Source organism: Aptenodytes patagonicus, chromosome 5, assembly GCF_965638725.1.
Source record: "Aptenodytes patagonicus chromosome 5, bAptPat1.pri.cur, whole genome shotgun sequence".
In the NCBI taxonomy this organism is placed as follows: domain Eukaryota; kingdom Metazoa; phylum Chordata; class Aves; order Sphenisciformes; family Spheniscidae; genus Aptenodytes; species Aptenodytes patagonicus.
The window spans coordinates 22,349,222-22,421,082 of record NC_134953.1 but is presented as its reverse complement, the minus strand read 5'-3'; the positions used below and the strand labels follow the sequence as shown (position 1 = coordinate 22,421,082).

Here is a 71,861-nt window from a genome sequence, read left to right as displayed (position 1 = left end):
GGCTGCAGGGGTGATGACATGGGTGTGTGCTAACCAAGTGCCAGTGGATCATATATTTCTCTTTCTTGCAGGACTTAGCATTCAGCAGTCTTAAGAGCTTCTCCAAATAATAGTTAATTATCTTTCCCAACATCCTACCAGGTTGGTAAGTATTTTGCCATTTTACAGATAACAATAATTCTAAACACATTAATACTTTCTGGCTGTATGGTATCATATGGGATTCATAAAGGATTGTATAAAGAGCATTATTCCTCCATTTGTGCCAAAGCAGGTGTATAGAGTTTATGGACTAAGGGGCATACGATGTGTTACTCAGCCAGCCAGCAATGGGCACCTCTAGAGGAGAAGCTACCAGGTGACATCCCACCATCAGCCTGAACTTAACATCACTCATAGTAGATGGTAACATGTCTGTGTCCCATGCAGAAATCTCACTCCTGGCTTCAGTAAATTAACAAGATCATATTCACATATATATACCTTGGGGATAACTTCTTGATGCATGTAAACAGATATATTTTGCTTCCAAATCAATTTCAGGTATAATGCTGCTTTAAAGCATGTTCTGGTAGTCTAACTTTGAAAAGCTAAAGGCACGAGTAGGTTAGTGACATTTTCATCTAATAGAAATGATTAGAACTCTATTTTATGACCACATGGGCAATGGGGGAAATATAGTCTTACTAGGCACTCCGTGATTAAAATGATTGACTAAAGTAGAAATTTAGAAGTCCTGTTATGAAATATATTTATCTTGACAGCCATAGCTGAAGAGCATTTGATGTGCTCCAAAAGAAGCTGCTGTAAGTCAAACACCAGTTCATTTCAACCATTGGTTCATGTCCAATAAAACCTCCAGGATGGGGCTTCTTGACTATTTTAGCATAAATGCTTGAGAAACACTTGGTTACTTTGGGAATAGGGTTAGGTGTTGATTTATATAGAAATGGTCAATAAACACCTTCTACTGATCAAGAGCTTGTGAAGCTTGTGTAATGATCTGTTCTGTTTCAAACTTCTGACCTGGGATAACCCATGTAATCTGTCCACCCTATTTGAGTGTTGTAAGAATAGCCGTATGTTCCTATATATTCTGGCACCGTGGTAATGGGAGCTGTGTAAATGCCTTAGCAAGACAGATAAAATAGCAGGGGACGGAGATCATCCCTGGCACATCTCCTGGGTACCTCCCCTCTAAATATGAATCATGCTTCGTCCACGCAGATTTTATTCATGTCTTTGTTCATGACCACACATTTGGAAGCATTGGATGGATGTGGTAAGACACTGGTTATTTTGTCATTAGTTTTTTGCATAAAAGGAAAAGAAAATACAGTTAGAGGTGCCCATACAGTGCTCAGGATACTTGCAGGCAGAGGGAAGGGTGGGAAATAAATGGTTCTCTGGTGTCTTACAATGGGCAAAGTGAACTGAATTATTTGGGGCAGAGCAGCTTAATTTCTTTCAGAATCACTGCCTGCTTTACAGTTATCTTTTTGTTTTCCTTTCTTGTTATTTTTTAATCAAGGAAGAGAAACCCACGATTAAAAATAAGTCTGTGGAATGATGTTTTGTACTTATATGTTAGTTAAAGCAATACAATTAGGATGTTGTAGATGACAGACAATTCTGGAATAACTAGTACAAAGAAACATTAAAAAAATTAAGAGATGAAGGTAAAAGTAATTCAGAAGATAGTAAATAAACACTTCATCACATTTCCCAGATTCTTCTGTACTCATAGTTCCTCAGTTTGTATCCAGAGGTTTTAACCATGCATATAGAGATAAAATGGCAGTTTGCCAAAAGTAGGCAAGGAGAGAAAGTAGTCTGTATGACAGTATACTGGTTTCCAAACTGTAGGTGGAAGAAACCACTTAGGAAACCTATTTCATTAAGAAAAAAATTATGTTCCTGACAAACATAATTATAGTGTTTTCAAGCATGGCTGAATTGGATGTAACTTGTAGCAAAACATTGAGGAAAACCCCTTGTTCAAGAAAAACATGCTTTGGTGATTAATCCCATTGACACCACTGTGCTCTTAAGGGCTTTGACAAATGGAATTTAGTTTTAATTAGGGAATGAATACACATATATTCTGGTAAATTGAATTGCCGGCATACAAGCAAAACTGATTTATCTTTTTTTTTTTTTTTAAAGTGGGAATTTAAATGAGGGAAAAGGCGTGTTATGAGTATTTAAGTTATTTTCCTTTTTTCACCCCCAGAAAACAAAGCTAAGCCTTAACCTGGATAATCATGTAAAGAATGTTCGTTTCAAAGCCGAGATTTGACCTCATTTTCCATGAAGTTTGTTTTCCTCCTGGGGCTCTCCCTCCCCCATGTTTATGTTCTCATGCAATAACAGGAAACAATGCTATTCCTCACAAGCAGTAGGATATGACTCTTTGAGCACAGCTCCACATACGTGTCTTAATGGCCCTGCCACTTTGCGCAGCTCCTGCCCCTCCCTCGGTCACTCTTCCCACCTTTCCGCTGCCTCTATGGTTGGACCAGCATGGTGGTTTTGATGATAACTTATTTTTCAGGTGGATCGTTTCCCCCATCCAGCTCACTCCACACCTCCCAGCTGAGGGATATATTTTGTCATTAGCAAGTTTTAACCAAAAAACCCCAAAGGAATGGTGTATTTTCTTTCTGTTGAGAGAGGAGGGAAAAACAATGGAAAAGGTGAATCAGGAGGGATCAGGTTTTCCAGTGATTCTTAAACCTGGTCTTTGGGCTTTGTCGGGTAGGCTTTTCAGTGACTGAATGAATGTATTTAAGTATTTCCAAGTGATTGTGATGGAAGAGATGGAAGCCTAAAAACAGGAGACTGAACAGGGGAAATAAAATGCCTCCTTAGACTAGTGGGTTAGAAGTAAAGTTGGATGGGTGGATTCTTATCAGGCTGTGAAAAAAGTTAGAAACCAAACTTTCCCTTCTTTCAGCATTCCTGTCCCCCGAACACAGCCCAATTATGTGTGCCCTAGTCATCCAGTACTGCTATTTTACTGCTGTTTGAACATATTTGATTCAAACACATTACCTCTTAAACCATTGTGAACACCTCAGTCAAGGAAGCAGGCAATGCCACAAATTAAAAAAAAAAGCCCTGTAAGTGTCCTCTTCCAGGCCCGATGGTGTTTAAAATACTTGAGTGTTTTCTAAAGATGTAGTGTAGTTAAACTGTGATAAACTACGCATCTTTCAAAAAGTATTTCTGACCACACAGTTATGTCTTGCCATGCATGTGAGTCTTTTATAATGGCTGGGGAAAAAAATTCTGTTTTGTTATACCAGTAGAAATTTGGAGTCATCCCAATTTCTATTGATGTAAAAGTAACCAGAATCTGTTCCATAAAATAGTTTGTACAGCACTTCAACTTCTGCAATATAAAGTATCTAAAAGGGGTCTTGGAATGCTCCTTTTGTACAAAATGAAATTTATTTATCAAGAAATTACATCAACTTTAAAAAAATACTCTGAAGATAGTACAAAGATAATTGGATATCATTTCTTGAAGTTACAATATATGTATCTACAGACATGGCTGCTTGAATTTAGACATACCCTGTGCCCTAAGTTAACACCTGAGATAAAAGTATTGCCTGAATTAACAGTTATAATTAAGGGAGACTAATAAACTTTGCGCACAGAGAAATGGAGTATGTTCTTCACCCATACTAAATTTGAGAAAGCTGCAAGGCCCTGGCATCATGAAGACATATTCAGACATCAAACTCGAAGCATGTGAACAGTGAGTGAAAAACGGGATGACAGGAGGAGAGAGGCCCAAGTCAGCACAGTGCACAAAAGTATCTGTTTGCTAATGACCTGTTTGTTTTAGACCAAAAGTTTATTATTGCAGTCAGTAAAGATATGAGTTGAATTGCACACACATTTTGTGGCAGTGTTGGTCAAAGTATTAACGGGTTTTGAAGGATAAAAAGTTTGCAATAAAAAACCACTTTGTGGCAGACTCTGTATTAAGGCTTGCAAAAGTACTATCTGCCTACCAGCAACTGAAATGCAGAGCATCCCCTGAAATGCATTTAACATGACAAAAAGTTTTCTGCAGGTAGAATTTGCTTTCTGGCGCTGCTTTGATGATTACTCAAGATCCTGTCTGTGCCATGGATTTTCATCTGTCGGCAGTGTTTGCATTAAGTTGTGTAACTGCTTCTTAATGCCTGTTACGTAAGGATGCATAGATTGCAGCTCCATGAGGTATCCTGCACAAATCACAACTGATAATGTAAGCATGGTTTCGGAGGTTACTCTCGGTTGAATTAATTTTACATTAATTAAAATCCTCCCTACATAAGTCAAATACTTGATTAATACAGAAGTGTATGGTATAGTTTCAAATAGGGCTCAGAAAATATGTAGCTGTGGTTGTCTTGTAATACAGTATGTAAGTTATGTGATGCTCATACCATATACCAGTGTGATGCAGCTTTTCTGTTCTGGGTGGGAGTTTCACCACTGACTTTCGCGATGCCATGATTTTACCCCGAGGGTCTCAGGCTATATCAGCTAAAACACAATAACATAGAGAAGACATCAGAAGATGTTGTCATTTTGTCAACAGTCACAAGTTACATCTACTGTTAGCCCTTTTTCTTGTATTGAATCTAATTTTAATTAGGCTAAGTCAGGATCTGCACTGGGGAAAGAGTCTAAAGATGTCTTGGACGTTGCACTAAATACAGAGTTTAGCCTGGAATGGAAGAACTTGAAGAGATTTGAGATGGGGAGGGGAATCTTAGTTTAGCAAAAATGAAACAAGTATTTAAATCTACATCAGAAGGATTATAGACAGAGGTGCAATTTGAAATGTTGTTAACTATAATAACATTTACCTCCTTTCCTTCTCTAAAACTAATTTAACACCTTTCTAAATGATTAATTTGAATTCCCATAGCAAACTCCACAAGTTAGATTTAAGGCATTTCTTCACTGGAGTGCTCCATCAGCATATATTTTCTGCTGTGGTCCTCTGAAAATGCACACCTTGCTTTGTATGGAGCCTTTTTCAATTCCAAATATCAACTGACCACATGAATGTGAGATGTGGCACATCTATGGTCAGAAACCATCTTACATAGATTTACCAGAGGAATACATAGAACAGAGAAGCAGAGAGAGTGGATCATGCTACTGACCACAAAGTTGCAAAATGGCATTCGGACTCTTTGATCGTGCATTGTTCTGCTTCCAAATTTTGCAAGTACAGAGATATGGATGACTTTTTCTCCAGATCTGCCTGACCCAGGTTTTATGAGATTTAAGAAGGCCTAGATTAGAAAATAAATCATGTTTCAAAACATTGGCTCTCACTTTGAGGGCTGATCAGGAGCAGATAACTTATCTATGCTAGTGCTTGAAATATTAGTTAAAATACAGTAACTAAGACATTTTTAGCAAAAAGTGTTCCTAGTGTAAACAAACTATGAAATTTTGCTCCATCTTTCATCATACTAGGATTACTGATGGTACCTCCTGGCCCGTACGTACTAATGATCTACCAGAGGAGCTGAAACTGAGTGAGGAATGGCCAAAAACGTCAGGATGATCCCATGATGTAGGCTGGACTTGAGGCTGATATTTGCCCCATAATCCTCTTGGAAGGCTGTTCCAGAAATTACTTCTTAACTGCATAGGCGCCTTCTCCAGTTTCCAATCTGGCCAGTGCTTCCCAAGTGTTTTTTTTTTTTTTATTCATTAACTTAATTAGCACATTCTAAACTTGTGTCATATAAGAAATACTAAATACTAAATATCCACAAAAACATATCTGAGAAATGTCACAGGTGAAAATGCACAGAAAGTTCTTTTATGAAAAAAGCTGGTGGGGAAACACCACTCAGCTTGAGTGGTGGAGCTCAGTTTGATCTTGGAGACACCACAGTACCACAGATGACAGAAAATGAGAAGAAAACTTTTTTGCAAGGAAGACCCTGAGGCAGATGCATGCCCAGTATATTCTGACCGCTAAAGCAGATTTCTGAATGCACATTCAAAGTACACTGGCCTGCTCATTACTTTTTATATTTCATAAAATAAGACCAGTGTAGTCAATCCATAACATTGAAAATTAAAAAGGTCAATCACAAAATGCAGAAGTGGTACCTATAGTTTACTATTTTTTTTCCAGCTCCTCAGAAGAAGTAAGACACTGTTGCTTCAAGAGGCTCCTCATCTTGCCTTTCAACCTGAATTCTATCACCCATTATGCCAATTTTATTTCACCTGAACTACTGTGACAGTTTTAGTAAATTATGCTCATAGGTGCTCAAATTGGCACAATTTTTTATGCTGGATGAAATGTTTTTTTTGTAACTTTGTATCTCTAAAAGACAGGTGGTTTAAAGGCAAAAGCTGATACAACCTTCTCTTGTACCTCAGGTTAAGTTGATTAGGTCCTAATGAAAGGCATCAATCATTTCTCTTCCCCAAAAGACCTGGCTCAAAACACTTCTGTCCTACAGCCTAGGGTACTTTGCCGCAGGGAATGTGTAGTCTAATTGCTCACCGCAGGTAAACGTAAAACAAACAAGAACCCTCCAGAAACCACTTTTGCTTTACCCCTGCTACAGGAGAATGAAAGGGGAAAGTGCAGTAAGAATAAACAAGGCGTATATGATCCTGCATTATCCTAAATCTGAAAGAGCTGTGGAGTGACTTAGTCCTAAGCCCACAAACAGCTTTATGAAACCAGCCTGTCATGCTGTGCCCCATCTAATTTTCCTGAAGCAATGTGTGTTGGTCGTGTGCAAAATACCAAGCTAGTAATATGCACTGTTCCTTTATAAAGGGGAAAGGTCAGAGCTGCAAAAACATTATCTTTTAGGAAGACATTATATCCTTTTCAAGACCTCTGCCATTCCAGGTGAATATCCTGGAATAATTAAGCAATTTAATAGTTTAGGGTATACACATAAAAATATTTCTGCTCTCACAAAGGTATAAGGCGCTTGGGAAAGTATTAGGTTATGCTTCAAACAGTTAAAAAAAAACTAAGTAGGATTTTATGTTGTGAGTTGAGTATCTGTTATTTAGTAACTGAAAGGTACGCTTTTGCCGGGTCAATTGGTATCGTTTTGCTCAAATGATCACTGATAGTTTGTGAAATCGAGCACTGCAATACAATTGTTGGCTGGCTCTTAGGACTTAAACAAGGATATTTTTCTGCCGTTCCCAGATCCAGGAGACACATAAGTGGGAGTGGGAAAAAATGCTTTTGTTTGGGAAACACTGTGGGAAAATTGCTCAACATGGTTTGAATGTCAGAATCGGAATGTAAGAACTGGTATAGCCAGATTAGTGCAAAGAGAAAGCCAAAGGCAAAAAGTTGCTTTTGTCAGGGTTCTCAGTTAATTTTGTAGTGCTGAAACAAAATTTATAGTTTACTTTTTGTTGATTTTGTCCATGGATAAAATTTCAGTTACATAAAGTTAATTATATATATCTATGATAAACTAAAGCCTGGAGACCTTGTATTTTTTAGTGAGACTAACTTGCAAAAAAAAAAAAAAAAAATACATCTAGACATCTATGGGAAGTTTTAGTTCCTGTTTGCTTTTTGCAAAACCTAAATCAGCAAATCCGTTTTGTTTGCCTGGGTAAATTGGGGCGGGGTATGTTGCCCTTTGGAGATGGCTCTCTGTTCATCTGCAGAAGAGATAATCAAATAGGAGACTGGAAAATATTGAGGTTGTAAAGCCTTCATTGGAATATATGGCAGTCTGCATCAGGATCACTGCATCAGGTGTTTGCAAAAGATGTCCCCAGAATTTTGAGAAAATTTCCCAACGAACAGGTCTTATGTCTTCCATGTCAAAGGCATTAAGACTCTTCCAGTGGCAACTCCTTGATTAAGGTCCCAAATACCCATAATAGAGGGGAGGGGTGGGACATCATGTGATTCAACACCTGGGTCGTATCATCTGTTACGACGACTCTTGTGCACTGGTGGGTGAAAGAGCTGTCTGTGATCCCAACTTCCAATACCTACGGTGCTTTAAGTTATAAGATATGGCAAGTCCTTCTAAAGCCAACAACTGCACAGTAGAGCAAACCTGAGCAGTGAAAACCGCCTCCTTTTCAGATACTGATGAAAGACTTGCCTAGCATCTCATAATAATTAGGGGTTGTGTTATTCTAGAACAATTTGCAATCCCTCAAGGATGAGTCACAGCAAATTTGCTAAGATCATGATTTTGTGATTTTTTTTGTGATATGCCGTTTTTTCGGAATGGTCCGTACTGCCCTCAGCTCTCAGATTTCTTTATTTCTATTCCTTGGTTGTTTCTTTGGAGGGACAGAAGGCAGCTCTGCATTCCTGGAGAGGGAACCAGATGAGAAGAAACTCGCCTTCTGTCTGTCTTCTGCGGGGGAGTTCGCAACAAGTAGAAGTCCATTGGGCCTGACGTAAAATAAAGCCATTAGTGAAAGTTGAAATATCTGCAAACACAAAACCGGATTTATCCTTTATGTAACCAGAGTCCCCCACACATACTGATTTTTAATGATTTACAGATGGATAATATTTTTGAGGTATCCAACAGTATTTAGGGCCTATATACAGTAAATTAGTTGTTTCATCTGTCTTATTTTTCAGATAAAATCAACTCTTAAATAAAATGTCAGCTTTGCAAATACCCTCAACAAACAAAAGCAGAGAACTGAAATAACCACCCTTGCAAAATGTACCCCTTATTCACAGCAGGCATGGGGAAGCTTGCATTGTTATGGCAGGTAATTGCTTAAGGTCTGAGCATGGGAGAATCTTGTTCCAAATTCTGTCAGTCAGTGTTCCTAAATTAAAAATGCTGGCAAATTCCTTTGGACGGTTAAGGTTTCCTGATCCGTACGTAATACAAGTATGTGCATACTTGCTTGATAGATAAATGGTGCTAAGTTTGCAAGCGTAAAAGTTAGTTATACTGGTTTTAACCCAGTAGTGCTTTCTGTTAGAACAAAAGCCTTTTTTGTACTAATGTGAGTAACAAGTTCAAGGGAAAAGCTAGGAGTAGCTTGGGCTGAAATGCCCTTATCTTTTCAAAATTACAGTAATAAATACGATATTTGAATGAGAAGAAATTACAGAACCATAATGTGCTATATTACATAGGACAGAGTCACTGTACTCTTAATGAATTTTGCATTTTTTCTTGAGATAAGGGAGATGAAATACAAGAGCAGAAATCATTTGTCTTGAAAGGAGATATAAAGTATACCCAAACCATCTCTACGTACAATCTTATCAGTCGGTTTCATGGCCACTTGCCACTCTCAGATGCTCTTAATACATTGTATACCAAAGGCAATACTGCTGACATGGAGTTCTGCAACTGCCAAATTGCATATTCATTATTGTTCATAGTCATGTGAGGTCGAGTTCGGTCACTGCAAACAAAGAACCTTTGTCTGGATCTTTACTCCCTCCTCACGCAGTTTTTGGTTTCCTAACTTTTGTAGCACTCCCCGGGTTGAAAGTTTCTTTTTAAAGTGGATGCTGTGTACTCTTTTGAAAACGTCTCCATTACTAAAAGTGACATCATGGGAATCGCTGGAAGCGAGCTGGGAGCACAGACCCAGGGTAGAGGCGATGTAAAAAGAAGTTCCCCTCGTCCTTTCTCCTTCCTCCGCCCCACAGCATTGTCTAGCAAACAGGTACTTTGTTGCACTCAGTTGGAAGCATCATGAGGAATTTAAACATAGGAAGGACTAACCGTTATTTTAGAAAAACCCGAGTCCTGCCAGCTCTTTCTCTTTTGCAGGCTACTATGCGCGATGTGGTCAGCAGCTTATTCACACAAAGCCAGGGTTCTGCTGTTTTGCCATCATATGCAAATTACCTCCCTGGACTCATTGGCACGGCAAACACCTCGGTTTAAGAAGTTTAAAAAGATGGATTGCAAAACTTAGGCATGCTCCCGCTCCTACTGAGATCAGTGGCGAGCCTCCCATTGACTTCAATGGAAGCAGGATAGAGTCTCTCTTTTCTGGAAGCGAGACCCAGCGGTATTTGAGCTTTTTGGAGCACATGCAGCTCTGAAAGTCTGCTCCTTTAGGGCATTCCAAAATTTTTCCCATTTGCTTGATTCCATGGCAACACAACATCACCACCAAGCTCTCAATACTGAAATGAGATTTTACTACTAAGCCTGAGGATTTATACAAGTGTATCCTGTAAAAAGATCTTGCTGAGCTGCAATTGCTGTTGGACTAATTCTGCATCCTTTTCAGACGAGTGACAAAATTACCTCTGGATTTATTATACAATAAGCCAAGAATTTTCTAAGGTGATAAAAACAAGAAAACTGCTTTACAATCATACCAGAAACAATTCTGTTTTTTTTTTTTGATTAAACAGAATCACTATGTTTGAGTAAAACACTGTATCTATTTACTATTCTTTTCAAAACAGTCTAGAGAATAACCTAAGCAGTTTTCTCACAAATGATATTAAAATCAGACTCTAGAGACTGTATAAAATGATGATAAAGCCACTGAGGCTTTTTTTCTGATTTCTGTATTACTTCTATCACAGAAATAACTATTTTGCAACCTGAAAAATATACCAGTGTAAAAGCGTGCAAGGAAAATCATGCCAAAAGATCCGTATTAGATTCTGAACGTACTACAGTTCATCTTTTATAGAGGGAAGCAAAGCAGACAAGCTTGCTTTACACTCAGTGCCTGAGAGTTTGCTCTGAGTTACATTATAGCATGCTGAAACTCAGTGCACTGTTTGATCCCCTATTTTTATGTGTGGAAGGGGAAAAAAAATCAAAGTGATTCCATACCTAGAGAAGGTAAAGTTGTGTGTAAGCAATATCAATGGTCCTTTAGAATGTAAAGTACCTACTAAGAAGTTCCCAAGTAACAATACCAATGCAGTGGAGCAATGAAATTATTAGACAACACTAATAAGATTTTTAACTGCCTTACATTTCATGCATTTTCTTAGACTCTAGGTGTAACCACTCATTGCCATCTCTGTTATATTCAGTTTTCATGTAATCCAGTTGTTGAATCATCTCCTCCAATGTGATTTCTGAGATAAATCTGCCACTTCAGTCACAGCTCTGGCTTCCCCCATTGCACGCAGTCTTGCATAGACAGACCTATCCTGGAAGCAATGATCAGGATGTGGGCGGCAGCATTATATTGGGACTTTGACTACTTCTGTGATCTGCTCTTTATGCAAAGAGAGTTTTAAAAATACATGATGTAATACTGGATTTCACTTTTCTGAGTGGAGTTCGGAGTTTGCCCTTCTGATGCATCTGATGCACCTAGGACAAACTCCACGCAATCTTGAGTGTGGGATGTGGCCCTGCTGACCGGCTGGGCCACAGGATCAGAGACAGACATCTCCTCCTCTGGCCTCCGCAACTCTGCCAAGTCAATGAGATGCTCATTACGCAAGCAAAGCTGAGATGAGGATGTAATAACTGAGATCACACAAATCTGACAGTAGCACTGTGACTCCCCGTTGGTGAAACCCCTGTGTGTATTCCTTCCATATAGATGGCCTCCTGGGCTAGGCTCTGATTAACGAAGCAGTTACAAATCCACTTGGCTGCAGCAGACCCAGATGAAAGCAAAATCTGCCCCCTTCCCGGCTGACCTTCAGCGAATCAATTCAAGAAAAAGTTGATATCAAGTCAAAAGCTTTGTTATAAAGCTGGACAGTTACGGGCTTGTCTTTCAGAAGTGGCCAGAGATTCTGGCTATGTCGCTTTTCAAGACCAAAACTTGAAAGTGGGTGTTTGGCACTCTTCCAACCAACTCTCCTTCACCAGAACTGACACAGACAACCACTAATCAAATTTGAAATTCTTGGCCCAGATTATGAGAAAACTGGGAGAAAACTTTAGTATGTGAATGTGCTGTAAGAAATACAATTAGAGATTGTCTTTTCTCTATACAAAATGTTATGCCCTAGAAAAAGGTGCTTTGCTATACACAAATGCTGCACTGTATATTATGCAGAAATTCAACTTTTTATGAGTTGTACACTTCACTAGATCACATCTTATTGTATTTTTTTGTTTTGAAAAGTAGATGTGTTCTATTCCAAAGTCCACCTTGCAACAAAAGAGAGTATCTTTTCTTGCGAAAGGGGGAGAATTCAGATTCAAAATCTCTTCTGACCCATAAACTGCAGAATGCTCTTCGTAAAGTATCGGCTCTAACACCCCAATGATATTCCCTCAGCTGTGGGAAGTAGGGCAACTCACATATGCAAGTAGCAGTTTGGGTTTTTGCCTATCACATCTAAGGCATTTTCTTCTATGTGTGAAAAGCATTTGTAATTCTTACTTAACAATTCTCATTTGTAATAAATTCAAAATGACATCTAGAAGCGAGACCTCTAGAAGGAGAATACCTCCTTGGGTTCCTTAAATTTGTAAGCAGAATATTTGCATTAGCATAATATGATGTATTTTGTCACTTTATTCCTGTATTGCACTGTTCTGAATAACCGTGAAGACTCAGACATTCAAAGAAGAAATGTAGGTGCTAGCCTTTCCATAGGTCTGTAACTCAACTTAGAAAAGCTATCTTTAAATAGCCCAAGACTGCCAAAGCCAAAAAATACTCTCAGTCCATGTTTGTTTATATGCAGCAATCTCAACCAACATTTACTTTTGCACTCAGTAAAAGGCAAACTGGCACTGCTGCAAGGCCAGGTAGGCCGATCGATACCTGTCCCGAATTTTCTGCAATTGTTCTCATTTCAACAGCAACTCAGTTGCAGCTCAGAGTCGCTGTAAACCCGCATAAACACGATTTTACATAACTTTTCCAGTGTTTTTCTTTTTAGCAGCTCTGATTTGAGAGCAAAATAACCGTTAGTCACTTCTATCGCCAGAAGGAGAGGGCGGGGGAGGCGGTTTGGTGGTGAAAACAGCTGTTTAACGATGCCCCTGCATCTGCGGTGGCTGCAGGCGGTGACACCCGGCACCGAGGCGGAGAGGCCGCGCTGGGCTGCCGTTCAGCGCTGGGGCGGCCGGAGCTGCTCGGGGCAGCGCTGGTGCCGGCGTGGGGACGGGCACCGCAGCGGGTGCGCGGGGGTGTAAAGGCGTCGCCGAGGAGCGGGAGGGCAGCGGCGGGGTCCCGGGCCCGCAGCCGGCGGGACTCGGCGAGGGGCAGGCGGCCGCGGGGCTGGGCGGGAGCCGGCGGGCCCGCACCATGGCGACGGGCGCTCAGGAAGTCGCGTCAGGCCCGGCGCCGCCGCGCGGCCCGGCGGACGGACGGGCAGGGGGGCAGCGGCCGCTGCGGAGCCCGCGGTGCGGGTAGGGGCCGGCGCGGGAGCCGGGGCCGGGGCCGGGGCCGGGGCCGGGGCCGGGACCGGCGCCGGCGGTGCTGCCCCTGGCGGCGGGGCAGGGCAGGGCGAGGCGAGGGGCTGCCGCGTGGCGGGAGGGGGCGGGCCGCCGCCAGCAGCCGGCGGCGGAGCCGGGGCGCGTGGGCTGCGCGGCGCCGCAGGAGGAGCGGCCGGCCCGGGTGCGGAGAGCGCGCGTCACGGTGCCCTCTGACGGGGGAGCGGGGGGAAGCGGCGGCGCTGCCGGTCCCCGCGGCTGCCGCGGAGCCGGGCGGGGGGCGGGTGGGCGCGGGGAGCCTCGGCCGTCCCCGCGGGGGCTCCGGGACCGGGCGCGCCGGGCCCTGCCGGGGGCCGCTGTCGGCGGCTGCCCCTCGCGGCGGCCGGGGGCGCGCGGGGACGGCCCCTCGGCAGCGTGGCCGGCATTGCCCGGGGACGCTCCGCAGCCGGTACCCGCGCTCAGCCGTCGTGTTCTTATTTATAGCAGATCTTGTGAGCGTGCGGGGTACTCGAGCCCTGTTCCGAGCCCGTGAGGATGGCGTGCTTCGGCAGGGCAGCAGCGTAAGCGCCGCAGCGGAGAGCGGGCGCTCGGGAGGGCAGATCTTGTTAGAGGTACGTATAAAGTTGCTGTTGCTCAAACAGGCTTTTAATTACGCATTTTTAAAGTTCGCCTTTCATGTATGCCGGTGCAGCCAAGGTCACCTTGAGCACAATTGAAGGACGCATTTCGCTTTCGCTGTTTAGAAGTTTGTGAGCCTCTCTTTGGTATTTATTGGGTGGTTTAGATATTAATTTGCCTGGGCACTAATTAAAAAAAAAAAAAGGCAAATTGAGTGTAAGAGCCAGCAAAGAAAAAAGGATAACTTACGTACTGAGGCTGTGTAAAGCTAAGTATGTGCGTGGATATGCTAGCTCAAACTCCGGTTTGTATGGGGAACTCTGTACATTAAGTATTATGGGAGAGGTTTGTGTCTGCTTGGAGAGGACGGTAAGAAGGACAAAATGTTGGGACTAAAGTTTTAGGCCTTGCTCTTGCAAATGTTGGCATACAGGGTGGGCACAGTCTCATTTCTGACGGCTTGTAGCTTGGCTGTAATCTAAGTTTCTTTGCAGTGACAGACGGAAGAGGCCGTATTGCCACTTTACAGTTTCTCTAGAGGAAAATGCCGGGATTCCTATTCTGATGCCTCTCCATAACAGAGCAGGTTAATTTGTAGTCTTTTGCAGGTATGCAATACAACGCTGAGTTGTTTTGCTATGTTTGACCTACCTTCTTTTTTCTTTGGCTGCGGAAGAATTATTTACTGTGCTTATTATATGAACTATATAACTTCCTTTTTAAAATAACAGTGCAAGTTCTTCTTTACTGCTGCTTCTTCTTCTTTACTGCTTTTTAATCCCACAAATCCGTAGTGTCACTTATGTCAGCAGCACGTTCAGATTTAGGGGTGTGCTTTTGTGGAGAGCATTCCTTCCTCCGAGGAGTTCGCAAGCTGGTTTGATTACAGCTAGATCAGACGCATAAAATATACTGTGAGATAGGATTGGGAGAGAACGTTAATGAAATTTTTTGTAAATAATAGGTGTCCTTGAGAAGCAAATGTTGAAAGAGTGAGGTCATGGAGTGCAAGAGAATAGTAAACTTTTGAAAGTGGCTGAAATGTGTATCCTTGTGGCTGAATGGTGAAGAACAGTGGAAAAGCATAAAGGGATTATACTGACCTGTAATGGGAAGAAGAGCAGGGAGAGGAAAATACGTAGGTAGCTGATTAGTTGCTGTGTTTATGGAAATCTAATGTCCTGGGGTTTTTTATCATATTAAAATCATGCTGATTTCTGACTGCAATGAAACTTCTTCAGAACCTAACTTTTACTGAAGGGTGCAAAAATAGCAGTTTGCTAATTTATTGCTGGATACCCATCACTGAAGTTAAGTGCGCGCGCACGTGTGTGTGTATGTTTGTATGTTATTATTTTGCAGCTTCTGATCTTCAGTTCAACTCCTGTGTCATGGATGAAACTGCTTTGTCCCTTGGAACAATAGATGTTTCCTATTTGTCCACCTCAGCAGAGTGCAGTATCAGTAGATGTAAGCATTCCAGTGAAGAATGGGTAAGTAAAAATTGTGAATGTTACTAGCCATATTTACCTTATTTTTTTCTTCAAGTCGAAGGTGGACTTTTTTTTATTATTATGAAGAATGACGATAAGGCGTCACCTCTCTCGTGCATGATAAAGTTTGATTTTAATTTAACTTGAAATGTAAGGAGGAACCAACAGTTCAGTGCCGTGCCAAAGACTAGAAGAGAAAAACCCTATCAAACTATTGCTAGTCTTACAGTCTTCTGGTGTGATGTTACTAATCATTTTATATAGCAGTAAATGTGCAGAATCCCATTCTGGAGTAGACTGAGGTCAAAGAAAGTCAAATAGAAAGCTCATTGCTGTTCTGAAGGATATAGTTTGAAATGCACAAGTGAAAAGGATTGCGAAGCTAAAGATGCATGCTCATGTAGCCATTGTAGCTGGAGCTTTTCATGCAGTACAGGAGGCAGAGAAAATTTGGTGGATATAAATAAGGAGCCTATTAAAAGTCTGTGTCCTCTGTTGAGTGAGTCTTGGGATTTGGAGGAGACAAAGGGGGCAGTGAGCAGGGAGGGCTAGGTGGAGCAGGAAGAGCCGCATGGGGACTGGGCTGGTACTGGTTGGTTTAGAAGTATAGGTCAGGAAGAATTAGACATGGCTCTGAAGAGGAGGAGTTTGAACTTGATACAGAAAAAGAGTTGGAGACATGGTCAGAGTTGAGGGAAAGGACAAATGTCCTGGCAGCTGGCTTTTCTGTATAGCTAGATGTAAGTTACGTTGGACAGCAAGCTGCAGTAACCAGGAGATCTGTGAGAGAGTGGGATAAAGGCAGGCGAGACAAAAGAGATAGGAAGGAGGTTTTGCAGGAAAGTGGTGGTGGGTTCAGTCAGGGCTTGGAGGCAAGCAGAAGGAAGATGGTATTGTTACAAAGTTGGTTAGTTTTGGAGTTAGCATTATGGAAGGCGATAGAGAAGGGATTGGGCCAGGCTTAGCATCTTGATGCTTGTTTATTTCAGAGGGAAGACTTAGTCTTGGAATAATTCCCAATTCATACCACTTGCCAAATGTGATAGACGCACATTTTAGTTTTTAGGCATCTTCAGTGTTGCTTTTGACTTTCTAGTTGTTTCTCACTGGGCCGGCTTTCTAGCTGAGTATGTGATGATCTGTATTTGTGTTTTCCAGCCCTTATGGTGGTTTAAGGTATTGGTTCCACCCTGCTTCTCTTCCACTTAAATGTGCTATTTTAAACAACGTTTTGGTTTTGTTTTGTTTTTTTTTCTGTAACTTCCCTTTTATTAAAAACTTAGAATATATGGTTCTGAAAATGGCAATCCGGTACTCATTCTCAGGCAAGCAATAATTCAGTAGATTTTAAAGGGAACAATCAATGTCTTTGTAAAAATTGTAGTTAAGTATATTTTCATTATGTCCTAACACAGAGAATGAGTTCTGTGAATGCAGATACTTTGGATTTTCTGGTTCTGTAACCTTCAGAAAGACAGCATAACATTGGAGAAGGCACAGCAGTTGCTTTTTTATATCACTTTGCATGAAACTGCTGAAAAAGAGCCTACAGAGTCAGTGGAGTTAGTATTTTGCATACATTTAGTCTTCTTGCAGTTTTATAGGGTGATGTCCAGTTAAAGCTTAAAACACATTGCTCATATTATAAACACCCTTACATTACTGAGAGTGTAATTTACTGTTAATTTCTTCCACTTTTCTCGGCTGTCAGTTTCCTTGCTGTTTCTTATTAGAGTTTTTATTTATTTTAAAATTTTGTATGTCAGCAAATGCTGCAGTGCTTAAGATACATAAGTACAACACTCTGATTTTGCTTTTATTTTTTAAAATCACATCATCTGGAGGTAATATAATTTATTTTAGAAAAATCTTGGAAAAATTTGCGCTAGTTTTACATAATTTGGGGGGGGGTAATTTTTATTTTTGTGTCTGGCAACTCCTCTTACTCAAAGTTTTCACATAACCAGTAAAACATACATTTCTGGGTACTTACACAGTGGTCTTTTGTTCTGCAGGGAGAGTGTAACTCTAGGCCCACTCTCTTCCGATCTGCCACTTTAAAATGGAAAGAGACTCTGTTGAGCAGAAAAAGGCCGTTTGTGGGACGATGTTGCTATGTATGCACTCCCCAGAGCCGGGTAAGAAGATTATGGACTGGATTATGTTTGACGATAACGCATAGTTGCAGAGTAATGAAGTTTCAGTAGTTTTCTTACTTTCAGAATTAAGGTCACAATGTTCTTACTTCATAAAGGAATATAGTTTTTCACCTTTGTTTGTGGTTATATTTTCTTTGTCATGGAATTAATGGATGACACAGACCTGTTGTGATGCTTTGTCTCCCGCTTTTCAGTGCAGACCTGTTCCTTGCACAAAACTCTTCAGCTCTTCAGAATTAGCACTAGGAAATAGTTTTTTCCATACAATCTGCTCTGCTAGATTAATAATGGGAATTTGGTGCTTATGAAAGTGTTAAGGCTTAGTTTTAGGATGCTTAATTCTCTATCCACAGAATAAGTACAGTTTTGAAAATAAGCAATATGCTTCCCTTCAGACTTGAAGAGGTGAATCCTGTGCTTGAGAAGACAGGTTGGTTTTCTACACCTGGCTGATTCCTGGCTTCTCAGCCCAGCCTGGAAACAAGGAGTGCCAGTTAGGATAGTGGGGATATTTGTCTGCTGGGAACAGTGTCAAGATGGTGGCTCTAGAGGGGTTGCGCAAGCTGATTTAAAATGTGAGTCTATTGAACTGCATTGGGCAGGCTTTCCGTAAGCTGAAGATGCAAAATGCTGATAAACCGCAAATACAGTTTGCGACCAGTTCATCGTGTAATTTGACTATGTGTACACCACGGGCTTTAAATTGCACTCAGTTACACCTGCACTGAGCTCCATGATTGGCTGGACTAGGGTGAACATTTGCTTGTTTCTTTGATCAAGGAAAAGTTGTTATTTCACTCTGTTACTAAGCCGGAATAGAAGATGTAGCTATGACATACAAATGTGGGATAGAAATCCAAATGTGCTGTGAAGGCTACATATGATATGGGCAACAAGACAAACAATTAGATAAGCTGAGACTGCTTCTAACAGACAACTTAAGTGTTTCAGCTTGTAAAAAGGTGTGTAGGAATCCATAACTTAGGCCCTTATACATTTAGTAATTAGGCTGTTAGTAATTAGGCTGTTCCTCTCAAGTTGGGAATTACGCTTTAGGAAGAAAAATCTTGTTCTGTATTTTGTCCATTTATTAAGGAACTAATTACCTGTCCTTAGATCCCACTTAGGAAAGGGGCATGACCTGATTAAGCCCTTTATTGCCTTCTGCCACAAGGAGAAAATACCATCCTTGCAGCAGATGGTAACAAACCAGAACCTCTCATTAGACTCTGGATATTTCACTTTTTTTGAGCTGCCTGTTTTGTTAATTCTCTTAAGGAGAAGGGATGGATGAGTGAGAGAGAATTTCTTAAGTGTGTTGGCCAAGCTAACACCTTGCCGGTGCAGGGAGTGGAAAGTCTTGCTTCTCACTCTTCTGTTTCTTCCTGCTCTCCTGGGGGCTGATCAAGTTCACTAACGAAGCAGAAAACTACCTGCTTTATTTATTCATTTAGTCTGGCTGTCTTAGTTTTCTACCTTGCCTGAATGAAGTTGGCTCGTTAAGGGGTGTGATGAATGCTAGTGGTAGTGTAAATTAGGAGGTGGGGGATAGTGTTTAGTGGGAAAGGGTAGAATGTGGTGGTGGGAGCTGGGCTTCTCTCTCATGGTGGCAGGGAGATGCTGTATCAGCTCGCTTGGTGTCACAGAACCACATCTTGACATAGGATCGGGGAAGAGTTAAATAAGGAAAAGCTAATGTGTGACATTGCAGCTGGAGGATGAATTTCACAGAGTGAGGTTATAATCTAACAGTTAGAGCACTGGAGTGGACTTTGGCATTCGGTGGTACTTAACTTTGTTGGTGATTTTTTTGGGAGACCAAGAAGAAGTCATTTCACTTCTCTTTGCCAGAACATTTCATCTAGCTTTAAGATCCACAAAAAAATTACCAGTGAATAGTCAAAGTAATTAGTATTACCTTGAAGTTTCCTCTTAAGAGCCTAGAGCAATAATTTGTTGATTGTATGTACTACGCAGTTATGCTTTAACATGGGGCAAAAGACTGTGTGCTCCCACTGTAGCATGTAATTTCTACCTGATTTGTAAATAACATAGGACACTCGTGTATTTTAATCTGTGGCAAATGGTGTGTCCTAAACAAAATACAAACAAATGAGACCCTTATCTGACTCCCATTGCAAAATTGGTAGTGAGGCTGTTCTGCAGCTATGCGGTTGCTGGTAACCATCTTTCTCCTTCACTGTCCTGTTTTTGCCTTCCTTGACATGCACAGTCCCAGTGGTTTTAGCTGTAATTTGCTGTTGGTGTGGTACCAGTTTTATAATTAAATATTATTTGGGCAGAAAGAAACTAGCTTCTCGGTCAAGGTACTTACTTGGAATATGGAAGATGAAAGTTTTGGTCTTCCTGTCAGGGAGTATTTGTTTATCCAAAGTGGAACTGCTCTCAAACTCATCCCAGAACAGTTAATAGCCTGGCATGTAGAGTCTGTACCAGGGATGCAGAAGGCTGGATTGAGTTTGTTGTTCAGGGAGAGCGGGGATGTGGAGATTCGCCACCTAACCATGGATGGATTTCCTGACCCTTGGGCTGCCGTTACGCGATGCCTGATCTGCTGGCAGACTGGATGTCACAGACTGAAAGTCAAAAGACTCATGATTATACTAATGCTGAATGTGGCTTAATAAAGTTCTGTCTCAAAGATGAGTTCTGTATTATGACAAGTCCTAGTTTATATTACATCAGGATATGATAAAATACTCTGGCTTGAAGAATGCAACCAATACAACCATTTCTGTATGCAGTAAAGCCTAGAGAATACTTTGAAAGTATTGGAGCTGGGAATAGTGACTTTCTGAATTTCATTTTCGTTTCAGAACAGTTTGTGTGTACTTTATAAGCAAGTTCAGCACTCCTCTGCTTTGGCTTTTGTTTATAACAGAGGTGAAAAACATTGCATTATTGTAAATGTTGTGATGACTGTAAAGACACAACTATTCTTAAGTTACAATAGTCCACCAATCTTTTTTTTTCTTGGTTTTGCAGGATAATTTCTTCAATGCTAGTATTCCTTCTTTGGGTCTACGTAACGTCATATATATCAATGAAACACATACGAGGTAATGTAGCAAGTCTTTCTTTTGCTTTTAAAATTCAGTGCGTTCTGATCTTATGGCAGGGAAATCTCTAGGATAATCTGGCCTGAATGAATATATATTGCTGTCCTAAAATGCAGGAATTGATGCTGACTTCAGGAAAGTAATGTACTTGTTAAATCCGGTTGTGTGTATCTGGGAGCTGGGCAAAGTCCTTTGGGGTTATAGGCAAGGAGTGTAAGGGTCAAACCTGTTTAACAAAAAACAGAGCATGTTTAAATCCTTTCTCCTTTAGTGCAAATGGCAGCATCCGTAGCATAAAGCTGAGAGGAGCCGTTTTATTCCCATGCTTAAGAATGACTTCAGGCTGCATTTTAATTTACTGAGCAGATCTGGCTCACAATTTAGGCGTTGACTATTATCACTAATGACAATTAAATCTGAACATGTCTTGCTGGACTGTCTCTCCTCTGCCTCAGTGGCGGAGTGCAGCTCCTGAAGGATGGTGTATATGACCTAAAAATGGTGATTTATCTTTGCACTATTGGAAATATATCTTGTGTTCTGGGATGAAGACACTGGAAGGACACAAATATCTTTTATTCTGTTCTTCGGAAAGTTAATAATGCTTGCTAAGGTTTTTACAGTAATCATTAGCATAAGCAGATCCTGCAGTGTTTGTCGTAGAGTCAGAGCAAATAAAGAGAGGCCAGCAGCCTGAAAGAAATGAGCCAAAGTGTCTGAGTAGAAGAAAGGCAGCATTGTGCTGTGCTTGAGAGGGAGGAAGCTAATGTTAGAGGCTCTTCTTTTTTCAATTTGAATTAATTATGGTTTTTTGAGAGTTGAGCTTGTAGTTTAAAATACAGAAAAATAACAGAAATAGTGTTTAATTTTAACTTTTTTTAAATTAGTTTCAAAAGTCTAATGCTTGAATGGTTTTGAATGGTCAGAGTTATTTAAATTAGAAATATACGGGCAACAAAATATGGGTTAATGAATTATTCTGAAATAAAATGCCTTTAGCTCAGAACGTCATTATAGTCTGAAAATTGACAATTTTAATGACGTTCTGAGGTCCCGTGGGGTTACATAGTCACAGTTTCTTGGCCTTCGAAAGCAAGAGGGGTTCTCTTTAACTGCTAGCATACTGTACCTGTATTGAGGCATTACCACAGCCTTTTTCTGAGGTGTGAATATGTCAGTTTTATAATATAACTTGACTGGGTCTATTCTGTGTGGTTTTTGTCTTCTATCATTGCTACACGATTAGAAAACAGATTTTTCTAATTATACTACGTCATATCTAAGCTGTAAAATGAATGTAGAAGCCTTTATACCTTGACAGATCCCTGCAATAGCTGTATGCTGTTGTGATGATATGTTCGTAGTTATCGAAACTGTTGTCAGAAAGAAGCATATCCTTAACTTTGCTTTATAGAAAAATCAATAAGGCTCTCAAACTCCGATGGGAAGGGGAAAATGGAAAAGCAATTAAAACAGTCACCAGTCTACTTCCCTGACAGCATGAATAGCAAAATTCTTTGTCCTTTGAGATGGTTTGAATATTTGTATAACCATTGCGTGTCAGACTGTGCCGATGGCTTGTGCGTGTGCGCTCATCTTAATTATAGTGTGAGTGGCCTGTGCACTCAGGTGGTTTGGCCTTTTACAGTGTAAAAGCTCCTTCTCATCTTCCCTAGCTGGTTTTAACACATGTATGAATTTACTGAAACGTGGTAGGGAGGTTTAACAGCCAAGATCAGTAACGCAGGTGACAACAAGGAGTGAGACCTTGGCAGCACTCCAGCGTGGAAACCAACATGAGTATTGCCACCCACGGTTCGGTTTGGGAGACTTGCTGGAGCGTCAGCAATGCATTGCACCAGCAGTCCTCAGGACAGGGTTTTTGCATAATACTGAGTGCTCCGGTCTTAGGAATGGTCAGAGTTTAATTTCTTCTTCCAACTGTTAGTTCTGCCCCATCACATCAGCTGTGCTGTTCGGGTGTCCCTGCTCTGTTTGGTTTGTGGAGTGACCCGCATGAGCGGTGGCCTGTCCAGTCCTGGCCTGGTGAGTGAGGTAGGGAACTGTGAGGAAAGAAAATAGTAGTGAATATTCACTGCTGGGGACTGGATTTTATGCCTTCCCGTGTCACATGCATCTTCTGTGATGTTAGGAAAACTGTTCAAAATAACGTGCTTATATGGTCCAGAGAGTAGAGGACAGGGTTAATTTAAAAGGCAGAGACTGGCCACATAAGCTAAGTTGCCTTACTTAAATGCTTGAGAGATTTACTGATTATTTGGTGGTTCTGTTTCTGTTAAAACTTTGCAAGGAGAAGGTACCTAGCAGGCATGTAGGACTGGGTGTTTAAAAACACTGGAAAGGAAAAAAAGATTGCCAAAAAAGTGTTTTTAGTGTCGGTGGCTAATGCAGACATATTTTCAAAAGTGCCTGTGAGAGTTTACCCTGTGCATACAATGTGAGCAGCTTTCCCAGGAGGGCCCAGTGTTTCTTGAAGAAGTTGACAAACCTCTTAGCTGGGCATTTACATTCCTCGGTGGAAAGGGGAAATGGGCACTACAACTTCTTTTGTCCTCGCTGAGCTGGGGGGTTGGTTCCAGCGGACAGACAAAATGTACATACTGGTTTGTAGCTACTTTCCTGAGATACTACGGATGTTTTAAGACCAGTGTCACCCTGAATTGAAGTAATGCAGACCTCAGTTGGCTCAGATATTTTGTGCTACGCATCAGTTATTTCGTCTGTAACATTAACATATTGATGATTTACTAGAAGATACAGAAGCTTTTAGACAGCCCTTCGTAAAACTTTGCTTGCTTTTGCTTCTTCATTGTATTTTTAGGTATTTTTAAAATTCATTTTTTTGGCAGTGAAATATTTTGAGGGTCACCCTCAAATACCCTTCATATATTTGTAGGTACAGAGGGTGGCTTGCAAGACGCCTTTGTTATGTCCTTTTTGTGCAAGAGAGGGATGTTCATAAGGGTATGTTTGCCAAGAATCTGACAGAAAACGTGCTGAATAACAGCAGGTAAGATAATGCAAAATAAACTATTTTTTGTATGACTGATACATTATAATATGATTTAAGAGTCTGGAAATGGCAGGTTTTGAAAATCAGACTGTTTAAAATATTAGAAGATACAGTATCTTCAACACAGCCCTTCAGGACTGTGCTTGCAATTTCTGTTTGAATAACAAAAGAGGGGAGATTAAGAATTATATATCTCCAAATGAATGATGCATAGTGGGTGGACAGCAGATAGTACACAGAAAAATAAATTGCTACATGGGAACTCTTCAAACGTTTATCTAATTCATGTAAATCATTACCACTGAAGTCATACTGCAGTCATCAGAAATTGTCAGTGTTTCAGAGATAGTAGGAAAAGCAGCATTTCAGAGTACCCTGAGTGTACACCAAGAACGTGAGGCAAAACTGGAAAAAGGCTATAGAATGAAATACCCACCCTTTATTTTGTGGAGCTTGTTTTCTGTTTCGTACACTGCATTTTAAATGGCACGTTGAGCCCCTGATTAGCTATTAAGGTATCAGTTTTCCCTGGACACAAAGAAATTCAGCCGCATGCCCGCTCCTTGACTCTACTTCTGTCAGAGGCCACACACTGCCTGTATTAACATTCCTGAGTCTCCTGAATTTTTAATGTTCGAGTCCCATCTGAAGATGATAGCATTGCTTTTGAAAAGTAAAGCGGACCGTGTTGTGCCACAGTTATGGTGTATTAAACCACTTAATCTGTCTTAGATATGTTTTAAATGGGGAAAATAGCCCTTATAAAATTTAGTTACACTTTGGAAAACTGCGAATTCAAGAGGGAAGATACTGTAGAAGTGCAAAATAGCAACTGCATAGATCTGTCTAATGAGGTAAGTGAAATTGCTATGGCAGGAAAAAGAAAATATTAACAAAGAGGAGATTTCAGCTGTTCTTTCTGCATTTTTAACCTTATTAACCATTTCTGAAAATTGGCGATCACTTCGTATCAGTACCTGTGAACTGCGTACATACTGTTTTATATGGTCAACTTTGAGTGCATTCATCCATCATCCACCTATTTAATCAGAGCTTAGAAAACTATTGAATTAAATTTAATGCATTTGGAGTACACAGTACTTCAGTGTGCATGTTCTTTTATGCCTGCAAGGTACTCCTGTAGTAATACATGGCTCATTCCCAGCAGTTGTTGTCTGTGTCTTGAACTCTTGTTGCGGGACTGTCTCATAGGTTTTACTTTTTAATGCTAGAGTCCAGAAGGCCATTGTAGATGAAGCTTCTGAACCAAGTGCTCCGGGTAGTTTTGCTCAGACGGATCCTAAAGCTATCAACAAAGTGAAGAAAAAAGCTAGGAAAATTCTCCAGGAAATGGTAGCAAATGTGTCACCTGCTTTAATCAGGTAAGAAAAATGGCTCATCAGTATTGTCAATGGGTAGAAGGACGGCCAAGCTCTCTCTGTATTATACCAGCAGAGCTTGTAACACATTATTCATAAATAATGAATAATCATTCTAAAAATAATTAATTATTCATAAAAATCCCTTTTCTCATGTTAACTAATGAAATGGTAGTTATTCTTCATTTTCAGATGCAGCAGAAACCCTCTGCCTTTTCAAGGAATAAATCTTATGATAAGATTAAATAGACTTTTTTTTTTTTCCCCTCCTGAAACTAGGCTTGGTGCTAATGCTTAAACCAATATTAGTATCCTTTGTTGTTTCAGGCTGATACGAGCGAGAGCAGTTAGCTGCGGCATCTTAGACTGTGAAAGATCTTTTTTCCAGTAGCCCACTGAATATCATAAACTGTAGTTATAAATATCTCAGAGAGTGTCTTATCTTACATAAAATCTTCTACTGTGGTGTCTACCTTTACTACTAAGGATGACTTTGTCTCTGTAATGTTCCTAGTCCCCTTCACCGACTTTTGTGGTGCAAACCTTATAATTTTGTAACTATTAAATTCTTCCACAAGACCAGATACATGCTGTCACCTAACATGTCACCTAACTAGCTTAGTTATTGTAATTGATCATAGGACCTCTATTAACTTGCCCCATATGTAAAGTGGTCTCTGCCCTTCAAACAGCCTTCGCTGAGGTTGACAATAACAAGTTTTGTGTCATAACTGCAGGAGGCTGAAATGTGGTTACTAACCATGGCTTAGCTGATGGGCAAAAACTTGTTAAGCAATTGGATTTTATAGTCATTTTGTTTGAATATAAAGTAATCAGATTTTATGGCTTTGCCTTTAGTCATATAGAAGCGATATAAAATGGAGGCAGCAACGAATAAATCTTTTTGAGTTGTGTTTATTCTTCCTTCAGGTTGACTGGCTGGGTGCTACTGAAGTTGTTTAACAGCTTTTTCTGGAATATTCAGATCCACAGAGGTCAAATAGAAATGGTCAAAGCAGCAACAGAGGTAAGGGAGGGTGGGAAAGAATCTAGTAAGGCAGATTTCTGATGTAGTTTCTATTAATGTTTACAGCACTTTCTCTTTTTAGGAGAGTTCTGATAAGTCTGTATGATATCAGATTGTAGATAGACGTGTCTCATATCTGTGAAATAGTGTTTTTAATTAAATATAATGCTCTTTGAGTTGCATAATGTAAAATACTATGTGAACTCTGGTTTTACCTTTGTTTCAGGATCAAATTTTAACTATCGGGCTGAATGATTATCTCAGATAACCTGCATCCAGCAGCATTTCTTTTTTTTGTGCTGAGGCAGCCAGTAATAAATTAGTAGGTCTATTTAGGATTTTTCACTCTTACCTTAACTTGGAATAAAAATCCTTAAGAAATAAACTTTTTCTATTTCTTATTAGCAATCTGTTCCCAGTCCTTCGATATTTATTGAAATTGATCAAAATAACTCCTAAATTCTACTGTTTTCTTTACACTCAAAAGAATTGATTCTTTTTGCAGGGTTTACCTTAGCAAGATGGATTAGATAAATAAAACAAAAAAATGGTTCTTAATATTTTCTGTTATCTTTTGATTACAGTGTTTGGGAACCCCGCTACTCATAGATCCTTGCCGATACCTAATAGAAAGAAATAGCAGTACTTGGGTGACACTGATGATTTGGCCATATCCCTTTAATTGTTTGATTGTTGTCTCAATACTGTGAGTCTGAAGAAACTGGGAATATTAATCATTGTTTCTTGTAATACATACAACTAAAAACTACAGTCTATGAAAATTAAGAAGTACAGTTGACTAAAATGTTCTGGTTTTCACGCAGCTGTGACAATGAGAGGTAAACAAACTGAATGATGGTAACCGGAAAATACCATCGGTTCTTATAATATGATGCTAGCAGTCTCAATGATGGATTTTAGAAAAGGAGTAATATTCCACAGTTCTTACCGTCTTCTCTCTTTTTTTCCTTCCCTCTCCACCATAGATGAATTTGCCTCTTATCTTCTTGCCTGTTCACAAATCCCACATTGACTACCTGCTCCTTACATTCATTCTTTTCTGCCATAATATCAAAGCACCCTACATTGCTGCAGGGAACAACCTCAACATCCCCATCTTCAGGTAATAACCTCTTCTTATTTGAAAAAGACTGTGGTGGTGGGATCTTCAGGTGACCTATTGTGCAATATATCTTGTGTCCAAGTGTAAGATAATCTGAGTATTATTGGGCCATCATGTAGAACTTCTTTGGTTCCTATTACATGCTCAGAGAGAGAGCATAACAAAATCCTTCTGAGAAATTCTGTCGTAACGTAGGTAGAATAAGGAAGGATATTCTCTTCTTCTAGGAGTCTCAAAGTGGGTAGGTGACTAAGGAAAGATAAGTATGTGAAAAAGTTGTGAATGTTCAACTCTTCTTCATGAAGGTTAATGAGCTGGCTAATAGGCAGCGACAGTACTGAGTGAGTAATACTTTCTGGGAAAGTACTCCAGTTCGGTCTCTGTTTAAATTATATTTCTGGTAGCTGAAGAACATAAGAAGGTCTTTTAGGTAGTATTTTGCCAGTGAGACAGAATTTGGGGATAACCGATTTCTGAAAAGCTGCTGGATATTGCAGAAAATGACGAGGAAAGAAGGGGGATACCTTGACTTAGAGGGTGTTTTGCACCGGTAGGTGCTGGTCTGTGATGATCCCAGTAAGAAAGGCATTCAGACTCTATAAAGTATCAATTAAAATGCTGTTTATTAGGGCAAGCAGTATAAAGAAGTATAAAGAAAGAGAGACTAGCATAGTTAATCTAACATCCCTTTAGTTGCTGGGAACCCCAAGTTGCGCAGCATCCAGCGGGCCTCCGATGCATGCGCAGCATGCCATGTGGACCCTGCCCACAGAAAGGGTTACCCCATTTTGGTCATTCGAGCTAGTATAGGATTTTCTTACAAGAAGACAACTCTATCCATCATTTCTTCTGTCAAGCAGAAAGGATGTTCTCATGAGAACTTCTTGCTGCGCTGTTACATAAAGGCAAGGCCACGCAGGTGGCATAATTGCTGGTAGCAAGTGGGAGCTGCCTGCAGGCTGCTCTGTTAAAATTAGCTGGCTGAGCTGATTCTGCAGCCGAGGGGCATGTGCAGCACAACACGGGCACAAAGGCCATGCTGTATGTGCAGCACAGCACAGACTTGGGCCAGCTCAGGTTAACTGTTATGTGGGTCACCAGCATCTCAATGTACAATGGTCTCCCGGTCAGGGTCACTGCAGAGGGTAAGTGGTCTGTCAAGGGAGTGAAATGGAGCAAGACAGTGTAGAGAAGCCTATTTCTTAAGTTAAATAGAGTAATATTCGTGTTGTCCTATCATGTGCAAATAGTGTAATACACTTTAGGAATTTCAGTAGTTTCGGTTTCTGTTGTGTGCTAGGAATTTTGTACTGGATGTGTAGTAGTCTCCTGCAAACTAAAATCAATGAGTATAATTCTTCTTTATTATGTAGCACATTGATCCGCAAGCTAGGAGGATTTTTCATTCGACGGAAGTTAGATCAGAGCCCTGATGGTCGTAAGGACTTCCTCTACAGAGCTTTGCTCTACGTGGTACGTATTTCTTGTCTTTGTTTCTGTGGGTAGCATTTCAGTGGGGTGGCAAATGGGAAAGTGAGCTCCATCAGTCTGGGTATGTTTTTTACTGCCTTGAATTTGTCTTAGGCTTCATGCTGCAAAAAAAAAAAAGGATACATTTTTGTATGAAGTCTTGAATGTATAGAACAAAAGAGAATTGAATGCCCAGCACCTTTGAGGATGAGCAGATTTTCACCTTGCATAATCCTTATTAAAGAAAGTGGAATTAATACTCTCTGAATTAACGTTAAACTTAAGCCTTGTTTCTCTGACTTCTTTTGTACTGGGGCATATCTACGCTGATTCTGTTAACTTAATGAAAGTCTCTGTTTATGATGGGCTGATGTAATCCTTTGTGCCATTCAGTATAATAGCTGTATTTGCATCTTGGAAGATGGGATGTACTGAGGAACCAGAAGGAGAGAGGTATGCAAATTTGCTAGATCAACTGTTGCTAGAGATGCTGTTCTTGAACAAATGGCATTATACTGCTTGTATATTCATGCAAATTTAGCTGCAGTTTGGTCTGGGTTTGTGTCAAGCATTAATTTACTGCTTTTGGTTTTTTCACAAGTATTCATGCCAACCCATGATCTTCCAATGTTTTTAAAAGGAAATGGTTGCTGACAATATATTTCGAATGTGAATTTGCCAGTATAATTAGATACTTATTTTTTCCTCTTTTCCAAACTTTTTGTATTCAGCACATAGAAGAATTGTTGAGACAGCAGCAGTTTTTAGAAATATTCTTGGAAGGCACACGGTCTCGAAGTGGGAAGACATCTGGAGCTAGAGCAGGTCTTTTATCTGTGGTGGTGGATGCTCTCTTCTCAAATGCTACTCCTGATGTCCTAATTATACCTGTGGGAATCTCCTATGATCGCATAATTGAAGGTCACTATAACAGTGAACAGCTGGTAAGAGCAATTGGACACCTTGTTTTGCTTAGGGCACCTTCTGTTTATGTGCAAGAAAATGTGTTACATAGTTAAATGATGTGCTAGTAGCCACATGTACTTGGTGTTAGTGTTGAAGAGTGTAGAGCCATGAGTCACAAAACCTCTCTGATAGGGAGTGCTGAGGTATGGGTGACATACTTCTAAATGCAAATTCATGACCTAACAAATAATATGTTCAAGTGGATATCTAAGGAAAACAATAGTTCTCTAGATTTACTTGAAGTTATAAGGTCTGTCAAAAGATTTGGCCTTGTTTTGTCTGTTGCGTGCATTTTAATTTTAAACATAACCTTTTAATTGCAAATTGGAAAAAACCCAAAACAACCACCCATGTTTTCCAGGGCAAGCCTAAGAAGAATGAAAGCCTTTGGAGTATAGCTAGAGGAGTCTTCAGAATGCTGCGGAAGAATTATGGGTGTGTCAGAGTAGATTTTGCACAACCATTTTCCTTAAAAGTAAGTTTGATATTTTGAAGATCCTTTTGAAGGTTTGACATTTTTGATGTTTCAATAGTGGGACACATTTATTTTGATTTTTCTCTTTGTGGGTTATCATCACTAGCATTATCTGCTGAAGTCCATTCCAGTGGGACAAAAGTATCCCTGTTCTGCTGAAGGTGTGAGTCTTTGGACACGTTTGTGTTAAGCTGAAATGTCTCAGAGTGGATATAAAGGGTTGTGTTAGGTTTGAAATGGTGTAAGTATTCTCACTGGAGTTCTTTGTTTGTTTTGTTTTAACAAACAATCTTTAAAATGATCCTTGTACCATGTTTAAGTTGTAGAGACATTTGGAGTTGAAGGAAGCTGAATACTGTTCTCCAGTTTGAGTAATTGAATGGTTTACACTGTTGTTGAGGAAAGGCATTTATCTCACTGGGTTTTTAAAACTGCTAAGCAAATTAGTAGCTATAAAAGTTTCATGGATCATATATCATAAAAATCTGCATATTCTTTGAATGTCATAGTTTATTATTAGTTTACAATTATTACCTATACTGGTTCACCAAATACTGTTGTGTAGTTTCTCAGGGAATGGGGTGGTGCAGCACTAGCTGCCTTCACTTTTAAAATTTTCTCTGATCTCTGCAGAATCTCCTAGTACTATACTTAATTTATCTACATTTCACTAATCTGTGTTCTGCTACAGTATACCTTATTTTTAGTGTGACTTTAATAAGATTAACTACTGTAACAACAACCTACTAGAACATTATTCAAATTAATTAGGTGTTCTTCTTTCTGCCCTACTTCTCTCAGAAAAGCAGTAGGTTGGAGAGCTTTGGAGGGTTCAATTACCGCAGCATGAAATTATCGTGACCGTCTGCACTGCGTTATAATTAGCGTAGTAGGGAAAGAGATTAATTCGCTTCCAAAGGAGAAGGCTTGGGTCACTTCCAGGCTATTCTTGGTAGGGAGTCAACAATTGTTCTTGGATCAGTATAAGGAAAAGAAGGCTATCTACCCTCAATCTAGTGAAATCCTGATTACTCTATGCCTTCCTAGCAACCTCTGTCAGGTCTCATTTGTATGTGTATTCATTTTTGTACTCCAGAAAGGTAATAAATGACGTAAATTGTTTAAGTATGCCTTAACCAAGATTTGCAGAAGTGTAACTATTTTTAAATTGATGTAGTTATGTCACTGTAGGTTTTTCTAAAGGAGAGGAGCTTTGGGGGTTAATTTTGGGCATCTGCAGTTCTGTGAGCACAGGCTTAGAAGCAGAAGAGAGTGAGCTGGCTGTGAAAGTCTTAAGCAGCTTTCCTGGGAGGGAACTGTTTTCCTGACCAGCAGGTTAAGTGGCTCTTTAGTTTCCCACATCAGTCTTTATAGAAACTGAAAGAACACAGTGTCCTGAAAACAGAATAATGTAAATGCTATCCTGTAAGGAGAGGTGTCTGGCTTTTGAGAAATTTGGGATTCAGGAATTCCAAGCATGCAGTACCCTGCCTGCTTCCTGGGTGCTTTAGTTTGTGGCACTGAGGCAGTCTTGCAACTGGAGTTTCTACACCGGTGTTTACCTATGGAGAAGTTCCCTATCCTGGCGTTTGAGGAAAGCAGCAGCAAGAATAATTACAGCTTCCGTGTTGGTTCTGAAAGGGTGTTAGACTTTGCTCTCATTCATGTTAATGAAGGCAGTTCTCGTTAATTTAATCATGGAGAAGCTAGTCTCAAAGGAGTTGTTCCCAGCAAGGTGCTGACAAGGGTTATGTATTTGGTTTGTTGCAGTGTTTTTTACGAAGTGTGGATTCCTTGCTGTGGAAAGTTTGCCTTTTCATAAAATAAAATCAAAAGTGAATAAAATGTTGCAAACTTTCAATTTCTGTGACCTTATTACTGCTCTTTTAGTGTGAGCTATTTTTAATCACAGTTGCATTTTTGAGTAATGGCCTTTTTCATATAATAATATTATCAGCTGAATACAAGAATAAGGTGGAAAAAGTACAAAAAAGATCAAATCTTCTCTTAACAGGAATATGTAAACAGCCAAAGCCAAAAACCTGTGCCTGCTCCTCTTTCTTTGGAACAAGCTTTGTTACCAGCTATACTTCCATCAAGGTAGAGATTTTTTTGGGTGTTCGGGAGAGGGAGAACAGGTTGGGGTTTTTTTGTTTGTTTGTCTTTTTAGTGTTCTGCATTACATTCCAAGCAGTGCTTGAACTCCTCAAGGGTAATCTGGTTGTGTATGGAAAAACTAAAAACTTACACAATTGTAACTGTGCAATTTATTATGAGAGTTGCATTCTTTCTGGGGAGCTCTGTTTAAATAAGCTTGAGGAGGCTTTTTTTTTCCTCCTTTTAATTTTAGTGACCTCTGTTGGTTTAATTTTAAATTTCATGGAATAACTTAGGGAAAAAACCACACACTTAATGAAAAATGAAGGATTCATTTTTAAACCTCACAAACATTTCGGGTGGGTTTTGGTATAATTCCAAAGCAAATAGGACTTGTGAGTGAGTACCCCTTGCTCAAGGTGACGACTGTCACTCAGAAATGCAAAACTGTGCTCAAGGGCTAGATCTGCGTTTGTTACACATACGTACATTTTAGTTGAAGTCTTAGCTTGACTTGTACAAACCTGTGTGGTCCTAGTAGAGACAAAGTCAGTCATTTGTCTTTAGAAAGTTGTAGGTCCATACAAAAGACCATTTCTAGTTTGTAGAGAGGCTGGACTGGAAAATGCTTTTTAGGCAGATTTGCTTAAGCTACTGTTGTCCATATTCACTGAAGGGAAAAGAGCTGTGGGGTGCAAATGATGTAATGGCAAAATCAGGAATAGCCATAGGACAAGGTAAACGTTCTGTATTGCAATTTTTCTTTTGGTAGTCTTATCTTGGATTGTTGTTTAGTGTGAAGAAATAATCTGGAAAAGTTAGTAGATATTAAAATTTTTGTGGAGCTTGTCACACATAACATTTTTGTGCCCTTACCAGACTGCGTAGTGTTTTTTTGCACTGTGGTTCAGTTAGTGTATATAAAAAAAACCCCAACTCAGTCTAGGTTATTTTACATTTTGATCAGAATCTAAATGTCATAATGTGAATTTTTATTCTGTATTCAGAGCTAATGATACTGTAGATGAAGGTACAGAGGCCTCACTGCCCAACTCCAGGGATATCACCAGTGAACCTTTCAGAAGAGAGCTGATATCCAACTTGGCTGAGCATATTTTGTTCAGTAAGTGTTACAGTATCACTATCAGCTACCTGTTTTGTTTTGCTGATTGCATGAACTAACTTGCTGTTTGGTAATGTCATACTTCCCAATTCCCTCCATTCAGGTGATCGTTTCGTGACTTCATATGCTCTCTTGACAATTCTCCACCCTTTGCCTTCCTCCCTCCTTCCCTCCCTCCCTCCTCTTCAAAGTTTAATAAACTCTCTTTCTGATTAAGTACAAGCTTACAGCTTATTCTGTTTGTTTTGGTAACTTTTGTATTCCTTGGACTACAGTATACTGAACTTGCTGTACTCTGAAGTGTTTGATTGTCATATTGATACACTGATTTCTTACCACTTCATGTAAGAAGTTATTGCAGTGTCTTAATGGCATTATTTAAAATAGTACTCATGTGAACTCATCTAGCTGCATGGACCGGTGTCGCCAGGTTTTATAGGTTATGTGGTGTATGCTTCAGTCAGTAGATCTGTGATTTGTGGTATAAGAGATGCATACAAAACGGTACTTAGCTTAGTAGATATTTAAGCTTTACTCAGCCTTTTTCGTTCAAGTTACTTTAACTTGATTACTTGAATATTGTTACTGTATAGACATAATACATTTTGTATTTCATGCAGAAGGTTCTGTGCCAGTATCACTATTTTTTTTTTTTTTTTTTTTTAAATGGGTACTCTTTCACTTGTAATGATGTTCTGAACTTCTCAGGTGCTTAACGAGTTTATCTTGTTTACTCTAGCTGCTAACAAGTCCTGTGCTGTGATGTCTACCCACATTGTTGCCTGTTTGCTGCTGTACAGACACAGGCAGGTAAGGCTTCCATGCTGCTTAAATTGCCAAACATTACTTTGGCCTTGTTAATTAAAAAAATAGTATGCATTTTACTATTGTATGATACTAATAAAAGAAGAAAGATGCATTTAAATTAAAGTGGATTTCAGGTAGTCTGAGTGCTAATATTCTAGTTAGTAGTGGATGCTTGAAGATAAGCCATTATTGATGGAATGATAATAAATACTTATGTGGAAATAGATTTTTGTAATTCAAAATGTAGTTACGCTTTTTTAAAAGAATACGTTGTTTTGGTTCATTGTATTAAGATTGTTTTATAGATCTTAAACACATTCACTATTGAATATGCTAGCAACTCTTCTGTTCATTTTCAAATGAGTTTTGCTGTTCCTTAGTACTAGAATATTATACCACGATGGCAAAATGATACTAATGTTTAACTGAAGTCTTGTGCATGGGGCATGGAAGAAATTATTTTTCTCCTGCAAGTGTGTCTAGCATTTTTTCTGAAATTCCTTCTGCCTCTAATCTGAAACTTTTATTGCACGTAAATCGAGAACAAATTGAAAAATATTGGTGAGATATGTAATCTTCCTAGTCGAGAACAGTATCACTATTCCTGTCAGTCCAGTCTTTCCAATTTCCTAGAATAATGGGATCAAAGAAGCATTTTACAATGTGATCTGAAGCCATCTTGACAAAAAACAAGGGAAGGAAGTGCTTGAGGAAGAGCTTTTCCTCATGTCCCTAAACAATTGAAGAGAAGTTCTGCTAATTACAGTATTCCCAGATAACTGAGCATTCGTTTTATAGTATAGGTAATGGAAATACGATATCTCTAACATGTTCCTAAAGAACAACTGAGGTCTTTGCAGGTTGTGAAATAAACCAAGAAGCAAACAAAAAACTTGGATTCTCAAATAGCTGCATGGCTTTAAAATATAATTGCATAGAATTCAAAAACCTGTGGACTATTTTAGCAATATCTCTGTGAAAACAAGGTTTTCTAATACTACTGTTGTGCTTTGGATTTTTGAAAATTAATGGCTTGTTTATGTGTTTGCTATATACATGGTTATGTGGTTTACAGATAAACTCCTGTGTAAAAAAAATTGTTTCACCTTGTGATTTTGATTTTGTTTCTAGGGAACTGATCTTTCTAGGCTGGTGGAAGATTTCTTTTCCATGAAGGAGGAGGTCTTAGCCCGTGACTTTGACTTGGGCTTTTCAGGGAACTCGGATGATGTTGTCATGCATGCCATCCACTTGTTGGGGAACTGTGTAAATATCACAAACACTAGCCGAAACAATGAGTTCTTCATCACTCCCAGCACAACGATACCTGCTGTCTTTGAACTCAACTTCTACAGCAATGGAGTACTTCATGTATTTATTAGAGAGGCCATTATTGGTATGTGGGGTTTACCAAGGAGAGACTTTCTTGTGACTCATGAAGTCAAAGTACCTGCAACAATCTCCTCCACCCCCCATTTTTCATGTAATTTACTTACATACATTTCTTCCCTCCCTGCTTCAGCCTATGTTTACTCTAACAAAAACAATTTTAAAGTAAACTTGGTTTTGGTGTATAGAATGTTTCACTCATTTTTCTCATCGTCCTTTATCTTTCTTGGAAGTATTCATGTATCGGTCACTGCCTTAGGTAAGGCCCTATCAGAGTTCTGAGCCAACATGGCAAAACTCGTGCTTTGGTCACTAATGTTTTCATGAGATTTTGTTTCAGTCAGACATTAATTGGACACAAATGGAATAGTGGTGAATTCTGTCTTTATTCTTCAATTGCATGTGTAATGTTTGCTTTTAGGCCTAGAAATAGACAAAGCAAAAGTTTTATGTTTCCTTTGCTATAAAGCTCTTTGGAAAAATGAACTTTGTTTATGTTTGTTTCTGCTCTAGCCTGCAGTCTTCATGCGGTTCAGAGTAGGAGGTACAGAAATGGTACCAATGGTGCTTCTCCCAGTTTGATTAGTCAAGAACACCTGGTCCGAAAAGCCGCCAGCTTGTGTTACTTGCTTTCTAATGAATTTACTGTATCTTTGGTAAGTAAGTAGTTGCATTAATTGTCCACACGTCAATTTTTTTTTCCTGCTTGTAACTGCCTTTGTTACCTTAAAGAGAATTTATGCTTTCTTCAAGTGTCACAGTTCTGATACGTTCCTTGCAAGTACAGTCAAATGAGTGTGGGTACGAAGAGGTTGAACATTGTTTGAAAAAGGAAGACAGTGTTGTTCCCATTTGCTTTAAGGAAATGTTTGAACGCTTGAATGAATGTAGTTCCATCAGAACAGTTCATCCAAAAGATGTTTGGCCCAAGATAACATGTGAATTAACTTGCCACATTCCTGTCACTACCTTGTTTCCTTGGCAAAGTGTGACAAAATCAGTCGATCCAGTTTAGAGGATACATACTAAGTGCACACCTGCTGCTCGTGCAAGTGCCAAGTGGGTGATGCTGGGGTGAGCCTGCAGCATTTCTGCTGTGCTGGCTTTAAGACTTTCCTGAGAAAGAAAAGCTGCTCACTCTATCTCTGCCAGCTTCCCACAACTTGATGTTGGGCTTCTTAATGCCTTCTACCAGATTTTGTGTCTCTTATGTCATTAGATCGTCACAACTACATCTGCATTCTGCCCAAACTATTTGTATTTGTTTAAGTAAAAAAATATTTAAGTCTTTGAGAGTACCCAACTCATGAGTTTGCATAGATGATTGAAATTACTCTGGGAACTAAGGCTCCAGATTCTAAAGATATTCTTAATTTGCATAGGAGTGCAATAGTCACAGTGTGCCACACCTAGTGGCAATTTTAAACATGGCCTGACTTGTTTTTTGTTTTGTTACAAAACACTGAAGAGAGCTGATGTTATCTCAGTTTTCAGACACTGTATACTTACACTCTGTATGCTTGCAATTTTAAGTGCTATTTTTTTTTTATGTATAGAAGTTACTTAGAATTCTAGAGATTCTTCAGTCCTTAAATTCGCACACATATTTCTGTCTCATGCCTTTTTAAATGAAGCATAAGTCAAATTTAGTATTTTTGTCTGGGCAGTAATGCAGCGCAGATGGTGGGGTTCTTTAGTAATCTTATCCTTCTGCTTTCAGAGTTAATAATTGATTTTTTTTTTTAAACTTAGAAAATATTTCCTACGTGATTATGAACAATGTAAAATAGGTTGGTTTTTTATTCGGTTTCAAAACACATAAGGGAATTTCTTAAAAGTGTGCTTTCCTTTAAATTCCAAATAAATCACTGATATGAGTCTCAATGATTTTGGTTTTATGATGATTTTATTCCAGAATTGTTAATAAACTAAAATTTGGTTAGAGGTGATTAAAAGGGGAGAATATTTAATGTGGTTTTCTACCGGTGTAGTAATGCATTTCTTCCAAAAAACTTGGACAAATTTTAAATATCCTATTTCACTGTAATTTTTTTAATGTCTCCCAGGATAAACATGAGAGTGGTGCATTGGGATTATGCTGGTAAAAGTTTAATAACTTGCTTAAAAGGAATAATACTGCTGTATCTAAAACGTTCGTACTGCACAAGGAACTGGTGTTGCTATAATGGGTATAATGGATGTGATTTTTTCAGTGCATTTCTTTTGTTGTGCAGCCTTGCCAGGTGATATATCAAGTTTGCCATGAATCTGTGGAAAGGCTGATACAATACGGTATTCTTCTGGTGGCCGAGGTAAGGTGATAGAGATACTAAATGAGCTTTGTTTCTTGTACTTGACTTCAGCCATAGGTAGTTTGTGCTTCTTAGTTGTGAGTCTTGTTCTAAATATATGCTGTTACTGAAAGCTTGTAACAACTCAACAAGTCCAGGACTGGTACTACTTCGTTCTTACATTTATGAGCGTCAGACATTTGGGTATTGTCTTCCTGTGATGCTATGAATGACTCTGTGTGTCATTTCATTGTACCATTAAACCTACTAAGGAAGACACATATTTTATACTGTCTTGTAAAATGGGCACTTATTTTATTATTGGAGCCCTTTCAAATTGTAGCATAGCTACATGGATGTTTACTTTCTACTCTACAGGAGTCAGTAGTCCAGATCTTTTGTTATTCTTTGATTCCTTTGCTTCGATCTCAAAATTATTGTAAACCTCCTCTGCTAGCACAGTTTGCAGTTTCAGGGATGTACTGGAGTCGCTGTGTGGTGCAATCTGCCAGAGGCACACAGTGTAAAGAAAACCTGGGGACCAGGGGGCAGCTGACTCAGCATACCTTTGCTTCCCATACTTTTTTTGTGCACAGCAAACAAACCTTGGTGCCCAGGAGGAAGCAACAAAATTTGAAGAGCACATGGAAAAGAGTTATGTATTTGGCTGCTTTCTTCTTGCAGCTCTCCAGTTTCAAAAGAGGCTAGAGCTGCTTCTGGTGTATTTGTTAATGGCCACTGCTTCACTCTAATCTTGCTGCATACCTTTTGATACATGCTTCCATTTTTAATATATGTAACCATAGGTACTATTTACTTGATATACCTGGATATTAAACATTCTCCTCCTTTGGAGTTACTACTGCTTGCTTTTTATCTGAAGTACTGACATGTTGTCATGCATTAGACTGTAATCATTATTAGATAAATCCAAAAATGAATGCTAATCAGAGGATTAGGAAGAAACCTGCGTGTTCCATGCCTGAGGACAGATGAGGAAAATAGATGTGGACAGCAGCAGATACGCACCTCTGTCTACTCAAGCATGAAACCTGTCTTGAGGGTTCTTCTGTAACTTTCGGTTGCTAAGTCTGGTACTTTGCTGTTTATAGCTGGGATATAGATAGCTATTAGGCAGTATATAAATATTTGTCTGTGTTGTCTGATATACACCACCAGTGCAACATTTGGATGCTTAAAAAGGAGATGTATTCCATCAGTAAATTTCTTTAAACTTAGAAAACCTCTGTACCTGCTTACCTCTTTTAAAATACTAAGAATTTGCATAATGAGTGCAAACACTATAAGCAACGGTTGTTTCATGGCTTCGGAGAGGTTGAAAATGTTTGTGGGGTTTTTACAATCTCTTCTCTAAGAAAGGTAGCTACCTTCTGCCCCTTCTAATTATTTCAGTTTACTGCTGACATTAACACATTGATAAATTTCCCATTAACTTGAGTTTGATTGAGCCATGCTTTTTTAAAAATTCTTTTCCTGTTATTCTAGTGTCTACTTCAAAAACTAAGAAATATTCCTAACACACAGTGATCTCTGGTATTTTTTTAAACTTATTTTGTGGCCTTTGCTTCATTCAAAATAAAACATTTGATCGGAGTCTAAGATTGGAAGGATGTCATTCTTCATTTGCTGCAGAGGCCTTTTTCTTTGTCATGAATATTACGACAGTAATCACATCTATGAGATGTCTGTATGCATTTGGTTTTAATCTTGCCTGATTCTCATTTCTAAATGGAATAACTGTATGGGGGTCTTTCCTCAGTGACTTAGCACTGGTGACCTTTGAAAAATCTTTCTGTTCTACTACTTTGACCAAAACAAATAATGGCGAATGATTGACACTAAGGCTTCCCTTATTCTTTCGAGTGTGTGTTTACTATCTCTAAAACTCATTTCTGAAGACGCATTGTTGAAATTGAATGTTGCATCAGACATTGATCAGTCAGGTGGAATATTTCTGTTGCACCTTAGTTACTGTACACCTGAACTTCTGACATACTTGCGTTATTGCACAACAGAACGAAATCACTATTCAAGTACATCTAGTATGTATATATTTGTCACTTGTGCTTATTGTCTCTGGCAGATTACCCACTATGCCGTTGCAAAGGAACTTTACAATACTTTACAACTTTACAAAGCACTTATGGTTTTACTAAAATAAATGGTTTTACTGATGAAAAGGAAACAACAAACTCGTTTTCCCTCACAATATTCAAGTTAAGAAATTCCACCAATGGTATTCTTGCTGTCACGCACTCATCTCAAAAGCCTGAAGAAACATATACTTACCTAAGACACCTACCTGTTAATAAGCGTAAATCCATGTCTTGCTCCGAGGGTGGAATACTGTGGGGCATTTGTAGGCTAAACTTGGATGGTGCTTGTCAGGGTGATTAGCAGAAGGGAATTGCTGTGATGCAACAGGTGGAGGGGTCTTAATGTCTCAATGTAATCAAGGTTTAAATAATTTGGGGCCTTTGTGATTAAAACTGGCTCATTCTATTCCAACTGATATCTCACGTGGGGACAAATACAAGAACAGCATCATTAGAAGCAGTAAGTTACCACTTCCAAATAGCAACTTGTGGCATTCTGCGTTAATTGAGATTTTAGCTATTGTAATATAATAACACAGAGTTTACTACTCTGTCTTTAAGGGAACAGTAGTGTGGGGGTTAGCAAGATCCACATCCAGATAGCATCTCAACTTTTTATCCTAACACAACTGAAAACACTTTCTTGGCAACTGCCACTGCATGGCCTCTGGTAGGAAGATTGAGCAACCCTTGTAAAGATTTTCACTTTTATGTGACAGGCAAACTAAAGAAAAACAGTCTTTTTCACCAAATGTCTCTTCTCTCTGCGTATCTCAACCCTGTCTATAATTGGGTCTCACCTGCTTTCATTAAATATCGGACTGATTAAGTCAGATGAGATTATAAAATAAATCTATTGTTTGCCTGGATTTGGGTTTTTTACCTATTTACCACCTTATCTTTCAAATTTAAGCAGGATGATCAGGAGGATGTTAGCCCCAGTCTTACAGAGCAGCAGTGGGATAAAAAACTCCCTGAGCCATTATCTTGGAGAAGTGACGAGGAAGATGAAGACAGTGATTTTGGAGAAGAGCAGAGAGATTGCTACCTAAAGGTAATATTGTCCTAAGGCTAATAACATTGAAGCCTGTTGAAAGGGATACAAACTACTTCACTAGTTCAGGAGCGGTAATGATTTTTTTTTTTTCTGATTCACAGTATTGGTCTGTTGTATTTTGCTACAGTCAGTAAAACACCTTTCTCTCCTTCTCATGGGGAAAACAGCTGAAGAAACATCCAAATAATCTTATAGGGAGGTAGAAGGGCAATGGTTAGTGTCATGAAAACTGATAAAGGCTCAAGTATCTTAGCGTCTAAATGTCTTATTCTTTACTGACAGCACGCACTCTAAAAGTGGCACATCGTGCTGGTATTTATTTTTAGCCTAAGTTTAACTTCATAGATTGATCGTGTTGATTTTAGACATACTACCAGTTTTCTCACAGAGCTGATTCAACCACTCTTTAGGATATCTTGTTAACATTGGAAACTTATATCCATCTCTGTGAATGTATGGCAACACTTCTGTTGGCTGCAGAACAGTACGATGTCTTTAATTCTATCTTAGGAAAAGAGTTATTAGTATCCTGGAGGAGAAAAAAGTAGCATTGATCTGTGATGTGCAGCGCCTGTTTTGTCCCTCGTGGTAAACTGCTTTTTTGCTATGCTTTCATAATGTGCTGTGTTGTGCCCCCATACTCTTTTTTGTACTAAGAATTATTTGGGCTGCTGTTTTGGTGTGTACTGTGTTGCAGGTCATTTCTTGTTTCCGCTGGTCTCTGTCACTTAAGCTCTTGTTGCCCTTCCTTAGGTGAGCCAGGCTCAAGAGCACCAGCAATACATCACTTTCCTGCAGAGGTTGTTGGGACCTTTACTGGAGGCATACAGCTCTGCTGTTATCTTCGTGCACAATTTTAGTGGTCCTGTTTCAGAGTCTGAATACCTTCAAAAGTTACACAGGCACTTAATAAACAGGACAGAGAAGAATGTTGCTGTATATGGTATGTTAAACTGGTTTTGGAACTGGATTTGATTCATTCTGTTCCTCCTGGCACAAGGTAGCCCAAATTCAATTGCAATTTGTTTATCGCTGGGTTTTCTTTCTTGCAGCTGAGAGTGCTACCTACAGTCATGTGAAAAACGCAGTGAAAGTCTTTAAGGAAATTGGGGTAAGTGTTCGGTGATCAAATTTGGAGACTGCTAAGTTTCATTTTAGTAATGAGCTCAATTTTGACAATTCATGGAACCTGTTCAGTGTTAGTTTAAAATATGTGAATATATCTCTGCAAGTGTATTGTGGGTTTTGAGCATTTTGCTTTCCTTAAAGCTCAGGGCTGTAGGACAAGAGCACACATTGCAGAACAGGGCACTTCTTGCCCCTGAGAAAACCTGTCTAGATGAGGGCTAGGTGACTAGGCATTTTTATTCACAGCAAATGAAGTTTCTCTGCTCTACTCCATGGCCTTATTGGACATCAGTGACAATGTCGGAAGGCTGAGAGCATGCTCTGTGCTTAGTGTCAGCTAAATCTAAGTTTGAAGGACTACTTAAATCTTCAAAAAGTATTAGTTACTGAATTTTGGCTTAGCAGTGATTGATGCTCCAGCAGAACAATCCTTAGACCTCCAGTGTCCACCATGAGGATATGGATCTTCTTTAAAATAACAGATCAGTTTTGCACTTTACCACTATCATTTCGAATTTCAAATCACCTATCTAGATTTTGCAAATGAAGAGTTTCTTTCATCAGAACGATATGGCTTCCTGAATGCCAGATGGGATTTAGCATTATAATTTTGAAAGCATCAGCATTTAGGCAGAGTATTGCTAGATAAGGGTTTTGAAGTCTTTGTCCTTGAATTCTGCTACTTTAAATAATCTGACACTAGTTAGCCTATAGTAAAGGTATCTTCCTGTAGACTGTAAGAGCTGTGGAGAAAGCACGTATCAAATCCATCATTTAATTCTAGTTTGTTCTGCTGTTGGAAAAGTAGAACTAGATAGCATCTGCTGAGGATCTATTCAGAGCATAACATCTGAATTCTTGTTTTCAAAGTGCTTACACTTTCAATTCAGATGCCTTTTGAATGCGTGTTTTATGCTTCGCTGTTAGGAGCTGGCTGTTTATCATACACCGTGCTTATTTCTCAGTTTCTCTTCTTCCGTACCACTTGAAGGTCTTCAACATTGAGTGAATTCTAATGATATCTAAAGGCATTGCCATCTAAGCCCTCAAGAAAGGGGGGGGGGGGGGGAAGTCTTGTAAACAAGGGCAAATTTAGTATAGACCATAAACTTTTAATCACAAAAGAAAGGCGATTCTTTGAACGTGGTGATACTTATATATATTCATGCTGTGCTTTAGGTTTTCAATCAGACGAAACAAAGAAGAGACACCATTTTGGAACTAAGCACTACGTTCCTACCTCAGCGCAACAGGCAAAAACTACTGGAATTCATCATGAGCTTCATGGTATTATAGACCACATATAGCACCTTTGTCCAGGGACGTGAAGACAGGTTTTGAGACTGTGTCGAAGCCTGGGGACATTTGCTAATCTTTCAGAGTGTAAGGTGCCACTGTCTGAGTAAGGCCTTCTCTGACTTGAACTACTGGAAGACAAGTGCCTTCTTACGTATACATTTATGGGTTTCTTACAGTCCCAATCCTGTTGTAATACAGCGATACTCAGATGACACTTTGGATACAAGTAATTAAACTTCTTGCAAAAAATAAGATAAATGATTAGAATTAGATTTAAAACGAAGAGTGAAGTTTTATCAGTGTTATGTTTTAAATATACTTTCAAAGACTGTAACAGATGCACAAATATGCGTATTTGTGATCTGTAGCTAACCCTGAGATCTTGAGTTTAGTGGCAACACAGCTTATGGCATAAACAAGTAACTTTCATTCCAGTTCAGTTTTATTGTTTTCAATAAATGGTTTAAAAATTTTGCTTAGGCAGGATATATATTTCATGGATAAAGCCATAGTTTTTAATAAATGTTAACATAAATGCCAAAATTCTAATGAGAATAACAGTTACAGGCATCTGAGAATAATGATCATGTAGCAGATGATTGTGAGAAACATTGTTAGCAGGCACACCTTGCACTATTACAGCTGTGTAGTGCAGTGGTAAATTGCACTAATCACTGCTGTCATGAAGAATGTGAGAGTAGCATTCTTGTTTTTATTATGGCATCTGTCATTCAGCCAGATGAAAGTCAGGAGACAGTTGCCTGAATGTGAATATCTTGTAAAATCTTAGATTATTATTTAATTGAAAAAAGCTATCAAGTTTTTTTTTTTTAATTAATAGGATGTCAGATTTTTCTTTTTAAAGTGGAGTAAAGACTTGATTTGGTGAAATAATTTTTAATTTTGGCCCTAAAAATTTCAGCAATAACTTTTGCAATTCTTTGGAAATGAGTGTTCATATTGTATTCTGTTGCTGAGCAGATCAAAATTGGCATGAAATAGTAACCTCTAGAAACACAGAAATATCATAAACAATGTACTTTTGGCTCTGATCTAACTGACTTACAAAAAAAAAAATTCACAGACAAAACTGAATGATGAATAAATTCTGTCCTATGAAACAGGACTCTGGTCTTGCGATTTGATCCTTTTGCATGGAGGACTTGCACTGTAGATTTCGTCTTCTCTTCATGCGAGTGGAGATTAGATTGCAACCTGTGGTCCTGTATTTTAGTACAGCTGATCTCGCTGAAGCAATAACTTGGTGGTATGTGAAGCTGGTTTGCTTGTGAAATGTGTTTTTCCTCATTTAGATTGCCTTCTATATGAGGGAAATCAAACATTTCAATTACTGCAATGTTTCGCTTGATTCTCGCGTCCTGGCCTTGTGAGCAGAAAATCCCCGATCTTCATCATGCAGCCTCTGTCGCTTAACATAAATACGGAAAAGCATACTTGAATCCCAGCACTCGCACTGTTACGCCAGCACAAAACTGATGCACACAATTTGAGTTTGTGGCCAAGGAGCTTGCATTTGTACTGCACATTTGTCAACAAGAATATTTCTGTAAATTTTTTTATTAAATGCTATTAATATTTGAAACCTGCAGTTTATAGTTTATTAGCATTATACTGTTAGCACTGTGAGATGCATGTGTTTTGTCACTAAACCAGGTGCTCTACAACACTTTAAGAATTTCTGAACCAAAGCTACATTAATACGGATAGAAACTGACCCTAGAGTCACTTTCATTCTTATGTCCTTCTGCTGTCTCAGCAGGATAGTGACTACACCACGCATAATTTGTTTTGTGGAGTCTACTAGCTATTTAGAAAACAGTTTCATCTCATACTAGCTAATGTGCACTGTTCGTCAACCCGATGAATGCTCCATACAACAGTTGTTGCTGATGGCTTCCATTTAATGTCAAAAAAAGACTAGGTGCTTCTGAATAATGAGCTCTCATAGTTTACTGCATTTCGGTAAATCTGAAGTGTACTAACAGCAAAGATTGTACATCAAAAAGATTTTTAAAAATGAAGCAATATGAAGCAAACAAAACTTGAGACATTTTATTAAGAATGTTCTGCCAACTGATGTATTAGTTACCGTAAAACCCAGGAGTACTGTGGTCACTGGAGTGTTCTGGCTGGGTGTTGCAACTGTGATAACTTATGGCTTACATTTAAAAAAAGAAAATAAATTAAAAAAATAAATCTGGTTAATATAAATCAGTGAGTGGGTAGGGTAATAATGCATGTGAATACACATTTATGAATACATTTAGTATGCAGAGGGAGGGGGCACCTCTAAAACGGGTTTGGTTTTGTATGAAAAAAAAAACCCCTGCATGTGAAAAGTCAGTACTATGAATCATATGCCATTGGAAGCCTTTGCATTCTGCAGCGAGTGTGTAGGTATACATATATATGCAAGTGTGTATATTATGACACATGACAACTATGCTTTTCCCTGAAAATAAAGCACAGAATATAAAATTATCAGACTGTAACAGTCAAAAACTAAAACCAACACTTTTGCACTGTATTTACACCTTCAGTGTCTTCTGATTTTATTAACCTCTCATGTTTCCTTTAGTGATAGAATGCCAGATTGAGTTAATTTCGGTAAAGTTAATCAGTAAAGAAGAAAGGACTGGCCCTGAATTACCACAAATGGATTTTAAGACTCTCCTCTTACGAAGACTTGCACGAGTCTCATCATTCTTACGAGCATATTACTCAGGTGTGCAAGTCTTTTTGGGCCAGGATCTTTCATGGTATGAGGTTCTTAATCATTCCATATGCATCCTGTAGATCTTACATTTTTAGAGTGATGAAAATGTAGAATCCCACTTCCCATGCCGCCACAGCTACCCAGGCCCCCAGGGATCATAAACTTGTTAATATATTTACTTTCTACTCACACTGACATTGGAGGCATACCTGCCTTCTCTTTGACAGTATAGGGCTTTATTCACCTATCTTTAATTAGGAAGCGTGTACACACACTTGCGTTCAACTGACTGCCTGCTCCACAGAGAAGTATCAGAATCACCATGTAGAAGAGGGTTGAGCGGGGAGGTGATGTAAGATACTGTTGCTCTTGTCTTTCTGTGCTAATGAGCCTGATACTGCTTCCTTGAGAATGTTACCACATTTTACCTGTTATGTGTAACGCCATGTCTGTTGTAGAAGCACGGAGGTGTACTGGAGTCATTTTAATAAATTAAACTGTTTGCTAATATGACATTTAACAAGCTCTTCTCGTGTTTTTTTGTTGTTTTGTTTTTTAAATAACCTGCTAAGATAATTTATTCAATAACTTTGTCCCATGCTAGGTAGTTTCTGAAATTAAACCGTGAAAAGCTTCTGTTGTAGAAGTATCTCTACCAGTGTACATACTGGAGCAGAACCATTTAAAAAGCAGGTTGAGGTGACATCCTGACTCCTGAGTCACTGCCAGTTTTGTTGCAAAGTGGAGGTGCCATTTTGCTTCCCTGTTTCCCCATCTCTGCCAGGCCTTTGTACGTGGCTTCCTCTTTTAAAGTTCCTCTCGCCTTACGGGGCGGGGGGGGGTCATTCAGAAGTTTGGGACAGCGCTGATGCTGCAGACTGTCCCTTCTCCTGGCGATTTCAAGCTGACCTGGAGTGCAATAAGCACCTGTCAGCAATTCTGACAGCATCTGGCAAATGTGAATCAATCGGAGTGGGGGCTTTAATATAATAAAACCTGCATGGGTGATCATTACTTAAATTGAGAAGGAGGGATGCTGTCTCACCCTTCAGGAAAAAAAAAAAAGTTGTAATCAACTGATTAAGAGGCCTCTAGCAATGTTCACATGCAAGCAAGGCTCAATTAATTGACAACTCTAGGCTGAGGCAGGAAACTAAAATTCAATTATTGTCAATAGCTTGAATAAAACCCAATTCTTATTGGTGATGACCTTACATGTTATTCTTTCTGTAAATGTCTTCCTATTTCTCAGTCTTTTAAAATCCCAAATGTCAGATAAAGCACTTATCTCCGGTTTTTGCTTAATTCAGTTTTCTTGTAATAAAAGCTTGTCAGGCTTATTTAGAAGGATCACTTGATTTGAGTTCTCTGCTTTGTTCTCTCTTACGGTACACCAAGTTTTCAGCAGCCCTGTATTTTCAAGGTAAGATCCACATTGATCTGAATTGCTGCTTGAAACATTTTCCTTTCAGTCTTTTATAGATGTTCATTGCACTTTGCATTTGCTGGGTGAGAAGTATCGTCCTTATTAATTCTTCTGTAAGTTGGCCCACCTGTTAATGTAATTGTCCAAAAAGTATCACAGTTGATGCTGTCATTAGATTAAGGAACTTTTTGGCTTTTGGGAAGAAACATGTATGAAATGTTCATTGCTGCGTGTTATGCTGGAGTTCAGACCTGAGAGACAATAAACCCCAAAGAGACTTCTAGATTTCATCTGTCATAAAGCATTGACAGTTACAGAAACAAAAGCTATTTGATTAATTATTGTATAACTATTAGTTATACAAATACATGTGTCTGTATGCAATGCAAACTTTCAATAAAAGATGCGTGGCATAATTCCTACAAGTAATTTGCATAAAAAGGGTGTTCTCCAGCATAGTAATAATACTGGTTCTTAAACTGATAGTATTTGCAATCTCTTGGTCTCAAGTGTTTTACAGAGCGACAATCTCTGACAGACGAGGAAACCTAGACATGGAGATCAGATAATGTGTCTAAGGCCATGCATGGGTTCAGTGACACCTATAAGCCTCTTCTTTTGCTCCTAATTTACATGTCACTTCTGATGCTGTCTTGTGTTTTTGTTAGCAAGTGATGGTAATTTGAGGAAGGCTGCATGTGTAAAGGTACTGAGTGGATTTTCTTTCTCTCCTTAAAGCACAATTCCCAGTCAGAATGGAAGAATTATGGAGTGGAAGAATTACTATTAGTAGTGGACATGATTCTACTAGCATCTGTTCTGAGTTTTGTCTATTCAGTATCTTCATTAGTGACCTGGGGAATGGAAGAGAACATTTGCTGTTTACATTTGTAGATAAGATCTGGGAGAGCCAGGTAGTACGCTGGAGGTTGTCATTATCCCGATGGTAATGATACATTTTTGGAAACATCTGAAGGCAAAAAGAACACAGTTCAGCAGGGAAAGTTCAAGGTGTTACAATTGAGAGAAGAAAAACTAAATGCACAGGCACAGGAGAGGAAATAAACTCGCTGTGTAGCAATTCTTTGGAGAAAACTCCAATTTACTGGCAGATCACAAAGCAGAACATGAGTCAAAAGTGGCATGCTGTTATGAAAAGGGCAGATGTCATGCAAAGATAACCTTATGCCTGCACATGAATGACAAACACAGGGAAAAACTTTCCAGTCCATTCAGATTGATAAGGTCTCAGCTGGGATACCATGTTCTGTTTGAGGAGCTCTATTTGAAGGATGATATGGGCAAGATGGAAGGGAAAACAATATGGCTTTTATTTTCCCCCTTGTGGAGAAGAAGAGAAGAATCTGGATTATTCCCTGGTTATGGGAGTACCCAGGTTGGATGAAAGCAGTGAATTTAATCTTCAGTTGTAGTGAAAAGAATCAGGTTAGATACTGTAAAATGTTTTTACTGTAAGCATAGAGAATCATAGAATCATTAAGGTTGGAAAAGACCTCTAAGATCATCGAGTCCAACTGTCGACCCAACACCACCATGCCCACTAAACCATGTCCCTAAGCGCCGCATCTACACGTCTTTTCAATACCTCCAGGGATGGTGGCTCAACCACTTCCCTGGGCAGCCTGTTCCAATGTTTCACCACTCTTTCAGTAAAGACATTTTTCCTCACGTCCAATCTAAACCTCCCCTGGCGCAACTTGAGGCCATTTCCTCTCGTCCTATCGCTAGTTACTTGGGAGAAGAGACCAACACCCGAGCACTGAAATAGATGGCCTGAGTGGGCTGACGGGGGGGGAATGGAAACAGGTCCCTGCTCGGGGTGCCAGGCGAACCCCTGCCCGGCCTCCCCCACCTTCCCAGTTGCCCTTACAGAACAGATATGGGGCCCTGGAACTTGAGGGACAGGCAAATGAAGATGTAGATGAAGGTCCATCCAGGGGGTTGCCTAGGGTGAGGCAGTCAGCCCGACGCATTATGACTGCCTCTGCTAAGAAAAAATAGGAGGGTAATTGTCGTAGGCGATTCCCTTCTAAGGGGAACAGAGGGCCCTGTATGCCGACCGGACCCATCCCACAGGGAAGTCTGCTGCCTCCCTGGGGCCCGGGTCAGAGACATTACTAGGAAACTCCCTGGTCTGGTACGGCCTTCCGACTACTACCCACTGCTGGTTATACAGGCTGGCAGTGATGAGGTTGCAGAGAGAAGTCCTGCAGCGATCAAAAGGGACTTCAGGGCACTGGGGCGACTGGTTGAAGGATCAGGAGCACAGACAGTGTTTTCCTCAATCCCTACAGTGGCAGGGAAGGATACTGAAAGGAACAGGAAAACACACCTGATCAACACGTGGCTCAGGGGATGGTGCCATTGGCGGAATTTTGGCTTTTTTGATCACGGGGAGGTTTACACGGCACCGGGCCTGCTGGCGACAGATGGAGTCCAGCTATCTCACAGGGGGAAAAGGATCATTGTTCATGAATTGGCGGGGCTCATTGAGAGGGCTTTAAACCAGGTTCGAAGGGGGAAGGGGATAAAACCAGGCTCACTAGAGATGAGCCTAGGGGTGGCGTGCCGATGCTGGGGACGAAATCGATAGCCCAGCTCAAGTGCATCTACACCAATGCACACAGCATGGGCGGCAAACAGGAGGAGCTGGAAGCCATTGTGCAGCGGGAGAGATATGACTTAGTCGCCATCACAGAAACATGGTGGGGTGACTCCCACGATTGGAGTGCTGCAATGGATGGCCATAAACTCTTCAGAAGGGACAGGCAAGGAAGGAGAGGCGGTGGGGTGGCTCTGTATGTTAGGGAGTGTTTCGATTGTCTAGAGCTCAACGATTGTGATGATGATATGGTTGAATGTTTATGGGTAAGGATGAGGGGGAAGGCCACCGAGGCAGATATCCTGCTGGGAGTCTGTTCTAGACCACCCAACCAGGATGAAGGGGCGGATGAAGCGTTCTACGAGTGGCTGGCAGAAGTCTCTCAATCGCTAGCCCTTGTTCTCATGGGGGACTTCAACTTCCCGGACGTCTGCTGGAAATACAACACGGCAGAGAGGAAGCAGTCTAGGAGGTTCCTGGAGTGTGTGGAAGACAACTTCCTGACACAGCTGGTAACTGAGCCTACCAGGGGAGGTGCCTTGCTCGACCTGCTGTTTACTAACAGAGAAGGACTGGTGGGAGATGTGGTGGTCGGAAGCTGCCTTGGGCTTAGCGACCATGAAATGGTAGAATTCTCGATTCTTGGTGAAGTAAGGAGGGGGGCCAGCAAAACCGCAACCATGGACTTCCGGAGGACGGACTTTGGCCTGTTCAAGACGCTGGTTGAGAGAGTCCCTTGGGAGACGGTCCTGAAGGGCAAAGGGGTCCAGGAAGGCTGGACGTTCTTCAAGAAGGAAGTCTTAAAGGCACAGGAGCAGGCTGCCCCCATATGCCGTAAGAAGAACGGGCGGGGAAGACGACCGGCCTGGCTGAACGGGGAGCTCTTGCTGGGACTCAGGAAAAAAAGGAGAGTTTACCACTTGTGGAAGAAGGGGCAGGCGACTCAAGAAGAGTACAGGGATCTTGTTAGGTCATGCAGAGAGAAATGAGAAAGGCAAAAGCCCAGCTAGAACACAATCTGGCCGCTGTCATTAAAGACAACAAAAAAAGTTTTTACAAATATATTAATGACAAAAAGAGAGCCAAGGAGAATCTCCATCCTTTATTAGATGTGGGGGGCAACATTGTCACCAAGGATGAGGAAAAGGCTGAGGTACTCAATGCCTTCTTTGCCTCAGTCTTTAACAGGCAGACCAGTTATCCTCAGGGTACTTGGCCCCTCGAGCTGGAAGACAGGGACGGCGAGCAGGATGAACCCCCCATAATCCAAGAGGAAGCAGTCAATGACCTGCTATGCCACCTGGATGCTCACAAGTCTATGGGGCTAGATGGGATCCACCCCAGAGTGCTGAGGGAGCTGGCAGAGGTGCTCGCCAAGCCACTCTCCATCATTTATCAGCAGTCCTGGTTAACGGGGGAGGTCCCAGATGACTGGAGGCTTGCCAATGTGACGCCCATCTACAAGAAGGGCCGGAAGGAGGATCCGGGGAACTACAGGCCTGTCAGCCTGACCTCGGTGCCAGGGAAGATTATGGAGCGGTTCATCTTGAGGGCGCTCACAAGGCATGAGCGGGACAACAAGGGAATCAGGCCCAGCCAGCACGGATTCATGAGAGGCAGGTCCTGCTTGACCAACCTGATCTCCTTCTATGACCAGGTGACCCGCCTAGTGGATGAGGGAAAGGCTGTGGATGTGGTCTACCTGGACTTCAGTAAGGCCTTTGACACTGTCTCCCACAGCATTCTCCTCGAGAAGCTGGCGGCTCACGGCTTAGACAGGTGGACTCTGCGCTGGGTCAAAAACTGGCTGGACGGCCGGGCCCAGAGAGTTGTGGTGAATGGAGTTCAATCCTGTTGGCGGCCGGTCACGAGCGGTGTTCCCCAGGGCTCAGTTTTGGGGCCGGTCTTGTTCAATATCTTTATTGATGATCTGGATGAGGGGATTGAGTGCACCCTCAGTAAGTTTGCAGACGACACCAAGTTGGGCGGGAGTGTTGATCTGCTCGAGGGTAGGAAGGCTCTGCAGAGGGACCTGGACAGGCTGGATCGATGGGCCGAGGCCAACTGTATGAGGTTCAACAAGGCCAAGTGCCGGGTCCTGCACTTCGGCCACAACAACCCCATGCAGCGCTACAGGCTTGGGGACGAGTGGCTGGAAAGCTGCCTGGAGGAAAAGGAGCTGGGGGTGTTGGTCAACAGCCGGCTGAATATGAGGCAGCAGTGTGCCCAGGCGGCCAAGAAGGCCAATGGCATCCTGGCCTGTATCAGAGAGAGTGTGGCCAGCAGGAGTAGGGAAGTGATCGTGCCCCTGGACTCGGCACTGGTGAGGCCGCACCTCGAATACTGTGTTCAGTTTTGGGCCCCTCACTACAAGAAGGACGTCGAGGTGCTGGAGCGTGTCCAGAGAAAGGCAACAAAGCTGGTGAAGGGTCTGGAGAACAAGTCTTATGAGGAGCGGCTGAGGGAACTGGGGTTGTTTAGCCTGGAGAAAAGGAGGCTGAGGGGAGACCTCATCGCTCTCTACAACTACCTGAAAGGAGGTTGTAGTGAGGTGGGTGTCGGTCTCTTCTCCCAAGTAACAAGCGATAGGACGAGAGGAAATGGCCTCAAGTTGTGCCAGGGGAGGTTTAGATTGGACGTGAGGAAAAATGTCTTTCCTGAAAGAGTGGTTAAACCTTGGAACAGGCTGCCCAGGGAAGTGGTTGAGTCCCCATCCCTGGAGGTATTGAAAAGACGTGTAGATGCGGCACTTCGGGACATGGTTTAGTGGGCATGGTGGTGTTGGGTTGACGGTTGGACTCAATGATCTTAGAGGTCTTTTCCAACCTTAATGATTCTATGATTCTATGATTCTGTGTTTCCCTTGTTCTGGCTATTTGGTCGCTATCCCTGCTGGGTGTGCCATGCTGTGTGGTGGTTGAGTACAATGGACGGGAGGTGAAGCTCTGCCTTCCAGGTGCGGGCACCTTTCCTAGGTGAAATAGAAATGGATTTGTGCAGAAGCAGCTTGGTCAGGCTGCTTTGACTGGTGGTCTGGCTGGCTCTTTATCCCTGAGACCTGAGATCAGGAGCAGCTCTAATGTAGATTGTACTTCTTGTTCCTATAATCATTCAGGAATAAAATATATGAGGGCTTTATTAAGGTTGTTCTGTAAAAATATTTGCTTAGTGTCTCTGCTGGTCAAAAAGCACATGGAGTGCAAGCAGTGATCAGGAAAGGAATAGAGAAGAACCCGGGTAACATCACCATGCCTCTGCACTGCATCTTGAGTGTTGTGTGAGCATTTTCATGGAGAGATGTGTAGGAGCCTCCTACCTCTGCCAGCAGTAAAAACCCCGGTGACTGGAAAATGGCTGAGGAATCCTGCCCCTGGCGTTTTCACCTTCCAGACTGTTCCTGGCAGATTACAATAACAGATTACAAATTAACCCTGTAATCTGTTAACAGATTACAGTTTAACTCTGACCCTGCTTTGGAAGTGCTGAAAGCCAAGTGATATTTCCTGAGTTTTGGGTTTACCGCTGCCTTGACTAGTGTGTTATCTCAGGAGTTCAGGCTCCAGTAATTGTATCTACCCAAAGAAAACAACAGCATTTATAAATGCCACAGAATTGACAGTGGCACTATTTTAGCATAATGTATTTTCTTTGGAAGACTTTCCAGGATCCCTAAAAAATACTTAAGCAACCTCTAAGTGAGCTCTGTACTGTGTGATGGCTGCCATGTAATTGGTACCCAAGATGGTTTGTTAACAGCTAGTTGGAGCATGTCTATAAAACGAATTTCTCACCTTTGATTTGTTGTCTTCCTTCAGGTGAGGCTAAGGAAGGGCTGATAGATCGGTTTTGTTCCCCAGTTAAGCACTTTGCGTATCCGTGGAAAGTTTTACAGGCTTACCTTATGGCTACATTAATATCTGTGTTATCCAAATTTAGCTGAAGCCTAATTGTAGCAGTGGTGCTAGGCATCTTTTTGAATCAGCCTTCCTCTTGTCTCTGCAGGATGGAGAAGGCCAATTAAACTACTACCTGTCAGAAAGCTGTAAAAGCCCTTTTTCAGTGTTGATATTTCCCCTTCATTAAACTTAATTAACATGATTCAGCACCTTTGCCTACAAATCTCTCCCTTTGTCTCTCTGGCTGGCTGGCCATTTATAGCCTCCAGTTTCCCCAGTTTCTTCTTCCTGTGTGCTACGGGCTTAGACACTCATCATCCTCATGGCCATTCCTATTCCCAAGTGCTTCTCATCATTCTTCCTTCTTAACAGCAACTCTTTGGTTGGATGACTCAGCTTTCTTATTCAAACAGAGCCCCAAAAATATAAAAATAAGCTCCTTTAAAATCCAGACATGGTAATTAAAATTAATGAATATATTTATCCTTTTTTTTTTTCTATCAGAAATCCTGTTTCCTTAAAAATCGATGTGTTAAAAAGCAGGTATATTTCTGCCTGTGCTTCCTTATTTTGGCAAGAATTTTGTTTGCGAAAGAATTAAATCTGAAGAAAGACTTTGCATTGAAGTAGTGGCTTTGTTCAGTTTGGTTTTGAAAGTGAAGGTAGAACAAGCTTTTTCTCAAAAAAGTTTTCTATAAAAACTTCCAGCAAAACAATTGGATTTGAAATGTTTGTAATGCTTCATTCGGCTGTCACTGAAATGTCATTCATCTCTTCTTTTTGGAGACTAGCTTGATTAATCCAGTAATATTTGTTTTCCTGAATAAATGTTATTTTTTATTTTGGAAAATGTTTAGCCTGACTCAATGAGATGAACTTTAACGCTATGCTGCAGAATAATATGTTCTATGCAAAGAAATTATGTTTTGAGGAAGCCATACCACAGGGCACATTCCTTGAAAAATATTTTTTAAACCCCAAAAGGAAATCATTACATGCAATAAAGTGAATGTTCCCTGTCTCTAGGAGATGGGGAAGTTTAGACATGTCTGTGTTAACATTTAAGTAATAGTTAGATCTAATGTGAATTAATTTTAGTTCTAAGTTTTAGAGCTTCTCCATTCTTCCGTCAAAACTGTGGATTCTGTCCCTTTACCCCAAAATGTTTCTTTTTGTCCAAGAGTCTGGGAAAACTCTTTTAGCTATTAGGAGAATCCTATCCCTTTACTATCTGTAATCATTAACCCAAGTTGTAGTTTAAGGAAGTCTGAAGCAAAGAAGCATAGAAATATTAGAAGCTGGTATTTCTGGATATACTCCAGAGAGTTAGGAGAGCGAACCAGGGAAGGAGGTTGTGTGTATGTTTTTGTCTTTTAATTGGTTTATATGGAGTTATCCCTTTGCTGATGCAGAAGGCGGTAAAAATGAAAAATGTTGGAACCAGTGACACGTAGTTAATTTTCTGAACTAAGTAAATTAAGTCCAAATTGGTTATTAATAATTTAAAGCAAAATGCTAGATAAGAAATTGGAGCAGCTTGTCTATTATTTTCAACCATTAAAAGATTAGTCTGAACAAGGCAGTCCAAGGCTCCCTTATCTCCTATTAAAGCCTCACTTCTTCATTTATTAACAAATCAGATCTAAATGATGCAGCAGGCTGGAGACATTGCTGTTGCAATAGCCTGGTGTGTCATGCCCTGCTGCAGACTCAACATAAGCTGGAAGGTGGGTTCAGTGCAGGAAACCTTGGGTATGTGGGACCTCCTGGAGATAGCCTGGTCACCTCCTTGGGGATTGTTATTGTAGGTCACATGAAGAGGTGAGGAGCTGAGAGGGTACGGAGAGCCAGGAGGGCTGTGCCCTGGAGAAGGATTGGAGGGATGTTGCTCTGATACATGGAGATACGGAACTCAGCTCCTGGCTCTGAAATTGTCTCCAAATGTGGCCCTGGGAAGACCACTTAATGCTCTATGTTTGTTAGAAAGTCCTTCAGTGCCCACGAGGTGACGGCGTGGTGCCCTGAGGTACCCAGGTCCTGGGAGCAGGGCTGGGGGATGGACCGGTGCCTCCGTAGTGCCACAGGTATTAATGTGCACGGTGCTATGCTGTACTGTGCTGGCAATCCCAAGGTGCATCTCTTGCGCTGGGCACCTCTGCCCCATCCCTGCCCCGGAGTGGGACAAGGGGCACCTGCTCAGCCACTCCACGGCAGTGATGGAGTGTGTGGCACGGATGGAGGGCTGCCAACCTGGGCAGGACCTGGCCACCCAGTAGCATCACGGCAGGTAGGAATAAGTGAGGGGAGGGGAGGCACAGTGAGACTCCCGGTCCAACTAACTCAGGGTGAATTTCTTCTTTAATACAAAAAATTCAGTTCTCCCTGTTATTGCTATGTGTCTATAGCAATTTCCACTGTCCGCATGGGCTCTGGTACAGTGATTTCTTTCTCCCAACTCATTCTCATACAGGGGGATAACCCTGAGTCTGACTGCTCCCTACTGTGTAAACCACATAAGAGTTTTTTGTTTAAATTGTCTAAGAAAACACTCTTTCCCCACTGTTCACCAGCTTTTGCATTCAGACTGTACTTTGTGATGTAAGAATTGCCTCTCAGATCTATCAGGGCTACAATAAAATGAAATAAAAACAGACTTTCCAAAGGAGATGTGCAGTTGTCACTTATGTCCATGTGCAGAAAAATTCCTGGTGGCTGGAAAACGGGGTGGTAAGGACTTTGGCCCTGACATTTTTAACCTTTTTCTTTACAGGGATTTTGTCATTTTGCTAGCAAACACACACGGATGAGCCCAGCTCCATCTTCAGTGTGTCCAGCAGATGGTAGTGGAATTTCATCTATAGCTGCAATTCCCACAGAGGGCCTGGACACTACCATTCCCACACCTCAGCCCCCAGGCTGTCCATTAGAAACAAAACATCATTTCCTTGGCAGCCAGATGCAATATTTGCTTAACATGGAAAGCACTTTGTTTAGAGCTGATTTTATCTGTTGCTGTGGTTGATTTTTATAGTTGCAGGAGTCAGGCTGTGTTTGGCACCTGACACAAACACCACCGCCTTGAAAGACCATCTTTAATGCCTATGGGCACGGAGTGGTGTTTACATCGCTTCAAGAGAAAATTTGCTTTAGGAGAGAAGCTCTTCACCTCACCTTCCTCCTGCAACCTCTGGTCTGGACAGGCATTTTAAAGAAACGAAGCCATCACTCCAAGTCCAGACCTGAGCATGCCTCAAGTTTGGAAGTGTTCCAGATGCAAGACCAGACTTCTGGATTGCAGACCCATATCAGATCCCCCAACCCTCCCACCCCATGCAAACCGATGCCCCTCTACAGCTGTGGAACACAGAGAACTGGGTCTTCTGCAACGTAGGTGGGAAGGAGAGGCTGTGTCCTTGGGGTGTTTCAGAGAGCCTTGCAGGGCTGCCAGGTCGGCTTATCCCTCTTTAGATGTAAACCTTCCTCTGATGCCGGAGGGCAACTCCAAGACTTTGGCTGAATGTGGGTACAAGATGTCCTCACAACATCACTACATCTCCTAAATATTCTGCAAAGCATTACAAGCATTAATTTAATTTTAGAATATTCTGCAGGCTTTTCCTTGTGAAGATAACCTTCTGAACTCAAGTGTCCCAGGAAGAAGAGTCATTAAAACAGTAAACAGCCTAATTCATCAGCCCACAGTGGTTTTTTACTCAAAAACCTCCTGATGTACCAGTGCAAAGCAGACCTGAACGTGCCCTAAATAAAAACTGAGGCGTCCCCTGAGTTCAAGAAATCCTTCAGGATAGGGGAGTCAGTGCAGTTCACTCTACTGCACAGTGTGTAGGTGTGGGGTCTGGACAGGGAGATGGCTGGTGCCTTGCTGAGCACCTCTGTCCTGGTGTCCAGATGGCTTTGTGGAGCCCAGGAGATGGGGTTCATGTGCATCTCTTGACAACAGCATTGATGCGGACAAATGCTGCCCTTTCCCCTTCCCTGTCCTTGCTCAGTTCCTCCCCAGTGCCTGTGTCCCCTGTTCCTAGGTGGCTGGCTTGAGGCTTTGCTGGCAGTACAGCTGAAGGAAATTCTGCAGCTTCCTCCCCCTCCATCCCCTTTTCTTCTGGATTATTTTTTGGGCGGATTGAAGTCCCAGTTCGGCTCCTTGTGAAGCGCCACTGGCCACTGTCAGCACGGCGGAGGGAGCCAAGCTGGTGACAGGAACAAATGATGGAGAAAGGTTGAAAGGAGGGCAGGTATATTTTACACCAGTATTTTTAAGGGCCTCTCACCCTTAAGGCTTTACGTTTCTGTGGCAATTCCAGCAATTTCCAGCCAGCCTAAAAAGCAAGGTGTGAGGAATGAAGCAACAACAGGATCCTTAGGTCCCTTTGCTCCTCCTAGACTACGTGCAGGGCAGAGCTCACACCTGGGCCAGGATCTGAGAAAAGAGCAATTGCCTTAGAGATGGTTTAAAAGTGAGAATGAGCATGGTGGTGAAACCCAGAAATCATAAACCCAAAGGCATGCTTTGAGCTGGAAGAGACTCCATTTAACTCCCTACGCCTGTCCTCTGCAGCCTGGCCTGCTGATGGTTTAGTAGCAATACTATTTTTCTTATTCTGCCACTAAACTGTTTGGGATCAGAATTTGATTCCTTTAGTCAAAATGACAAGGAATCAATTCCTCTGTCTTAAACTGCTTGTGAGACAAGTGGTCGCTCTGGCACAAATAAAACTCTAAAAGGATTTCTTCCACATCTGAAATATTAGCCAATCCAGTCTGGGGGAGATTTATAGATACTAACACAGCCACTGGAGGGCAGCTGTAAAACTCACAACTGCCCTTGTACCAGCTAATTGGTCCTGGAATGATTCACTTCAGACTTATCTTGTTGCAGCAAACATCTCCCTTTTGCTTTCCTACATTCCTTTTCCTGTCACTCCATTATTCTCAGAGCCAGCAGCTTTTCAAGCATCTAGGATGGCAGCTCCCTCTGCTCACCTGCCAGCCGGCAGCGGTGCAGCTGATGCTACCGCTAGCAACAGCTCGGACAAACGACTGTTCTTCTCCTGTCTCCAAGCATCTGCCTGCTCGCTCTGTGCACCAAGTCTCCCTGCTGCTCCTGCTAGAGGTGCTTGCTCTGTAACCCAACAGGGCATTGAGCACAACAGGCAATTTGGGTATTCAGCTTTTTACAGCTCTGAAGCTTCTTCTCAGGGGGCTGAATGTGTCCCAACAGTGAAAAGAAGGTCACAAATATCATGCATGCCATGGTGAAGATCAGCTGCAGCACCTTGCAGCCTGGCAGGAGATGCCGAACAGTGGCAGAGCCACCAGCAGCAGAGAGGGCTGGCTCGTGAGACCAGTTACCAACAGCGGGGTGATAGTAGTGATGGGGTGGGCAGGGGTCTCAGCTGACAGACAGCCTGCTTTTGTAGGCACAGCAAGAAAGGAGTGTTCTGGGGAGGCACACAGAAGAGGGCAAGAGGATGGACTTGACGGGTGTGTGAAAACAAACCCAGCAAAAGAAAACAGTGGAGACTTCTCTGCCAGCTTCCAGTGCTGAAATAGCCCAGCACTGGACCAAAACCACACTGGAGCTGGCACCAGGGGAGGAAAGGGAAGGTAAGATGGGCCCACAAGTGCCAGCACTTTGATCGGAGTGTGGTGCCGAGGCACCGCGATTCAGGAGCTTGGTTCCAGCAATCCTTTGGCTTGATACAGAGCAGGGATGCAATCATTTGAATGTCTCTGGGAAGCAGTGGTAGGCATTGCATGTTAAGAAACAAAACAACTTCTAACTTTCTGTCTTAGGAGCAGCTGCTTCACCGCCCCTCAGCTCCCCACAGGGGGGTGGGAGCAGCGTTTGGATCAAGCAACAGGAGGCGGCTGCTGGGGAGAGGCAGCCACATCCCTGAGGAGCCTTGCCTGTGGTGTCGGGGGGAGGATGACAGTACTGCACTGCTGGGCTGCTGCGGGAGGAGATTGCCTCAGGTTACTCGCTGAATTACGCCATATGCCATTAAATCATTCCACATTAGACAAATCTCTGCTCTGGATGATTTCCCTTTTCTGGCATAGTTGAGTGGAGATACAAACACTCTCTTTCTCTATAATTTTCCTCTGCATGGTAGATGAGACCTGAAAAAATAAACACACGTTTCCCTATGGGCTATGATGTTCCTCTAACTGGTGCTTTTGTTTGCCAGCTGTAACACATCCCTTCCAGTCCGGTGCCTTTGCTGTTGTCACTGTGATCCCTATGGCATCTCTTTGGTACTGCCCTGCAGCAGGATTGGACGGTTTCCACTCTGCTCCAGTCCCAGTTAAGCTGTTTTTTATTTCTTTGCTGGCACCAATAGCTGTTTGCAAGAGTGAGGCATAGGTAGAAACTAGATATCATCGAGAGGCCTCGAGAGCCTCAGTCCGATCTGCTATGCTCTGCTTGGGATTGTGCTTGGCAGTTTTAAGAAATGAGGTTCTTTAGACAGCTGGGACGTCTGTCTTCTTTTCCAGACAATGTCAATCAACTTGCACAAGTCAGAGTAATTGCAGATGTAATAACAAGCTATAATATCATCACTACGCAGTTCAACTTGTTCGCTGTTCAAGATGCAGCAGTCGCATGGCTGAACAGCGTGCACCAGCTGACCAGCCCCTCGGCAGTTTCAGATCAGCTACTGCTTGTACCGTCGTGTGCCCCATGGGAGATGTAAGGGCTGCAGGAAGATGTACGATGAGGTGGTTAGAGGAGGCAGGACACAAATTCACAGGAAATAATGTTTCATTGGTTTTGCTGCTAATGGGATGCCATCCTTTACAAGTGTAAGTAGGTTAGCCTCTCTTTTTAAATTCCCTGTGTTGCTGGCTTCTGGGCATTGACTGTTTCTACACAATCCATAGGGGACAAAATTGCTGTAGGAAAATGAAGGGGAAAAATGAGTCTTTAACTTGACCTGCAACATCAGAGAATTTGAAAAATTGTGAGTGTTTTTGTAGAGCTTTTATATCATCACCCTTTTCAACTGAGCATCCTGAATGCTTTATAAATATTAATTAAGTCTCATGTGGTTCCTCTGAATTACGTAAAGACAGAATTGCCTCATCCATCAGAAGAGAGGATCCAGAAGCTGCTTAACAATTTGAGACAGCATTAAATGACACCAGCTCAGTGAATAAGAACATAACACCCGCTTGAAACTTCTGGGCAGGAGAAAAATTTGAACGACTGGACTATATCTTTCCACCCTTGCAGAAAAGTAGCGTTGTATCCCGAAGGGCTACATGAGCACCTCTTTTCCCATACCCTCCTTCTGTCTCTCCTTTTGCTTTGTGGGGAAAATCTTGTCTTCCTGGGTAAACTTTATCTAAGGTTAGGGTTTTGGAAAGGAAGCAACCTAAAGGAAAAATGCTCATAAAATCCTCACCTTCCCTCCCAGTCCTAAAACATTATTGATGGCTGACAGGTGCTGACACTGGGAACTGCTGGAAGAGAGGGCTGGACCAGAAGGATGGAGGTGCCGAGGGAGCGCAGAGGTTAAGGGAGCTCCATGGAGCAGCATGGGGCTGGGAGCAGGACGGTGAAGCCAGGCACGATGTGGAAACCTCATTAGACAGCAGAACAGAGTGATTTAAAGGGCTGTCAAAGTAGTATCAGTGCACAGGGGATGCTGCTTGTTTGGGAAGGCATTTCAAGATTATTCCCAGACACTAGGCTCACAGAGGCTCACCCAAAGAGATGAACTAAGAGCGAACTGCCTATCAATTACATATCAGGTGCTAGACAAATTACATACCACACCCAGCTGAAGAATTTGGGTTTGGACTCCAGTTCATTAAAAAGTTTAACTCAAAGTAGAGACTGGCACTTAATAAATGCAGAGAGGCATCAGTTATTTACTCAAATTTCTCATCTCCTACTGAAATCGTTCTCATTTGCTCTTTCAAATGCCTGAGAAAGGCACTGGATTAATTGTTTCTCCAGCTGGACTTCTCCAGATGTGTCTTCTAAAGCCACTCTGGATCAATGGTTTCTAATACGACAACTGCAGACCAGGATAAAATTAAAGTACAGTGCAAAAAATTGTTTGTGTTGGAAAATTCAGGGATTTTTTTTTGTGGTATACCAGATATGCCAAGGCAATTTTGGAATGTTCTGAAATTTCAGTGAGTACAGAAGACATGCTAAAGATGTTATTTATTTCTCAGTGCCACTAACTGACCTTTTATACAGAAATTAGTTACAGAAAAGAACCCGCATGGCCTGATGGGCATCAAGCTGCTCTTGCACCAGCAATGCTTGCCCAGGCCATAAAGGCCAACTGCATCATAAGCTGTGTTAGCTAGAGCCTAGGTGATTCTTCCCCTCTACTGAGCACTTAAGAGGCAACATCTGGAATAATGTGCCAAATTTCCTCCCCCCATCCCCAAAACAAAGGCTTGCTCTATCCTGCTCTCAAAAGGCAACAGACACAAGCTACAACAAGGGAAATTCCTATCAGATTCCAGGAAAAAAATCCACAGTGAGGGCAGTGAAACCCTGGAGCAAGGGCTCAGAGAGGCTGTTGAATCTCTGTCCTTGGAGGTGTCAAACACCAGACTGGAAAAGGTGCTGAGCAACCTGTCCTAAGCTGGCCCTGCTTTGAGGCAGGGTGGGGTGGTGTTGGACCACCTGACTTCCAGAGGTCCCTCCCAACCTAAATTATTCCATTATTTTGTTCCCATTGGGAACTGGAGCAAACCTGTGGAATCTATATTTTTTAGTTTTCTAGGCCATACTTAGACAAATTAACAGACATGAACAGCCTTTGAGACACTATGGTTTCTGTTGCTGTAAGTATTATGATCATTGTAAGGTCATGATTGTTCTGCTTTTTTGAAAATGTAGAAGTGAAACTGGTTTTCTTATTTTAATTCCCTTCTTCACCACGTATGAATTCACCCCTGCTGAGTTTTAACCTACTGTGAATTTTCTGGCTTTGTTTCCTGCAGAACTTCTTTTGAAGAGCCATTGTAAACAATTGCATGGCCTTTGAATGGAAATGAAAGGTAATAAAAGCATAGATCTGTTAATCCTGAGAGTCTCAGTACTACCTCTTAATATACATCAGTAAAATATGCAAAGTTATAGCAATCAGTTACAGCATGGCTGCAATGAATCTGTTACTAGCTCATACAAGGCACACTACATGAAGATTGATGAAGGAGGAAGGAGGTGAAAGTGAATTTATTTTTATTTAAATAGTCCCAGTTCAATGAATTCTCTGTGTTCTTGGCACGATAACCCAATCGATTGGCTCTGTGAAATAAGAGGATTGACACTGTTTTAATGCATTTCGTTTTACAGCAGTTGTTTTGCTACACACAATATTTGTACAGGAAAACTAACAATACTTGACTAAGTAAGTGAAAATGAAGTTAATTATTAGGTAGATTTCTCTGTGTTCATCCTCTGTAGGATCTGTATATCTTGGGAAGGTTTTTTGTTGGGTTTTTTTGTATATAGCAATACTACATAATTAGCATCAAATACATCAACCTCTTGCCTTTCCAGTCAGGAAAAAAAGGGGTACAGCAGTACATTGCAAAGAAAGAAACGGCACTGACGGTAAAACACAGTGCTGGGAGTGGCTCAGTTAGTTTATAACTTTGTCCTCATCCAAAGGAGCTTTTAAAGAGCACTATTAGTTTCCAGTGACATGAAGGAGGATTTCAGCAGTGATGTCACCATTTGTCTTTGTTTCAATTAATGGGTTTGCTTCCAGGTAAAATAACAGAAAACGTATACATACCCACAGTACCCAGCAATTCTTTCTCTTCATTTTTTTCCCCTTTTTATTTTTGACATTACCAGCTCCCCTTATAGTTAACAATGTGTCAGCATTGTCATTAAAAACCTCTGTTTGTGTTTTTATATATGAACTGTAAAAAAATTTGCTTCAGGCTTCAAATTTGGTTTCTAGGGTCTTGCTCATGAGATCCTGTAAAACATTTTATGAATTCATAAAAATATGTTAGGCTCTGCTCTAGCTCTTTGATTCAGTCCACTGAATCTCCACCAAAAACCTTTACTAAATATGTTTTTAATACACTTTTATTAATTAATTTCTTGTAGAACACATACATTTGTTATCAGAGTTTCTTTATAGCTTTATTTCTGCTTATCAGGAATTAAAAAGAAAGCTTGCTGTTTCTGCTGCTTTAGAAATTGATTCTTGACTCAGATAATCAATACATTCTTAGGACTCTCAGAAAGGTTATTGCATACTTGTACACTTGCACAACTTTCACATTTCCCTTACTTCAACCTCTCCAGTCTGCTTGTTTTAAATATTTCAGGAAGGATTTTGAATGACATGAGCTAGCTGGCAGGGATCTTTAAACAGTGTTACTATACCTACAAAATCTCCCCAGGGAGGATTTTAATTCTACAGGGTACCTCTCCAAAGTGGTTGAGGGAATCAAGTTTCCAGAAGAAGGGCAAGAACCCGAGATTTTCCTTTGCTCAGAAGAGCTGAAACAAAGCGAATGATCCGTGGTATTGCAGAGTTAATAAACACAACTCTTAACACGACTCTGTAGTTTCTGTGAAGTATAGAAAGGCAGGATTTGTCCTGCTGGAAGAAAACCTGGTCTGTGTCATCGTGCCTCTGACAGCTGCCAGGGGCATGTGCTAAGACACAAGTCCAAGAAACCCCACAGTTAACTAACTAGCCCAAAGGGGAAGTTTATTCCCAGATCTCCAAGTTCATGGCTGAGAACACAGGCTGAAATGCAGGATAGCTTTTATTGTGTGATCTGTATCCCTCAGCGCTGTGGCATCAAACGATGCAATGAGTTTCAAAGGCTCATTAGCGTTTGCATGAATCGCTTCTCCCCCGGACAAACTGACATGCATTTCCTCCGACCAGCTTGCAACGGGTTCTCAATTCACAATAACTAGATTACCTCCTTCCTTTCATAAGGGTGTATGCAGGAGAGCTCTATTTCCCTTTCCATGTGCCACTTGATATTTTACCTATTGTACTACTGTATCTCCCCCTCTTCTCTTTTAACTGCTGTTCCTGCTCTGCAGCTGACCCTTTGGATTAGACGCCAGGGTGTCCATCAGTGTATATGAAAGAGATATTTAGCATGGAATAGGCTTTTTGGTAGTCTGTATAGATCAGGTGAAGTTTACTGTTCCTGATAGTCAAATCTTCTCACAGGCTGCCTCTGAATGTGTGTGTGTGTGGGGGGGGCACAGGATCACACACTGTCCCAGATTGCTGCAGGAATATTTTTAAGCAAATGCCAATATTATCCTTTACTTCTGCAACAGAGAAGGATTTAAGTAATGATAGGAAGTGAGGGTCAGTCAGTCAAAGGAAGCATAATAGGAGCCAGCTCTCATTCAATGATGAGATTTGGGCAGCGTGGATGTGCTGTGTGTGTGATAGCTTTGTGTGTGCAGGAACAAACAGCCCCTCCTAATCCCCCTTCAGCAGGCTGTACCGTAACCCTGTAAACCTGGGTGATGTTACACTTTTGCTTTCATAAAGCAGCATTACCTGCTGCCAGATTTAGGAAGGAATTAGGCCTTCTTTCAAAAATCAAAGTTTGAATTCAGAAATACGTTGTTCTCTCATTTTATTCCCCTCTAGCCTTCCCTCAGAAACACTCGATGAGTGTTTCATCAGTCTAACAGGCTGCAGAAGTCCCTGCACTACTTCCCAACAGCAGACAGTGAGCGAGAGTCGCAGGGTCAGATCTCTGCCCGGTGTCAGGCCACAGTGCTGTCAGACGGCATGCTGTGAGTGCATCCCTCCTACTGACCATAATACTGTCCTAAATGCCTAAAAGGTTTTTTCTCCTCACTTGTTCAGGAGTTAGGCACTTGGGTTACCTTCTTGGCTTGGCCACTGAACTGACGTGCTCAATGACTGTAATTGTTCATGCAGAGAACTCTGCAAACCATCCAGGACACTGGAGGTACCCCGAACCCTTTTTCCTGCAAAAGAGCTTGTGTGGCAGAAAGACATGCAAGAAAATTATTACTATCTGTTCCATAATAAATCCCTGTTTAGGTGTTTTATGAAGAAAGGGGGTTTATGTTTTTTCTTTTAGTATTGCTCATGTAGGGAATCATCTGAAAGCATTGACTGAAATGACCCTGAGACAGGAAAGATGTGGGAGCAGATTTCTTGTCACCTGGACAAGGGAAAGGGCAGGAGGTGAGGTTACTGCCACCAGAACTTTACAACACCTGTCTGCTAAGGTTAATGAATGCTTCAAACCACATCTCAGGTTTGCTCTTCTGTAGAATATTAAAAACCACCTAAGTGAATCATGTGAAAGCTGTGTCCTCTAGCGAGGCTCTTGTGATTGCTGGCACCAATAAGGTGCTCTATCCCTGAGTGCAGAGGTAAGATTACCCCAGAGAGGGACTGCAGGGTTGGAGGGGAGGCATGGCACTGCTGAGCAGAGTGATGGGCTTCAGACTTGTTTGTGCAGAGCTGTAATGCAGGAGCCCCCCGGTGAGTCTCTTTACTCCGCCAGACTTCACAGCACTTCATAAAGACCTGCATTATGTAGGAGTCATCTCTCTGCATCTGCAATGGGACTGACAAAAGTACCACGGTCCTAGTAAACTACTGTAAAATCTCTTATGGCTGACCTGGCAGCTCAATGGCAAGTGTTGCTTACCTGGCTAATCCCCATCTTTAGCATACGCTGAAATAAAATCTGAGGTTTGAACACCCATGCTCCGTGAATCTTGAGGATAAACATCTGAAGGTTGTGGTGTTGCCTTGGGTCCATCAGTAAGAAAAGATGTGTGTGAGCTTGTGCTGTCATTTGCTTCATTTCTAGTAGTACTTTACCTGGTGGAAACAAGCAGAGAGAGAGAATGGCCAAAAGTGATAAACTGCTGTGTTGGAGAGTCAGTAAAGCTTAGCCACAGAGTCCTTCTGCTTGTCATAGGCAAGTGATTTAAAACTTTTATCCCTTAGCTTCTGCTAGCACATTTTGCACATATCATCATTCTTCACCCCACCTTACAGCCGTCAACTGCAACACAGGGCCGAGGTGATACAAAAACCACCTCTACAAACAGGACACAGGACTAACAAGAAAGCACAAAGAAAACTCGTGCAGTCGTTACTTGTAGTAATCAGTTCTCTCCAGCAATAGCTGCAGATCAGTGCTTTCCCTGATGGCATTTCTTACCAAAAGCTTTCCTTGAAAGGAAATCTTAGGCATGGAAATGAGGGTAAAATGCTTGATTCTCCCTAAGGTTTTGGAGCACTCAGTTCCTTCTAAAATTAATGGAATTTGGGCCTGCAAATCTCTTATGTGGCATTGAACATCCCGCTTGACTAATATCTAAACTGCTGAAGTTCATCGCAAACTCCCCAGAGTGAGGACTGGCAGGACCTCCCGGGAGTTGAGAATACCAGCAGCAGGCAAGAAGGAAGTTCTGCTCCTTCATATGTATAGGAAATGCTTCACTTTCATAGCTGCTGAGCCACAACAGTTACAAATCTTCAATGGCACTTGCAAGTCTTCAGTTTCATATGTTCATATGTTACTGAAGTCTTCAATTACTTAATTAGACAATTATCTTTTAATGGTACTTTTCCCACCCATCAGCCGCTCTGGGTTACACATGCCCCTTTGGTTGCCTGCTATGTGACTTCGTCCGAGGACCAAACCTTCTATTTTTAACTTCAGCAGTGCTTAGAGATCTTCTTCAACCCCAGGACCGCCTTGTCTGCACTGCAGACAGTCTCTACACATAGCAAAAAAAGGTGTTCAGGGTAGTAACTCTGGTCTGCAAGATCTAGCCACAACTGGGGTAATTAGTGGGCATTACTGCATAAGAAGGAGTGGGGCAATTATTAAGGCCACATTTCATGTAAACTTTGGAATGAGAACTCAGACTGGCAATATTTGGGTACCAACTGACAATTTTCTTGTAGCTTTTGTGAAATCTACTTGAATGCCCACAATATTGGTTAATATTAAATACTCCAGTTTGTTCCATGTAAGGCGGCAGTACTGCATGTTCATTTATGATGCCTGCTTTGAAGGTGTGACTGACCAGTTTGTGTCTTGCCTGCTTTCCACCACTGGAGGCTGCTGCAATAAGAAACGTGATGTTCAGAACCACTTATTGTAGCACGATGGAAACAACAGAATAAATCTTGGGAAAACTTAGCAAAAATCATGGACTTTCATCTCCAAGCTGAAATGTATTTGTTTTAATAACTGGTCTGAGAGGTGTATTTTGAACTCATTCTTGAAAAAGTCTGGTATTATGACTGTGAAAGATTGTATTCCTGCAGATTTTATATTCATATTCTGTCATTTGAGGTTTTAAAAATAGAACTGTTTCTTTTTGTTACTTCCAGAAAATCCAGATTTGCTACTTCGAGAAAATCCAGGAGCAGAAAAATGCAACAGCCCTAGGATGGATCATGCTACCAATGACAGGGTCTAAATAGGACTTTTTAAAATAATGAATTGTTTGATCCATGCAAATCTGTCTCTTCATACCAGAGAGACTATTCCCTGGTGCAGCTCTGTGTTGGGAAATCTTACAGTGTTAATCCCACAATGTTAGACATGATTTTTCTCCATTAAAACACTCATGAACAATTTGAAAGAAGCAAGCACACTGTGATGAACTGTACAAAATCAGTCCAATAGCTGATAAATTTGCATTCTGCAGAAGAATAGGAGAATTAGAATTGAATAATAATATTTGCTATTTCTTTTGTATCTTTTATGCTAGGTTCGCAAAATGTTCTATAAGATTGTCATGTCATTGCAATATGTTGTTAAATATTTTTATTCCCATGTGATGGGCAATGGTAAATGAAGTCAATGAATTCAGAGGCACGGGAGAGGCCTGAGGATGCCTGGAAAGTCAGCGGCAGAGAATGGAAACCAGCTATTGTAGCTTCTAACCCCTGACCCATACAGGTCTGCCAGCTCTGAGGAAATCTTTGTATATGCCTGATACTGGCCAGAAACCATAGTGGATGTTACCCTGTTCACAAAGTCTACATCTGGAAAATACAGACTCGATGTTTTGCATGTTAATTCACTAAAGTCTTTGCATTCTCAAGCATAGATTGTCTAGCACAAATCAAAGGAAACTTCTCCCAGCTTTGTAAATCTTAAAGAAATAAGTTTTTGGTTAAAAAACCTGATGTAGAACAGGGAAAAAGAGAACTGGCATAGTTTGGATTGACCTTTCAGTTCTGAGAGAAAATTTTAGAGGTGTCAGTGATCTAATTGTGCCTTAATTACCTGTATAATGGTACATGGATACTTTGGAATATGCTTTTCACTCCAGCTAGGGGTCAGAAGTAGCCATGTAAATGATGCAAAGAGTATAAAATATGATAGAATAAAGCATTTCTGTGAGTACAATACTCCGATGTCTTACAATTTAAGATCCAGATATTAATATACTTTGATTCAAACAGCTCAAAATACCCCACAAGAGCCAATCAATCCAAAAGTACTTACAAGCAATAATTCAGTCAGCTGGTGAACTAACTGACTGCTAATGATGAGCGAGGAAGACTCCCTTCTTTTGTGAGCTATTAGCTGGATCATCTAATCCGGTACTGAAGATAATTGTCTACCAATATATACGAAAAAACAAAGTGTGAAAAAAATTTAATCCCATCAAATGTTCATGTAGTTGAGGGAGATCTCAGCTGCTGAGATCATAAAATTGAAGGTAATTTGTTGTTGGCTTTTATATAGACAATGACATTTGCAAATGTCATCTTTCAAATGAAGGGATGGGTCACAATGTCAGGTCCCTTAGGGCACTAATGGCCCTTCGTGTCCCTGCCCACCGTCCCCTGGGGCCTCCCCCACCCCTGCCCATGGCCCAGGAGACCCATTTCAGTTCAACTGCGGGCCACCAGCCCCTGTCTGTAGACGTGCCTGCCTGTAACCTTGCCTTCTGGGTGGACCTGGACCTGCACTGTAGGCAGCCTGTCTCCTGGATGGACCCCTTGGGAATATCTCGTAGCCTTGTCTCCAGTCCTGTCTTTCTGAAATGGCCACTGCTGCCATATCCTAGATATAGGAGAAGTCCACTAAGCTGTACCTCCAGTGCTTTCTTGGATGGTTGCCTGCTTCTGTATGTTTTTCTCTTTTTGGGCTAAAATGCTGTGGAGCAGATGCTCCTAAGTGCTGTGGAAGGAAAGGCCACAGCCAACTCTCAGAGCTCACTGTGGGTTCATTATGGGCAGACAGTAAGACGACTCGGGATGGGAAACAGTAGCTCAGGTGCAGGCCAGGTTTAAGCACGGGGTAGAAAGAGATACTCTCAAAGTTTCCAAGCTCTGGGGAAATAAATCTGTTGCTGAACAGTTCTAGCCAGTTTGCAGCAGAGACCCAGGTGATTGATGGAAAAGACCCATGAAGCAGGGGTGTGTGGAGGGGTGGGGTGGAGGGGAGCTTCTGCCCACCTGGTCACATCTTGCACCCCTTGGGGGGGATCCTGACACCCTGCAGCAAGAAACTGCCCGACCAGGTCATTCATGTTCTCCCTTCAAGATGAATAGTGGGTGATTTGATGAAGCCACTTCTGGATGGGATTTTACCAAATGTTTGGTAGTATTTGAATTTTCAGCTGGGCTCTGGGGCCCAGATTTGTGTCAGTGGAGCTCTCCTCAGTTACAGTGACTGGAATGCCAAGCATATGCCTCCTTATTGAAGACACGTATGTAGTATCTGGAAAGAATAGGAAGTTTTAAAAATATCTTAAATTTAAAGGAAAGAGAAGGAAATAGCCAAATAAGCATTTTACTCGGGAACTACAGAAGAGCAGCAAGTTAATTAAAAAGTGACACTTACACAAAAAAATGGCAATGTTTCTAGAAGCTGGGACAAAATGAAATAACTTTAAGAAGAATGAGAGGAAGGGAAACGTATTTGGGTTTTTTGTTCACACTAAAACTTCATTTAATTGTTAGTGAAACACCACACATCAAAAATGCAGCTTTTTCTTCTATGGTATAATTAATGTTGAAACATATCTGAGAACGTGTCTGCTTGCTCAGCACCAGACAGTTGCTTGCATGGCTTTCCTGAGATGTTGGAGAGCTTCTCTTCGATCCAAACCCAGCTGATGGCCCCTGTGTTAGCAGGGTGGAGAAACACAAACTTGCTTGTTGTCTGCCTGCAGCTGTTGGAAGCATCTCTGAGCTTTCTCTTATTTTCCAAGAAGGGGAAAATTACAGGTACAGGAGAGTTAGACTGTGTATCTTTGTCACCACAGGCGAAAATGATTTATTATCATTTCATAGCAAAGAAAGATAATTTTTACTTTTAATTTAATTACAGTAGATTCCTGCATATGACTTAATACTTTAATGAGAGCTCACACTAAAGCTCTGTGGTAATTTTCTCTGCCTCTTTGGCCTCAAGACCTTATGAAGATTTAGGTGATTTTTTTTCAAAATCCATTCTCTTGTGGACTGCTAGGGTTTTTGTGATGTCAATTGCTATACTAATTCCTACTTGCCACACAATGTGCTAATTACTTTTGAAAACAATTTCATACTTTACTGGGCAATTGTTTTAGATACCATTTAGAAAACAGTGTGGACAAGAATGGTGCCTGAAGATTTGTCCGTGATATTTAAAGCGTCAAATCGATCCTAGTGTGGTTTTAATAGCAGCAGTGGCAAGT

The 71,861-nt window shown here is 41.2% G+C and overlaps 1 protein-coding gene across 6 annotated transcripts; it reads left to right on the top strand.

Moving 5' to 3' along the window:
* Positions 1 to 13,287: 13,287 nt before the first annotated feature.
* On the top strand, positions 13,288 to 46,738 carry GPAM (glycerol-3-phosphate acyltransferase, mitochondrial). Of its 6 annotated transcripts, none has more exons than XM_076339004.1 (23): positions 13,288 to 13,322; positions 13,830 to 13,957; positions 14,459 to 14,572; positions 15,327 to 15,457; positions 17,473 to 17,595; positions 20,623 to 20,696; positions 23,614 to 23,727; positions 24,963 to 25,112; positions 26,040 to 26,136; positions 27,123 to 27,259; positions 28,633 to 28,732; positions 29,461 to 29,673; positions 30,057 to 30,170; positions 32,185 to 32,270; positions 33,275 to 33,390; positions 34,130 to 34,200; positions 35,329 to 35,593; positions 36,100 to 36,242; positions 37,821 to 37,898; positions 40,908 to 41,048; positions 41,805 to 41,994; positions 42,104 to 42,162; positions 43,359 to 46,738. In XM_076339004.1, the coding sequence occupies exons 4-23, from the start codon at positions 15,356 to 15,358 to the stop codon at positions 43,473 to 43,475; spliced, it is 2,490 nt and encodes an 829-aa protein (XP_076195119.1). In that variant the 5' UTR covers positions 13,288 to 13,322; positions 13,830 to 13,957; positions 14,459 to 14,572; positions 15,327 to 15,355; the 3' UTR covers positions 43,476 to 46,738. The 6 variants fall into 6 exon arrangements, with proteins under 6 accessions (XP_076195119.1, XP_076195120.1, XP_076195123.1 ...); XM_076339005.1 differs by lacking the exon at positions 13,288 to 13,322 and adding an exon at positions 13,476 to 13,530; XM_076339007.1 differs by lacking the exon at positions 13,288 to 13,322 and having other exon boundaries at positions 13,749 to 13,957; positions 40,911 to 41,048.
* Positions 46,739 to 71,861: the final 25,123 nt, after the last annotated feature.

What these genes read in the sequence shown, in the direction of transcription:
- GPAM (XM_076339004.1), top strand. Translation starts at nt 15,356, where the DNA reads ATGGATGAAACTGCTTTGTCCCTTGGAACAATAGATGTTTCCTATTTG. An exon ending in AGCATTCCAGTGAAGAATGG is followed by an intron (nt 15,458 to 17,472) that starts GTAAGTAAAAAT and finishes TTTGTTCTGCAG; the next exon opens with GGAGAGTGTAACTCTAGGCC. An exon ending in TATTAGAGAGGCCATTATTG is followed by an intron (nt 35,594 to 36,099) that starts GTATGTGGGGTT and finishes TTTCTGCTCTAG; the next exon opens with CCTGCAGTCTTCATGCGGTT.